This window comes from Protopterus annectens, chromosome 2.part0 (assembly GCF_019279795.1).
Source record: "Protopterus annectens isolate FY-2018-M chromosome 2.part0, PAN1.0, whole genome shotgun sequence".
Classification (NCBI taxonomy): Eukaryota; Metazoa; Chordata; order Ceratodontiformes; family Protopteridae; genus Protopterus; species Protopterus annectens.
Window position 1 is genome coordinate 1,223,482,375 of NC_056728.1, and position 72,089 is coordinate 1,223,554,463.

The following is a 72,089-nucleotide window of genomic DNA, read 5'->3' on the forward strand; positions in this document are numbered from 1 at the left end:
GTAACAGGGTTTGTTGCAACATATGTCCTATGAGGGATATGAAGCCAGTAACTGTCACGGCTTTCACCATCTACAGACTGCAATTCTCACACTACCTTCTGCAGTCCACAGATAGATGCTCCATGGGTAACACACAAAACCAAAGGCACAACACACTGCCCTGTCTGCAGATGACCCTGCAGATGGGGATTCCTCATAAACATGGAACTGACATGGCAGGTACTGAGACATGTAGGACAGTCATATCCACACACACTGTTAAACCAACAGTACTTCAAATGCAGTATAGCAGCACTTACAGTCTGTAGTCAGATCAGACACATCCCCCTCCTGTGTGTTGCCCTGTTTCCATGGTGTATGTTGTTAGAGGTAAATCCCCAATCCATCTGAGATGCTGTTTGCCAAACAACAGATCTAGTTCCTGCTCACAGTGAATGAAAAGGGCCAACACCAACATGATGTTCCTAGATATTGGAGTGTGTTTCCATGCAATTGGATATGTGAATGTTACCACAGCTGTTCCACATGCAATCAGCTAGGCAAGGGCTGCAATTTGTGCAGAGGCCATCAACTGATCATGAGCATCACTTAAAATACACATGCTGTTGCCAAGCAAAGCAGGTGTAGGTCTCCACATCCACCAGAGAGGGAGTGGGAGAGGCAGACAGAGGCAAAGACAAGTCAGGGAGGGGTGGGAGAATAAAAACTAAGCATGTTTGTGTTACACACCAACCAGCACAGGGTATCAAACCCCTGATGACTATGTAGTGCTAACACAGTTCTATGCAGTTATTGGATGTGCCACATGGTTTACCTGTTGTGGAGCCCTCAAAACATATGTGTGATGGTGACTGACATCTGCAACAGGGATACGGTAGCTATACGGTAGGTGACTTACACGTGCCTGTCTGCATGAACAGGTGCCAGCATCAACACAGCCCACACTCTCACAGGGATGCACACAAACTGACACACTTGGCAGGACCAGGATTACAACTCATTAGTAGTGGGATTGCCACAATACATCACTGTACAGGTATCACATGAACCACACGGGTCATACATGGGTTGTATGGGCAAAGGGTATGGGGAGGTGTCTGACATCAGCATGCTTCAGTATGCCCATGGGGGTTGTAGGGAGTGTGGATGTGAACATATGTACCATACAACACACACAAACACACAGGGTGCCAGTACTGACATGCATGGGTGCATGTCTGCATGGGTGTGTGGTGGTCGACTGTGTCAGACAACTGTACAAGGCTAGGCAATGGGTATACCTTGGCATCAGGTCACATGACAATAGTCTGCATTGTGGCTCAGGGCTGTAGTGTCTTCATTTGCCCACACAGGTGGGTATTGTATTCCCATCCAGTCACCTGGGTGACTATTGTGTGTGGCCAATGCTGTGCATCACTTGCCAAGTATGTGTTCCTTAGTCCATGACATGGATGTCTGGGATGTGCACACCTCCCACATGCATGTACAGTGACATGTGTAACTGTACCTGCGTGTCTGGCCCATGTTGTGAACACAGATTATCATCAGATATGCCAGACTTGCCCACCTGTGGTGGGAACTGGTAATGGACAGTAGGTTTACCCTGCACCTACACTGATAGCATGCTAATGGCATTCCCTGGTGTCAGTGGCATCGGTCAATACAGGGCATGTTATGTCCTTTGTGGGTCACATGTGATGGCACCACAGGTGTTGCAGGTGTTCATTGGGGAACATGGGGAAGGTGCACTGTCTGCATGTACATGCATATTGGACAGATGGACAGGGTGCCATGCCCTCTGTAGCCCACAGCTATTACCCCATAGTTACTATTAGTGGCCAGTATGCAGTGTACTACCCACATATTGGCTGTTGCCTAGGCATGTGTGTGTATGAGACATGGGTTGAGAGTGTGCTCTGTGTAATATTGCGGTTGCTAATTGTGATTACCTGGCCTTGATGTCACATGTATGGCTATGGCTTTGCACCCCAGCCTCTCAGCTATTTCACATCTGTTATCCCTGTATGGTGGACACTGTGATATATAGTAGAGCCACCATATAAGAAATGTGCAAGACCCACTCCAGATTGCCCACAGGTGTCACATACTCAGGACCACATCCACACAGGATACGAGTTACAAACACACACACACCTGTCATGTCTAGGAGTAGAACCCCTACCTAACTAGTTTATTAAACTACAGCACTACACAGTTATAGTACATGCCAAGGAGATTACTGGAGTACTCCTTCCCCAAAGGTATATATCACATTGCATGACATCAGCAGGATTGCCAAAGTAGGCCATTTAAATTGTAGTGAGTGTGACTAGCCTAAAATACATTGCTCCCTACATAGACAGTGACACACACAAAAAAACATCCACAACCGACATGTGTGGGTATAGAACCCCTAACAGAGGTCGATATCACACTCCAGCATGGAGCTGTTATAGGATGCACCATGAAGATTACTATCGAGCTTCTTCCCAAAAGGTATATTTCACAATGAATGACATCAGCAGGATTGCCAAAGTAGGCCATTTGAAATGTACTGTGTGTGACTAGCTTGCATTGCTCCCTACACAGACAGTGACACACACACAAAACATCCACAACCAACATGGGTGGGTATAGAACCCCTAACAGAGGTCTACATCACACTACAGCATGGAGCTGTGATAGGACACACCACGGGGATTACTGGAGAACTCCTTCCCCAAAGGTGCATTTCAAAATGAGGGACATCAGCAGGATTGCCAAAGTAGATCATTTGAAATGTACTGAATGTAAATAGCCTATAATGCATTGCTCCATACACAGACATTGAAACACACACAAAGCATCCAGAAATGCCATGGGTGGGGATGGAACCCTTCCACAGTTCTAAATCACACTACAGCAGTATGCAGTTATGGCACATGCTATGGAGATTACTAGGCTACAACCTTCCCAGAGGTGTATTTCTAGGTTGGTGACATCAGCAGCCTTGCCAAAGTTGAGTATATGAATTGTAAGGAGTGTAAGTACCCTGAAAAGCATTGCGCTCTACACAGAGAGGCTCAGACAGACAGACAGACACACACACACACACACACACACACACACACACACACACACACACACACACACACACACACACACACACACACACACACACACACCCACACACACACACACACACACTTGCCATGTCTGGGATTAGAACACTTCCCTAACTACTTTATCACACTACAGCAGTACACAGTTACAGGACACGCTACGGAGATCACTGGGCTGCAACCTTCCCAGAGGTGTATTTCTGGGTGGGTGACATCAGCAGCCTTGCCAAAGTAGAGTATATGAATTGTAAGGAGTGTGACTACCCTAAAAAGCATTGCTGTCTACACAGACAGGGTCAGATAGACACACACACTTGCCATGTCTGGGATTAGAACACTTACCTACCTACAGTATCACACTAACCAGTACACAGCTACAAGACACACTACAGAGATTACTGGGTTACAACTTTCCCCAGAGGTATATTTCCAGGTGGGTGACATCAGCAGCCTTTCCAAAGTTAAGTATATGAATTGTAAAGAGTGTGAGTACCCTAAAAAACATTGATCTTTACACAGTCAGAGACAGACAGATGCACACACAAACACACACAGATGCCAAGTCTGGGGTTAGAACTCCTACCTAAGTAGTTCATCACACTACAGCAGTACACAGTTATGGGATGCACCACGGAGATTACTGGGGTAGAACTTTCCCAAAGGTGTATTTCACATTGAATGACCTCAGCAGGCTTGTCATGGGGAGGGCAGTGCGTGGGCCATAACCCATTCATCTAGGGGTTGACACGCCACATGCGGGCACACACTGGCTCATATTACACAGGCACGTGTATACAGCTGCTCGATGACTACTTCCTTGTACAGTCATGTTGCACAGTTGACACATGCACCACATAGTCTGTAATGCTGACAGATACTGGTGGCTAGTATCTGCAGTGAGTGACATCTGCACCTCATGTGTTTGGGGCCCTTTGGCTGTGTGCTGGGTGGGACATGCCTGGATGGCTCCTTGTCACAGTCACCTTCTTCCACACATCTATGTACACCTACCTTCAACTTATTATAGTGTGTTGTCCTTAGATATATGTCTGTATTCCTGTCCACTGTGTGTGCAAGGCATGAGTGGTGTATATTGACAAGTCCCTGCACTAACAACTGCAACTGCCAGATATGTCTGGTCCACTGGTGTTTGCAGACATGGCCTTCATGTGTTCAAGAGTGTGAGCATGTCCAGTATGACCTTTCAGTATGTTGTTGACTGACATTGCCTTCATTTCTTTGCCTTCATTTCTCTGTGTGTGTGTGAGCATGCTCAGTATGACCATCTGTATTGAATGTGTGGATCGTGTCCAGGTAGTTTGTGCTGCAGTGTTGACCTTTGTGTTGTACACCTACAGGTAGCATGCTGTCTCTGCAGGGTATCTATTGATCATTTGGCTTTGACTGTTACTACATTTCTGCATAGCGGAGGGGCACACCTGACTATTTCTACATTTCTACACCGGAGTGGGGGGGTGCACCTGACTGTTATTACATTACTATGTAGGATGGGGGGGGTGACACCTGTCTATTTCTACATTTCTGCATAGGGTTGCGGGCACACCTGACTGTTATTACATTACTATGTAGGATGTGGGGGGCACACGTGACACTTGTACACATTTGCTATGACTGTACTGGTATGTCAGGTACTCCATTTCATTCTTTATTGCTAACTATCATGCAGACTAGAGGCATACCAGTGTACTACAGAATGTGGTTTTGGTTGCCCTACATATTATTTTCTGACTTCCTACTCTTCAGAACTAACATCCCAATGCCTGCCCTGTTGTGGTCTGTCTGTGTAGGCCTGGGGGGATGTTAACCATATCCATCATTCAGGGGCCATGGCACAAGTTTTATTTGGGTTTGTCTACACCTGTCCTGCTGGCTGACACTGTTGTTGGGTATGTGAACCATCCGGACTGGCATGTGTGGGTCATATGGACACACATATCACTCAGCACATTTCCTGCAGTGTGTTTTGTCACCCTGTGTAGTACTGGCTACTGTGGTGACTCCAGTATGTGTTACAGATGTCGTGGTGCCACTATGGGTGTCTACTGTCTGCTGCCATAACATTCAGCCACCCAATTCCCTCGCATGCTCACATCCATACCATAGCTACAGGTAATGACACATTCTACTCCATTTGGCAATTGGTAGGTTGATTGACTTACCTTGAGGGTGTGCCAGACTTGCGGATGGTGCTGGAGGGCTGCCTATGTCGGATGCACATAGTACACTCCCTATACATGGTTGAGCACAGGTAAGTGTCATGTTTGGCATCCCTTTTACTGTATGTGAGTCAGAGAGAGGTGTCATTCCCTGGGTCCCTACTGTGTCAGTGCATGTGCTATGCATTGCCTCTTTGCCAAGGTCAGGGCATAGTGGGCAAGCCTCCTTCTGCCTACTGAGACAGGCTCAGGTTGTTCCTCCTCTGGGTCACTCTGTGCCTGTGCAGGCCTTGGCATTGGTGGGGGGCTATGTGGCCCTGCCCCATGCCGTTCCTGCTACAGCTGTTTCCACAGGATCATATTGTGTAGCATAGCACATACCATAACAATTTGGGTGCATGTAGCTGGTGAATACTGTAAGGCTCCGCTGGATGTGTCCAGACACTGGAACTGTGACCCGAGCATCCCAAACACACACTCTATTATATGTCTGGCCTGTGCATGTGCCTCATTATGGCATTGTTGTTCAGGTATGTGTGCATTTCTGATTTGTGTCGTCAGCCACAGCTCCAGTGTGTACCCAGCATCACCCACTAGGTGACCATAGGGGATGTCCCCATTGGCAAATCTCTGATACAGCTGCATCAGATGCCATATGTGGCAATCATCATAGCTTCCAGAGCAGCCAGCACACACGTTCATTATAATGCCCTGGGCCTCACATATGACCTGGCAGTTGATGGAGGGGATGCCCCTGTGGTTGATGTAGGCCCTACCCTGATCACCGGGTGATGCTTTGATGTGTATGTGCGTGCAGTCTATAGCACCTACTACCCCAGGGTATTTTGCTATTTGGTGGAAGAGACGCATATTGCTGGCCAACACCTCACAGGTGTTGAGGAAATATACGTGCTCACTGGCATGTGCTGATATGGCATCCAGGAACTGGTGGAATACTCTGGATGCTGATGCCTGTGAGATCCCCATGATATCCCCAATTGTGCTTTGGGATGTACCTGTAGCTAGTATACCAAGGCCTACACATACCTTGGTATCCACTGGGATGGGTTCCCCTCAGTCAGTTTGGTGTGTCAGGTGTGGCCGGCACAGTTCAACAATTTGCTGTAGGAGGTCTGTGTCCACCCTATATCATGCCACAATCTCCAGCTTTTGTAGTCCCTGGTAGGTTACTCTGGGTATGTGCACTCTTCTCCGTCTCCTCACTGTGGGTTGTGTGTCAGCATTCACATCCTCATCACCCTCAGCCTCTTGCACATGTTGTTCTATGTTGTCTGCTGCAGCCCTTCTCATTTTGTAGGTTTGTTTGTTAAATTTTCCCTGCTTGTATACACCGGTGGTGTAGAGTGTGGGAAAAACTAGAGGGGAAGTTGTTTGCTTAGTTTATAGTAGTGTTCTGGGCTGGGCTAGTCTGCTGCCTGTGTAATTGGCTGATTCTGATACATTTCACCTGCCAGCTAAGCTAGTTCTCCTTGATTACCTTCCTACTGCTGTTTTCCCTTCCCATTGCCTCCCTGTTTAAGCCTGTGTGTGCGCTGCACAAACAGAGTGCTCAAACATGCACGCTGCTGCTATTTTGCTTGTTTAACTTCTTTTTTCTTCCTGTAAAACCCTGTAGGCTTTGTAAACAGTCCTAGGCAGGTTTAGACACACCTCAGCAAACCTGAGCCACAGGGCTCCAATCCACTTACAGTATGCCTGACACCCTCCCCCCCCCGTGATATCACCTACCTCCTAGGTTTCCACCAAGCTATTCCTACTCTTACACTGTTGGGACATGACTCACATGCTGGGGATAACTGGGATTCACTATCCTTCCCTTATTTGCATAGGATTGCCTGCTAATGCATAGTTACATGTCTCACACTGAGTATCCCCCCTAGGCAACCACTACTCACTGGCCAGGTTGTCTTCTGCCTGCCATTGACTTGCATGGCAAAATACTAATTTTTGTTAGAATGCTTATTTTAGGTTTATTTTACCCCCCCCAATTCAGTTTGTGCGCCGCTGCCCTACCCTTAAACAGCCGAGATCAGCTTAAAAAAAAAGTTTTTTTTTTTTTGTTTTGCAATGCCATTGGCATGCTTACTACTTGAATATGCAGCCTTTATTCGGAGCTGTTATAGCTCCAGTTTGGATTTTGCAGAAATATATTCGGTTACTAACCGAGTACATTTCTGCAGATAGCACCAGTCTTGCATGGACTGTTGCAAGCTTCCTGGATGGCAACATCACCTCATTTCCATGGATTTCACCTGCAAATGGGGTGATTTGCATACCAGGGCTTAGTCCATGCAAGATTAGTGCAGGAGCGCTCGTGAATTCCCCTGCAGGCTGTTCCTGGATCGCATGGCAGACCTATTGCCTGCTTGAGCTCCTGAACCAATCTTGCACTCCATGAAAGCTTTTGAGAATCCAGGGGCATGTCATTTCATCACCACAAATATACAGCAAAAGAAATGTCAACCTGTAATTCATACTTTAAATGGGATATTGAATCATACATAGTGCATCTTAGTGATGTTATATAGCTTAATTTGTGCAATTGCATGTCTGTCTGCATAAGCAGGCATTTACAGCATGCTGGTGGCTTGCAGTGGGGCATAAGAATGCCTTACATCGCTGATGTTGTTCTGTGGACTATATAGATTTATAGACATTAATAATCTAACATAAAGATTCATAGACATGGATACTCTATCTTGTTTAGCATATATAAAATGCAAACCAGTACTTATCTGTGATGTTTATGGCTAAGCCACTTTGTTAGTAGCCAAAACCTAGCAAAAAATCAGTAGCTGTGGTATTTGAGGAGTCAGAAACCCTATTTGGCTGTAGAGAAACAGCAGTTCTACAGTAAGGAGAAGTAAATTGTTTTCTACAGTATTGCAATAAGATGTATTTTACCACTGGCATATATATACAAGTGTGCCTGGAAATAGCCTATGGTAACACTACTGTGACATGCTTGCCTGTAGCCTACAATTGCAGTTATAGAGTGTGTGGCTTATATACCTGTAGATATAATCTGTGTCCATGGGATGTCAGCCCACAATAACAGGATTGGTCCCCTCCAGTCTGGCTTATGATATATGTCACCAGTGCCATATACATGTAGTCATTTGATTTGGCATAGGCACTACTGTGCCAGTGGTAGCAATACTGATATGTACTAAGCTGACCTGCAGGTATAGTTTCTGTAGCATATGTACATACCGATATGTAGATGGATATGTAGCATATGCACATACCCATCCAGATGTCTGTTTGTGGCACAGCAGCTCACAACACCTGGACTGCCTATCTCTAATTCTTAAGTCTGCCCTATAGATTGTGGTGTGGGTGAGTGTCATGGGGACATCTGCTGTGGACAGCCATACACAAACAACCCCTGTCAGGCATAGCTCAGCTCTCCTTCTGGATGGCAAAAGTTAGAGAACTTCAAACATGCTAAAAACAATGTCCTGCTAAAGGCACTCAAGACTCATGAGTGGAGCCTGTTGAGAAGGGGATGTGACAACCTGTATGGGACTGTGCATGGGATGCAGCAGCCCTTGATATCAGTGCCATGGATGTCAAAAATCATGGAGCAGAGCATATTAACAATCACACAGAGCATGCAGCACAGCATTATTTAGTTCTGTAGCTGGATGTGGGGCACCTTGCACTTCAAGCTTACAAATGAGAAGACACTCTGGCATTCCTGCACAGAGATCATAACAGCACTGGAATCATAGCAGGAGGGATGGACACATGTTCTGGGAATACTTAGACTACACATATCTTACTATGAAGCCAGCCAGATTAGTAAACATAACACATTTGCTAGACATCAACTCAGCATAGTCTGACTCTAGAGAGCACACAATGATCACTGTGTACATATCCCATAGGTGTATTGGTTGTTCAGACTCAGGGAAATACCAGCACATGTATGTGTAGGCCTTTTACTTGCATGTAGCCACCTGCCATTTGCATGCATCACTATGAATTATGTTGTAGTGACAGCCGCCATCACTACTGTTCCTTCAAAAACTATTACTGGAATATTGACTGAAATTCTTTGCTTTATCCATCAACCCAGTCAATAGTTTTGTAACATCTACTACTCATTTGGAATTTCAGCATCACCAAGATCAAAACTCAGCAGAGTAAGTCAGATATTTGTTATAAATGGTCAGGAGCTCACTGGAAAAGAGGGAGGCAAAGTAACATGCAATAAAGTATTATACAAATACACCTTTGCAATCACTAACAAATCTCTCTTGCTACACTAGTTAATATGAAAAGTATCACCAAACCACATTTTCTCCCACTACCACATGCTCATTTCATGATATTCAGAAGACACATCAGATTTCTTACCTCTTCTAAGACTTACAACATGAATTTCAGAAGATGGGCATGCAGTTACAGTTTTAAAATTTACTTATTATAAAATTATTGAGTCACATTGTGGGCATGATTAAACCTCCAAATATGAATAAAGTACGTTTTTTGACACACAGCTATGTGCATCCAACAACCACCTCTGTTTTTTACATCTGTCAGTGTAGCCATTAATACACTGATTGCTTCCAAAATAACTTAAGAAGACATAGTAACTGCTAGAAATGTAAAATGCCCAAAATGGCCACCACGGTTATAGTGAACTGCAAGCACTGGTGCAATTATTCTGAATATCAGTCTACAGCTATGTTATAGAACCCTAGAAAATTTACAGACTTTTAATACTTTTTTTCTAATTTGGAACACTTTCCCATCTCATCCAACACCAATCATTAATGCCATCACAGCTTTCGAATACCACTTCCACTTATTCCTATCCTTTAAAAAAAAGTTTACACCAAGCCACCCATGTTAAACAATTGATATATACAACTCATTTATAAGAAATCATGTAGAAAGTGTGTCAATCATAATACAGCACCCAAAAGACAAACCCCAGGATTTACTAATCTTCCATGCAGGACTAGCTTAGCCCTGTGCAGAAGCAACCATTTAGGGGCAGGATGGCAGCACGCCATGCATGTTAATGAAGACATACTGCCTGAGCTCCTAATCTTACATGAAGTGTGTAAGAGTGCAGGGGGCATGTCTGAGAGCAGAGCTGTCAAAATATACATGCCCACACAAAGAAGAAGATCAGAAAGGCCAAAGGAATGAGCGAGACCGCTCAGAGGTGTCCGCGTGTCCCCAGCAACATCCCCCACATGTACAACAGCAATAGCAAATACAAATCAAATAAACAAACATTTTCTTTTATGAATCTGATTAAAGCTAACCGTAGGTGCGCAGGTTTGCCCATCGCTTAGCTAAGGTTAATACAGCTTAAATGGCTGAAGAGGATAACAAGGAAGATATATGCAAATGAAGCAGTATAACAACAGTGTAGTGGGAAGAGCATGCGCCTTACGAACAGGCATTCGTGGTTTGAGTCCCACTGCAATACATTCCATTTTCCATGGAAAATCACGTTATGACCAATATTTTAGTTGCTTAACCTACTAAAGAACATATATTTGTGAACTGGAGTACTGCATTAAATGCAGATGTGAGGTGTCGGTATCATAATGCTGCAAAGTCAACAGATAAGCACATGTGCCCCATACAGTATATGTACACAGGAATCATGGATACAAATGGAAGGTAAAATGTGTATTGAAATAAAACTCTATACAGCTTCCAAATCCCCCACCTTCCCAAGAAGCATTAGATATTACTGTCTAAATCAGAGAAATTGTAAGCAGGAGTAAGCACTAGTAAGCAAGTGTAAGCACCAATAAGCAGTAGTAAGCATATTTAAGCACTAATAAGTGAATTTAAGCCCGTCTGCATGGGGTAAGCAATGCGCACACAGGTTAAGCAATATTGAAGTTAACTCTCTGTAAGCATATTTAACCGGAGGTTAGCATTGCTTACCCTCGCGCAAACCCACGCAAACCCACTTACAACTGCTCAAAAGTGCCTTAATCACTCTGTATCCAATGGCCCTTGTTCTGCCCAGCAACAAGCTAAACAGCCTTACAGATCTTGAACCCAGGACCCTATACACTATAGTCACAGTACTTAACCATCACAGTACTTAACCACCAAACCATCACAGCAGTATAAAAGAATGAGGTATCAGCAAACAAGTCCTCACTATAGTAAATCAAACTGAACCTGTGAAAGGAATCAGTATACAGTCATATGTTCTATAACCCACTACATAACATAAATATGTGAACTGGAGAACAGCAGTAAGCCCAGATGTGAGGTGCAATGGTAATAGAGTGTCAAAAACCCCAATAAAACACAAGGACCGCATACAGTGTACGTACACATGAATCATGGATACCTGGCATATATATAAGATGTAATGAATAATACATCAATGCCAAGAAGAAAATAAAATGCAAAGTCTAATGTAAGCAATACTAAGCATTGCACAGGCCAGTTTAGGAGGTATAAGCAATGTGTAGGCCAGCTAATCAATGTACCCAGTGGTATACCCCTTTAAACAATGCCAACCTTAGGTAAGCAGGTTTGCTCATAGCCTAGTCTTTTCAAAACTGGCCAGTCATGGGAAAGTGTGGGAAATTGGCCCTAGTTAAACCCAACAGGCAGGAATACATCTCATAACTGGTTGTAGCTTCCCCTTGCAGGCACAGTGGCAGAAAGGGGAAAAGGTGTGTGCTTCTGGGCACAGCGCTGGTGCATCCAGGAGTCCAGAGTTATGGCAGGACTCCTTGTCAAAGACCATGAGCAGAGACTGCTGCAGGGCCAGTAGCAGGGTTCCCAATATTGTGGAAGCCTGGGACTGTCTTGCCCGTGACCTCACCAGTGCCAGTGGCATACCCCGAACTGGTGAGCAGGTCAGGCAGCACTATGCCGACCTGAAGCTGCGTAAGGGGGACCTCTTGGAGCAGTGGCTCCAATATGCTAGAATGGCAGGGGCTGTCCCAGCTGTGTGTAAGTATCACTCCACTATTTGTGTAATAATTGCCAGTTCATGTATATCATGGATAGGTATGGCTAAATATTCCTCTTATGTCCTCCACAGCTGCAAATGAGCAGGCCGCAAACCAGGAGGCCAATGCGCTCTAGTGAGCTAAACCTCGCCACAACAATAAATAGAACATGCTGGAGGGATAAATTCCTGTCACAGGGACTCCCCATGCTTTGGAACAAAATTCCAAATTACATCAGGCAGAGCCCCTAGCTAACACTCTTCAAGAGAAACCATGACAAGTGGATGGGTAACAGAAAATATACCCCTGGGATCACTTCATTGGCTCTGCTTGACAGAGGATCAGTTAATTAATCAATGGGGTGGTGAAAGCCGACACACTCTGGCTAGGCTTATATCATTGGGGCGGCGAAAGCTGATACACTCTGGCTAGATAGCCTAGTAGTTACCTATGAACCTATGAACCTAATGGAAGTCGCCTGGAGAGGTTGCAACATGAGGCAGCTCAATAATACTCTTGCATGTATTGTCATAGGTTCATAGGTTGGTACTAGGCTATCAGCCCTAGGGCCTATACAAGCCTAGCCATAACAATTCCCTGGATATTTCTTCTCACACTATTTACTTCCCTGGACCCCTGTCTAGCAGGGTGACTGACGTGATCCCTGGGGTGAATTTCCTTTCTCCCATCCAGTCATCAAGGTTCCTTTTGAAGAGGGCCAAAGAGGTGCTCTGCTTGACATGTATGGGCAGTCTATTCCAGAGTCTGGGGAGTCTCTGGGTCAGGAACCTATCCCTCCAGCATGTTTTGTTTATTGTGATGACAAGGTTTAGATTCCTGGAGTGTGTGGCTCTGAGGGATTGGGATTTCTTTAAGTGTAGCATGTCCAACAGCTCTGGGTTTGACATGGCCTTGTATGTTAAGCAGAGATCACCTAGGAGTAGACGATATGCAACAGAGTGTAGCTGGAGTTTTTTAAGGTAGTCAGCATAGGGCATCTGCTTTAGGCCTGTGCTTCTTTTAGTGAGGTATTTCTGTGGCCTTTCCAGTTGTTGCAGATGTCTTGAGAGGTACATACCAAATGGGGCATTGTATTCTATAATGGGTATAATGAGGGATGAATGCAGTGGGACAATGACCTCCTTTTTTCTGGATGAAAAGCCCTTAGTGATGAGATGTGCCACATAGAAGGATTTCCTGACTGTTGTGGCGATGTGGTTATTGAAGGTGAGACCACTGTCCACCTGTGTCCCTAAGTATTTTATCACACTTTCGGTGTTTAGTGTACTGCCACCTATGTGGTAAATCACGGGTACATGTTTTTTCCCAAAGGGGATAACTAGACATTTCTTGGCATTGAGCTTGTGCCCATGGCTCTGGCACCAAGCATCTGTTTCTGTAATGCCCTTTTGTAGAGTATCGACATAATTTGGGGATTCAATAATGGCTCCCAGTTTGCAGTCATCTGCTAACTTTGTTAGCCAGAGTCTCTTAGTGTTGGTTTGCACTTCAGAGAAGTAGATGCCAAACAAGAGAAGTCCCAGGACTGAACCTTGAGGTACTCCACTTGTCACTTGTCTGGAGGTGGATTTGGAGTCAGCTACTATTACAGTGTGAGTTCTGTCAGTAAGCCAGTTGGCAACCCATCGAGTGGCATAGGGATTAATGCCCAGCTTACTAAGTTTATCTATGATACCAGAGTGGAGGATGGTGTCAAAGGCCTTGGTGAGGTCCAGATAGGCTGTGTGCACTGCCTTACCCTCCTCCACGGCTCTGTAGACTGATTCGAAGAAATCAATCAGGTTCAGGAGACAAGATTGGCCCTTCATGAACCCAAACTGGGTGGGGTCCAGTGTTTTAAGGTTGCCAATGTCTTTGTTTATAAGTCCCATAATAATACGTTCCATGGCCTTGCAGATCAGGCTCGTCAGACTGATGGGGTGGTAGTTCTCAGGATCCAAGGAGTAGGATAACTGTAGCTGTGCGCCACTCAGTGGGCATGAAGCCTGAGGTGAGGGTATGATTAAACATGACACTTAGGTGAGGTGCCTGTTCATTTTGTAGTTCATGTAGTTCACAGCCTGGGATGTCATCTAGTCTCATGGATGCTGTATTCTTAGCTTTGGAGAGTGTGTTTTTTACCTGTGTGGCCGTTATTTCTGGAATTTGGCAATCTTACGGTATTGAGATGGGCCATTTAGGGGGTGAGATGGGGGTGAAGTTGGCACTGAATCAATCTGACAGGATATTGGCAATATCCTTGGGATCAGTATATTTAGTGCCATTCTGTTGTAGCTCAGAGCAGACCTGAGCATTGTCATTTAGATTCTTGACATAGTTATAGAATGCCTTGTGGTTTTCTTTGGAATTTTTGGCAATTTTATTTTCGCAACCAGCTTTGGAGGATTTTAGAAGGGATCTTAGCTGCTTACTGAGGCTGGTAAGGAAGTTTTTTGCATCCTGAGATTTTCCTCTTTTCTGCAACAGTTTCTTCCTTTTGTTGTAAAGTGTGTTTATGGCAGGGACCACCAGATTGGCTTCCTTTTTTTGGAGGAGAGCATCTTGGTTCTATTTGGGATGGCACGATTCATGCATGAATGGATGTGCTCGTACAGTGCCTTAGTGTAGGACTCAGCAGTCGAACTTTCAGTTCCCGTCTGCATGGGTGTCATGAAGTTTGTAACTTCTGACTTGAGTAGCATGAAGTTGGCTTTGGACAAGTTCTTTATGGAGGTTTCCTTACTGGGGGGTGGCAGTGGGATGTGGATGTTAAGGATGATTAGCTTATGGTCTGACCTGACCAATGAGGGGGTGACCATAGGTGTGGAGCATCAATTTCCCATGTTGGTAATGACCAGGTCTATGATATTGGAGCCCCTGGTAGGACTATGGATTTGTTGATCCAGGGCATTGGAATTTATAAATTCCAAGAACCGTTGGGCAAAGGTGTTGGTACACAAATAGTTTTCCAAGTTAATGGCAGAGTAGTTGAATTCACCCAGTATTAAGGTGTTTGGTTGTATATTAATATTTTCCAGTATGTTTAGAAAGGTGTAGTGAGAATCTTGGGGCATGGTGGAGGATATGTAGCAAGCTACAATTTGGATTGCAGTCTTACCTAGTGTTAGTTGCACCTGGAGAATTTCAGATGCATTGTGTTGGGCAACTAACCTGGTGGTGTGAATATCCTTGGTGAATATGGACACTCCTCCACCTTTAGTGTTTCGATCCTGGTTTGGTGGCTGAAAAGTGTGATAAGAGTTGTAGCCTGGTATTGCAGGGGTGCTCTCTGGAGCCTTGAACCAGGTCTCAGTTACTGCACAGATATCAATGTTCTCCATTTTTAGGAGTGTCTCGAGAGAGTGCATTTTGAGGTTTAGACTTCTAGCATTGAATAGCATTACCTTCAGATTTTGCATGCTTGTACCTGTTACGGTGGTGGTTTTGTCCTTTGAACTTTGCCTAAAAAAGGCATTATAGGGGTGGCAAGAGCCTTTGCCAGTAACCTGAATCCCAAGGGCGACAGGTGCAGACCATCTCTGGCAAAGCTTCATGGTCTGTCGATCATGTCGTCCCAGGCAGACAGATACTGGATTCCCTTTGAATGACACCAGAAGCTTAGCCAATTGTTGAAGTCAGTCATGTTGTCCTTATATTGTGGTACCATTCTGGGCAAAGGCAGGATGCTACTCAGGGCTAGGGTCATACCTGCTAGGGCCACATGATCCAAGAGGTCTTCCATGTCTCTTTTCATGTAGTCCAGGGAGGTACATCTTAAGTCATTCACTCTAACATGGACAATGACAGAGTCATATTCATACTTGTTGTGGAGTGACTTGAGTGCATGAGTTATGTGGCAGATCCTGGCACCCGACTGGCAGCTCACTGTAATTTTCTCCTTGTTCAGCCTGGTGAGTGGGACATCAGTGTGTTTGACTATAGAGTCACCTATGACTAAAGTGTTAGGTATGTTGTCTTGCCTTAGGGGCTGTTGCTAGGTGGCACACTGGTGTTGTGAGCTATGTGACACTTTGGTTGTAATTGGTGTTTGTTTGCATTTCAGCTTCGGAGGTCCTTGTTGCTTGGGCAGGTTACAGTTAAGGGCCTCCACATATGTGGATTTAGTGTTGCTATGTGAGTGTTGGTGGTGTGAGTCTAGAAGGGCTATGTGCTGTTTGAACTGCAGTGTGGGTGTTAACCTTCTCCTCTTGACTGTCTAGCACAATCTTGGGTGGAGAGAGCTTTGCTTCCATTTTGGCTATGTAAGTGCATCTCTCACAGATTGTAGTGTTGGGTGGTAGGAGGAGAGGGATGTCTGTGTACATGAGGCAATTGCTGCTTTGCCTCATTATGCCCAGATTCACCAGGGGACAGGAAAAATCAACGGAAGCTGACCCTTGGACATGCCTGGTTTGGTGCTTTTTTGAAAAGTACGGGAGCTGTTTTCCCTTACCTTAGCAAGGTACTTTGCAATTATAGGCTGTTTAGTGCCTATGATTAATTTCTTCTTATTAATAAGGAGAGTTAAGTGCTTGTATCAGTTTAAGGCTTCCTAGTGCTTTCCAGCAGGTATTGGAGCAAGTGCTAGTCACAGGGATACTTAAAGGTAAGATGAAAAAAATGGTTTATCCTAAACACTGCAGTGTGCACTAGAGAATTTAGATGTGAAAGTAGGTAACTTAAGTTTTACCTGTCTAAAAAGTTAAGTTTTAGTGGAGAGTCACTATTTTTAAAACAGCAAGATAGATTGAAAGGGGGTGATTACTTTTGTATTCCTTTACTATGGAATACAGTAGAATGGCCAATAAATTTAAATAGTTGAAAGGGAGTGATTTCACAAAATGATAATTTTGTGCTTACTCACACAAGCCAGTGAAAGCAGAGAGGAAATGAGATATATGGTCAAATTAACATAAGAGGGAGGCAACTATAAAGACAGTGGTATTTAAGAACACGACAGTGACAGGGTGGGGAAACATTTCTGCCTGACTCACAAGAGACAGAGCTGTGGGGTCTTTTGAAGTTTTAATATGCAGTTAAAAGCAGAACACAAACAAAACACAAGGTAAAGAAAACAAATCACATCACTCAAAATATAAAAAGGAAATAAAGTAATACAAAATACAACAAATAAAAAACAAACCAACCTTTCCCTCACAGCAAAGTGTAGCAGAGTCTGGGCGAGCCTTTCCAATAAAGCTCTGAAATGTTTTATTTTACCCCTTAAATAGAAGGTTTAGTTCCTAGCTCCACCCCTCAGTTCACAAATGATTTACCTTAAGTGACCTCTTCTGTCTTATGTATGATTGCTTAATTGATCACTTCTAATTTCTGCCCGACTCACAAGAGACAGAGCTATGGGTTCTTTTGAAGTTTTAATATGCAGTTAAAAGCAGAACACAAGCAAAACACAAGGTAAAGAAAACAAATCACAGCACGCAAAATATAAAAAAGACAATAAACTAATACAAAATAGGAAAGAAATCTAAAAGTATTAGTAAATTAATTGCCTGTATAAAACCTGTATTGTTTAAGACAAGTACTGCATACACCAGAGAATATGGCAGGAAGACTCTCATATAGTTTGTATGTAAATAAAAGTGTAATAGCCTGACAATAAAGGTCTAACTGCTGGACTGCATCTGTATACTCTGGTATCATATGGTAATGTAGATTTGCAATCACATAATAGTACTGTTATTAAGCACTGTTAGCCACACTGTGCACCATAAATAGAATGTGTAGGAATGCCTGTATATGACTGGTGTAATCCCCAGTGGCCATTTAGTATAACTGAGAGACGCATAGACAGAAAACAGTGGAAAAGCAGACAACAAAATCAGAATAGCACATGTAACTGAGACATGAACTGTTGTATTTTTAGCACACACAGCCATGGTTTGAATCCTGGCAGTGGTAGTAGTCTGCATACAGAATCATACCCCGCAACTGTACAGATATAACAGTACCAAGAATACTACTCACAGCTAAAGGTGCTTTCACCAAACAGGAAGAAAATTAGTTGTAAAAAATGTGAAAGCATCCACCACGAATCCGTCAGCAAAACACAAAATGCAGCTAGTCCCAAATAAAATCCATTGACAAAAAACAAAACCTTTTATTCAGTAACCAGAAATGTTCTTCAGATATCAATTAAAATATCCAGTGCTTAAATAGTGCTTTTTGGCGGGCTCATTAAATATACAAATTCCTATTAATCTATTAATTAGTTGTCATAGAAACAAAAAGCAAATTTAAAACAGTGAAAAATGTATACTTCACCTAAAACTATGCATTTAAGTTATGCACATAACAATTTAATCATAGTTCATATAATCGATCATCTCAAACAGCAAAACTCAGAACCATCCTAGAACCTCTAGTTTTATTTTTATTTTTATTTTTAAAACAGTGTTATGGAAACCTTCGCTCTCATCAAGCGTAACAGCCCAAGGCAAAACTGAGTAGAGGACTCACTATCCTTTAACATGGATTTAGCATTGATAAACATAAAAAGCTAAATATCCATGACTAGAGATACTCACAGACACACCAATGCTGTACCTTACTAGTGTCATTAAAACATTCCCGATCCATAACCTTGGGTAGTTGTATAAAATATATATCCAAAGCCCTCGTAGCTATATAAGGGAGTCCGCGTGCTTTAAAGGTCTAAAGATAGCTTGAAAACAAAGCTTCTTCTGGGTCCTATTGCCTAAAACATAACAATGCAGATAATGAACTATGAATTTGAATTTCCTGTCAATATAGCATAAAGCTTAATCGTTTCAATACAAAACATTAATACACGTAAAAAACATCACTAAATATTTGCCATCAATAAATATTAAAAACCTTAGCATAAGTAGCATCGCTCATAAAAAATATACACGTAGATTTGGTCACTCAGTATGTTTGTATGAGCGAATGTCACATTATGTGTATATATATGTATACATTTTCTATACTTATCCTATATATTGTTTATATTTTTTATGAGCGATGCTACTTATGCTAAGGTTTTTAATATTTATTGATGGCAAATATTTAGTGATGTTTTTTACGTGTATTAATGTTTTGTATTGAAACGATTAAGCTTTAAGCTTTATGCTATATTGACAGGAAATTCAAATTCATAGTTCATTATCTGCATAGCTAGTTATGTTTTAGGCAATAGAGAAGAAGCTTTGTTTTCAAGCTATCTTTAGAGGTACAGCATTGGCGCAGTGTGAGTATCTCTAGTCATGGATATTTAGCGTTTTATGTTTATCAATGCTAAACTGTTAAAGGATAGTGAGTCCTCTACTCAGTTTTGCCTTGCTAGACATAGTAACGGGCTGTTACTTTGATGAGAGCTTAAGGTAACACTGTTTTAAAATAAAATAAAAATAAAACTAGAGGTTCTAGGATGGTTCTGAGTTTTTGCCGCGCTTTGTTTGAGATGATCGATTATATGAACTATGATTAAATTGTTATGTGCATAACTTTTAGGTGAAGTACATTTTCACTGTTTTAAATTTGCTTTTGTTTCTATGACAACTAATTAATAGATTAATAGGAATTTTGTATATTTAATGAGCCCGCCAAAAAGCAATTAGCCTGGATGGATTATTTTTTTTTGATAATTTGTTGTTTTTTTAAACGATTGTCAATGCTATTTGGGCTATCGGTCAGTACTTTTGTGTTTTATTGACGATTCGTTGTGTTAGCGACATTTTACAACTACTTTTCCTGTTTGATGAAGCACCTTTTAGCTGTGAGTAGTTCGCTGTTATATTTATCCTGCTCTTTGTATACTACTCGCCCACGATGGATAATCAACATGTTGGGAATGCTTCCACTCAGGGTGGAGGCGCGTCTCGTCTATGGACAGGTCTGTTTGTACAAGATCTTAACCCTTTATTGTCACTGGATTTGAATGAGGCATCAACCCTAAGAAGTGTTACTGATACTGGTGAAAATTTACAAGAATTTCATGACCAACTGAAAATGCTAGAGAATAATCTCTACCAATTACAAAGATACTTGTGGCAAAGACTACACCTAGAAGCGTGCCTGCACTATAAGGTAGTCCCCAGAGGCATGCGGGTATTCTGCATGCCTACGTATGGGGACTCCCATCCGTCTCTGTTAAAACAATGGCAGGACCTGAACATTAATCTAGGGTTTGACTATGTGAGACTTTTATTGTCCTATTTTTCACCATTGGAAACTGAACTTCGGAACAAAACAGATATTCTTTATCAGTACATCCTTGATAATTTTACTTCTGATTATTGTAATGAGAAATTATTTACAGTTTTAACACATGTTAAAACTTTTGGTGAAAGGTTGAGCAAGACCAAGCAACATAAATTAAAGAGAGACCATACTGACTTTCAAAATGGTCAAGTGTTTGTGTGGCCTAGACACCAGGGTGAACAAGCCAATGTCATTCGTAATACAACTGATAATGCACATGGTAATGTTGCCTTAGAGCTTGTCAATGAGTTAATACTACCATCTTTAGGTGTCCATCCTACGGTGCAGACAGTGTCTGTTTCCAACAGTGTTCGGGACTTGGACCCCATTGAGATCCAGAGCATTGATACACCTCCACCAAATCAGGAAGCCCTGCAAAGTCATCACCATACAGGGGCTATATCCAAAATTACGAATGTGAAAGATAAACAGAATCCCCCTTTTTTACCCTATCAACGGAAGTTTACCCCACAAGGAAGGGGGCGGTCCAGCAGCAGGGGAGCAAGAAAGCGCAAATACTCTGTCGAACGGAACATGCCCAACAGAAGGACAAGGTATTGACTTTGGTGTTTAATTTTTCTAATGTTGCTATTGATCCAGCTGTATTCAGTCTTCTCAACAGAGGCCTTTCTTTCGTCCCTGCTACCAGAGCATCTTTAGAAGACACACTTTTGGACTTAAGACTTTTTTGTAGACGTGTTTGTCTTAAGCTCTTATTTGCCAACAATGACTGTAATACTAATTCAACTGAACCATTTAATGTGTTTAAGAAAAAAAGTACTTTCTCACCCCCTTTACAACCAATGGTACAATGTTTTTTGGATTTGTGTGAAAATGATCTTTATGTATTGTTTTCCTCGAAACACAGCAGGAAAGGGAGGTTTTATAATCTCAATAAAGAAGAAAATTGTGCCTTAACTTGGCTTAAAGGTAATGATAAATTGGTTGTGAAACCTGCTGATAAAGGGGGGGGGGGGTAGTATTAATGGATTCTGAGGAATATAAGAGATGTATGTTTGAATTGTTATCTGATCATAGTACTTACACACGCATCTCTATACACCAGGTCTCTACCATTGTAAACACCGTTAAAGATAACATCTATGATCTACTGCTATGCAGGCAGATCAGTATAGAGATGTATGAGTATTTGTTGCAAACTGACCCGATTATTCCTATTCTTAAAGGCCTCCCGAAGGTTCATAAGGAGACATGGCCCATTCCCATGAGACCCATTGTAGCAGGAGGGAGTTGGGTCACGGCCCGTATATCCACCTTCCTAGAGTATTTACCAGTGGTAGATAATTGTAATAATATCCTTAGGGATATTACTTGAGACCCTGAAAAATGTACATTTGGAGAAACCTAGGGCATGTTATCTACTTGTAACTATGGATGTTGAGAAACTTTTTACTTCTATCCCCAATGATGTAGGCATTCAATACATCAGGGAACTATTGCATAATGAAACTCAATTCTCCAATGATAGAATCATTCTGGTTACACAACTGCTAGATATAGTTCTTAACAATAATATTTTCATGTTTGGAGATGGGTATTTCCTGCAGGCATGGGGGGTAGCAATGGGGACCCCCTGTGCCAATACATATGCCAACCTTGTAGTTTATTGGTGGGAGAAGCAGTTTCTGTTTGGTCACACATCCTTTAGTCAAGTTAAATACTATAAAAGATTTGTGGATGACATTCTCCTGATTTGGGAAGGGTCTAGTTCAGACTTTTCAACATTCTTAGAACATTTACATACTACCACTAATTTTCTAAAGTTTACAGTAGATAGTTCGCATTATCATGTAAACTTCCTAGATGTCACAATACGGTTGACCGATGAAGGATATATTACTACTACCCTGTTCAGAAAAGCTGCCTGGAGAAATGCACTGCTTGCTGCTGACAGCATGCATCCAGCATATACATTTCGTGGGATAGTAACCAGTCAGTTCATCAGGATATCAAGACTTTGTCAGAATATGAAAGATCTACAGGAGGAATCAATCATGTTAGAGTACTTATTTAAGGAAAGGGGTTATGATATGTTGATGGTCAGGGACACCAGAATAAATATTATTGGTGACATTGATATGGTCACTTCTGGTGAATCACATACGACGCATGGATCTAGAAACAGAATGCATGTGGGTTTGACTCCTTGTGATAGTACCTTACAATATGTTATTAAGTATACTAATGAAGTCGAAAGTATTAGAGGTATCATTAGAAAAAATTGGAATGTTCTCACTGTGAATAAGCAGATCAAGGATATAGTGGGTTTAACACCAAGGTTCTGCTATAAAAACAGTGATAACTTAAAGAAACAACTATGCAATGACCAACATATCACCAATGTAAGCAAACCCGCTGACTTGCTCCTGGGTGGTATAGTAACTAAAGGGACTTATCCATGTCTACATTGTCCGAGGTGTAATAGTCTAAGTAAAATGCAGGAATTTAAGCATCCACATATGGATATAATTTTTAAACCTAAATTCTATGCGGATTGCAATACTAGAAATGTTATCTATTTGGCTACCTGCCTTTTTTGTTCAGCTTTAAGGAGACATTTATGACCATCTCTATGAAATTAGAAGACAAGAGGAGACTAATGCCTTGGCTAGGCACACACAGGATCATCCCTCCCACTGCTTTGTTTTTAGGGTCCTACAGATTGTTAGATCCACTGCAAGGGGAGGTAGTATTGAAAATATGCTAGCAAAGGCCGAGTTACACTGGATACTTAAGCTAGCAGCACACCTTCCTCCGGGCCTGAATAGCTCCATATCTTTAAAACCTGTACTTCTAGAACGTAGGTAGTATTGAGTTAAGGAGCTTCAGGCCTTGTGCTTAATGGTGACCATTATTTGATCCCTTCATATATAGGGTTCTTCGATTATTCTATTATTTATGATGGTCTCAATCTCCATATGCTTGTCTGGCTTTGCCTACTCTTTAGCCATGGTTTGAGGGCACTTTTTACCCCTCAGATTTCATTTTGTTGAGGCTCATATACCATGTATCATGTACTAAACACTTACCTGTTTCTCAGTATGGATGTTATCCCCACTTTAGAAGTGTTATTTAGTATTTTTGTAGTATCATGTTTCAGTACCCTTATTTTCCATATATGGAAACCTCTTATATCTTGGTTTCCATATGTACATTATTTCTTTCTTTGTAATACAAGTTGTTTATAGTGCAGCATGAAGGCTTATGCTTTCATGCACACATCTTGATGTCCTATAGTAGGCACATTGCTCTGTGGCTGTACTTGTGTTGGTTTGTTATGTTCTTATCTACAAAACGTAGTTTTGGTCACTCAGTATGTTTGTATGAGCGAATGTACGTTACGTGTAGATATATGTATACATTTTCTATACTTATCCTATATATTGTTTATATTTTTTATGAGCGATGCTACTTATGCTAAGGTTTTTAATATTTATTGATGGCAAATATTTAGTGATGTTTTTTACGTGTATTAATGTTTTGTATTGAAACGATTAAGCTTTAAGCTTTATGCTATATTGACAGGAAATTCAAATTCATAGTTCATTATCTGCATAGCTAGTTATGTTTTAGGCAATAGGACCCAGAAGAAGCTTTGTTTTCAAGCTATCTTTTAGACCTTGCAAAAAGCCACTCCTCTCTCAACTCTAGCTAGGGCTTTTGGATATATATTTTTTATACAACGTAAAACCGGCCCGTAACATACCCAAGGTTATGGATCGGGGAATGTTTTAATGACACTAAAGTAAGGTACAGCATTGGCGTGTCTGTGAGTATCTCTAGTCATGGATATTTAGCGTTTTTTATGTTTATCAATGCTAAATCCATGTTAAAGGATAGTGAGTCCCTCTACTCAGTTTTGCCTTGCTAGACATAGTAACGGCTGTTACGCTTGATGAGAGCGAAGGTTTCCATAACACTGTTTTAAAAATAAAAATAAAAATAAAACTAGAGGTTCTAGGATGGTTCTGAGTTTTTTAAGTTACGTTTGCTGTTTGAGATGATCGATTATATGAACTATGATTAAATTGTTATGTGCATAACTTAAATGCATAGTTTTAGGTGAAGTATACATTTTTCACTGTTTTAAATTTGCTTTTTGTTTCTATGACAACTAATTAATAGATTAATAGGAATTTGTATATTTAATGAGCCCGCCAAAAAGCACTATTTAAGCACTGGATATTTTATTTTTTAATTGATATCTGAAGAAGCATAGCTTGGCTATGCGAAGCTTCTGGTTACTGAATAAAAGGTTTTGCTGTTTTTTAAACGATTGTCAATGGATTTTATTTGGGACTAGCTGCATTTTGTGTTTTGCTGACGGATTCGTGGTGGATGCTTTCACATTTTTTACAACTGTACAGATATGTCCAGAATGTCCAGTAAAGTTGCCCATATCTGTTGCCTGTTAACCTGTCCCCCTGGGAAATCAGTGGGATGATCCCAGATGTATAGGCAGCAAACAGGAAATACAACTGTGATTGACACACATCTATGAGAACAAAGCTAGCACACTAGCAACTCCCCAAAACCTTATGAGAGTAAGAAGCCACATATGTCCCATTTACACCCCCATGTTGTCAAGCTGTGGCCAGAGTGTGTACAGTAACAGAGTGAGATGTATGTGCATAATAGTAATGTGGAATCTTGTACTATGTGTGGCAACATTCAGGTAGTGATAACAAACATTTCTCCCACAGGCCTGTCAGATAACAACACTGTGCCCAGAAATACAAGAATTATGCCCTGTACTGGTACTGTTTACTTTGGTATTGTATGTCATTGTGACTGATGCAGTTGCTCTGAAAAATAAGGTATTACTCATCACTGTAACCCACTCTGTCCTACAAAATATAGGAAATCCTGTATAAGAGTGTTGTAATACAAGTTCAGAATGTAAAACTACAGGAGAATTATAAGATAGAAAGCAGACAGGAGCTATACAGCAATATCTGTATAGCACACACAACTCTGATGGACAGTGTTTAAGTTGTAGCAGACACAGCCATGGTTTGAATCCTGGGAGTGGAAGTAGGCTGCATACAGAATCATACCCCACAACTGTACAGATAAGACCAGAATGTCCAGTATATGGGCCCATATCTGCTGCCTGTCACCCTGTCACACTGGGAATTCTGTGGGATGATCCCAGATGTTTAGGCAGCAAACAGGGAATACCACTGATTGTCACACATCTATATGAATGAATCTGTCACTCTAGCAACTCCCAAAACTTTTATGAGAATAAGAAGCCATGTATGTCCCATTTACACCCCCATGTTGTCAAGCTGTGACCAAAGTGTGTACAGTAACAGAGCAAGATGTATGTGCATAATACTAATGTGTAATCTGGGACTTTGTGTGGCAACATTCAGGTAGTGCTAACAAACATTGCTCCCAAATGTACGTTGGATACGAACACTGTGCCGAGAAATGAAAAGCTTGATACCCTGTACTGGTACTGTTTACTCTGGTATTGTATGGAACTGAGTGTTGCAGTTGCTCTGAATAATAAGGTATCACTGATCACTGTCACCCACACTGTGTTACATAATATAACTGTGTAGGAAAGCCTGTACAAGAGAGTGATAAGTCATTAAAGTTTGAAGAGGGCAATAGTCTAGCTATGTCCCGGTTCACCTGCATGTGGTCAAGACATAGCCAGAGTCTGTGCAGAAAGAGATGGACAGCTATGTGCACAACATCAACCTGGAATCTGGGAGTATGTGTAGAAACAGTTAGTGTTAACAAACATATACCTCACAGGTATACCAGGTAAGACGTTTATACTGCAGGTAAAACCTGTTCATGTATAAAGATGACAACAGCCATATCACTGTCCAAAGTAAGGCATAGGGTAGGGTAGTAATATTTGTAAGATACAGATAACAGCACTGACTAGGAAAGTAATGTGGACTACAGGAATATACTAGCTGTTAATTGACATCTTTCTCTCCCCCCCACCATATCTCCAACAATAAACTACATACCTACCTCAACTGGTATGTAATGACTTCACTGTTCTGTTGGGACATATGTTCTATTGGTTGATAATTATTTAAATCTGTTTCCATGCATGTGCTATATTGAAATACTCTAACATTGGTGACATGGTGCCATCAATGTACCTGCATGCTGTCGTTATTACCGCTGTGGTCCCATATATGCATATGTTGCATTTACTATGCAACTGTTCCGTATCTGGTGTCTGGGTTAATGGGAATATCTGTGCATGCTGTTATACCTAACCCTGGAATGTGTTGACTATTACTAACCCACATATGTTGATACACCATAAACACCATAGCATGTATGGGAATTCAGGTCCCAGTGGACCCACCTGTCGCACCTCAGCTGGCCGTGGCACCAGGCACCAGCACGTCTGGTGCCCAACCTAGGATCTCCTCATCCATTGGTCCTACAACACCTTCGGGTGGAACAGCCTCAGGGGATGGAGCTCACCCCCCCTGGGAGTGGGCGCGGACAGGAACCTGTCACCTGTCGCCATGTCTGGATGGTGGTGCATAAGAGAGCTCCATCAGCAGTTTGGAGATCTTCTACGCCAGCTCGATGGCCGCATGTCATGACAAGAGGGTTGGCCTGTCTCTCTAACTCAGCCCCCAACACAGCCACCTTCGGGGCTGTGAAGGCACAGTGGTGAATGCCCATGGGTGGGGATCTCAGTCCCACTGTTTCCACTAGGGGGCTCATGGGCTTCCGATTTTCCAACACCCCTCCCCATCAAGGTGTTTACCCATGTGTCATATATTGCCCCTGTATGCATCTTGTTTGTCTTGTCTGTCAACATACTCAACCTACCTCCCCATACATACCTACTATCCATCCCCAACATCCCACTCTCAGCTGAAAAAAAAGGGCAATCTGTTCTGCCCCAATAAAATATCGCCACATACATAGCTGTCTATTTCACACATGTGCCCACTGGACACATGTAATCTGGTCTAATTGGCATCACAACATATTAATGTTGTCCTCACACCTCTCTCAGGGGTTTGAGTGTCCGAATCTACCTCCAAAGTCAGTGTATATGCACAGCTGTTGCTGTAGAAGAAATGGGCAGCTATGGACCTTCCCTACACCCTCCTGCACATCCCTAGCTGTTTACCCTACTGTCTTTCCCTCTTTGTCCCCCTTTTTCACCACTTTCCTATCAACACTTTTTTTCTTTTCTTTTAAAGAAATTAGCGTGGGGGTAAGCAGGAGTAAGCACTTTTAAGCAGCAGTAGGTGGGTTTAAGCTTGTTTGCACAGGTGTAAGCAATGCCTACACAGGTTAAGCAATTTAAAAGCTAACTGAGTATAAGAAACTGTAACCGGAAGTTATCAGTGCTTACCTCCATGCAAACCCACACAAACCTGCTTACAACTGCTTAAAAGTGCCTTAATCACTTTGTATCCAATGGCCCTTCTTCTGCCCAGCAACAAAATAACCAGCCTCTGCAAGGATCAAACCCAAGACCCCAAACCATAGCCAAAGTGATTTACCACTAAGCCATGTCAGATATAAATAACCCTAATGTTTTCACAAACATATCATCCAGCCAAGTCATTCAACAGTACAGGAAATTTATTTAAACATGTAGATGTATGTGTGCATGTACATATATTAATATCTAAATAGATATATACATATATATATATATATATATAGAAATACACACACATACATACATATGCATACGTCTACAGATATATATGTCTACATCTATATGTCTATATAATATATATATATATATATATATATATATATATATATATATATATATATATACATAAGCAGATATATATATATCTGTATAGGTATATACAGACATACATCTGTAGATAAAAATGGGAACATAACAAAAACATATATGTCCACATGCACCGTTAATGGGGTTGAGAGGCAACAAACAACATATGTCTTGTACGAATAGGTATCCCCCCCACAGCCAAACATATCTGCCCTGCAATACCCTACCAACTGTTGCAGATCCCATAACCAGGACCTGACAGGACATGGGCACAAGATATTAACAGTACTCCAGCCCACCTGTATGATGTCAGGCTGGTATCAGTAACATATCATGCAGTACAGTCTGGCTCCCATAGGGAATGTACAATGTGGAAGCAATCAACATCCCTAGGATACATATGCACAGACACATATATGTAGATATAGATATACACATATATATTTTATATATATATATATATATATATATATATATATATATATATATATATATATATATATATATATATATATATATTTAGAGAGAGAGATATGTAACTACACATACACAGAGATATGTATAGGAAGATACATATGTAGAAGGTGCACACAATATGGAACAGCCACTGTGCCTACAGTTACCACCTTACCAAGTGAACACTGTATGAGCCACGTATACAAACGACAATCATTGCCTGCAACATATACCCACAGAGAGGTCAAAGGATATAACAAAACACACAGGTTTGCATACATGGGAAAGCTTTATTTGTGTACTGTTACAGTTGTATATACCATGTCATATAGCTGTTTAGACAATGACATCCATATAAACAGAGTAATGCAACTGTGAAACAGTTATACTAATACAGAAGTCTGGAAAGGTTTACATATGTTGCTGTCCAGGCCGAGGCCTTCAAGTAGTACAATAGTAAATACAGACTGGGCCACAGGATACCAAACAATCAACAGTAAATAATGCAGATGTATAGTCCAGCAGCCTCTATCTACACTCTTTACACAATCCCTAGGGGATAAAGACCTCAGTTGACACAATGGGCTGTATCTGTTACATAACAAGGCATAACTGACACCATTACAATCACACTGACAAACAGAACAGTCTGTATGGCAGGAGGCAGTAGGCCTGCATTTACCCAAGGTGGATTGTATGGTAATGTACATCCAGATACCTTAAGGCAGCTTAAGCCTGATACCCCCACATGTTGTAACAGCCTAGGTTAGTTATGGTGCACCCCCCCAGACTCGATAATACAGGGCCATATACCACTGTTACATACACTGGCCTCTGGAGTGCATAAGAGCACACATGTATTGTGTAGGTGAAGCCCACACATATATGGCACCAACCCCACAGTATGTGTGGGGAACACAACAGCAGTAGACTAATGGCAGGAATGGCAGCATGACATACTCACAGCCCACTACAGAATTACCCCTGACAGTATGTAGGTGGAGGACAGAGGCTGGAACACTGGCCATATGTGTAAAACTGTTGTCATTCACTAAGCAAGTCGCTGGTGTTACAGGATAGTCTGCAACATACCCTTAGTCAGGAATATGAAGTTAGAAACAGAAATAGATGTAGCCATGTACTGATAGCACTCAACACACACACACTGCCAGCGATATATCTGATACAAGACCTGTGTGGTGGACAGACAAAACATTATAGGCGCACCTCTGGCCATCAAGAGGATAGTCCCACAGTTGAGAGCTATGCAGACAGACTGCATTCCACGTTAAACTAGTATGTACACACAAACCCTGTAAGACCAGTGCTATATGAATACAACAACACTACTCATACTCTGTCTGTAGTTCTGGAACCTCCTACAAATATGTAGCTGGCCTGAGTGTGCAGGCTCTTCTGTAAGAAGTATTGCTACCTTTTGCCTGTAACACTGATGTCCACTCAGAGGAAGGATGTCCATCATACAGCAAAGGCAAAGGGACCACACACACATGATGTAGGGATTTATAGTAGTTGGTTGCCATGACAGTGGTAACTGGAAGTACTAAACAGCATGCTGCATGCAGGTAGCAAGTGGAGGACACTGATTGGTGCAGAGGCCATCACCTGATCATGTGCATCACCTACAAATTCCATGCTGCAATCTTTGCAAAGCAGCTCAGAAAAAAGAAAAAAAAACACTCTAGAAGAGTCTGCAGTCCCAGAACAGGTATGTGAAGTATATATGTATGTAATTGACTGTAGTACTTGGTCCATAATAATGAGATAGATGATGTGGAATGCTTTATATGTGCCTTCAGGTGTTGTTGTTGTAATGATGTTCAGCTGAACAACTGCTAAGGACAATAGAGTCCATCCCTGTGGGTAGTGGGCCATACCCATCAACCATGCAGAGCAGCACTGACTGATGAGATGTAAGCCATCATAGTGTGTGTTGCGTAATGGGAAGTATGTATATTATGTGGCCAATAGCTGGTGGTGGAAGTAATGCCATTATGATGGACACATGGGATCCTCAGCCCACCCCTTGCAGTATACTCAGGTTAATCTCTATTGTAGCATGCAGGAATGCCATAGGTGTATAATATGGTTACCTGCAATCTGGCCCTACATATACCCCCCAATGTCAGGCTGTGTCCATATGTGGCACCTGTCTGTGTTGTAGCAAAGCAGAACAGTGCAGCTGTGAAGGAAGGTGTTGTGAGATTGTGGACCTGATGTTTGAATGCACCCGACATATAGGAATGCATATGTGTACATATGTACACATAGATAATATATATATATAAAAAAATATATATATATATATATATATATATATATATATATATATATCTACATGTATGTCCACAAATATACAAATATCCATGTGTAGACACAAACACACAAATATATATATATATATATATATATATATATATATATATATATATATATATAAGCACATATACACATATATATATATATCACATATTTCAGCACATACATAGATATAGACCTATATGCACATGTCTACATATATACAAACACACACATACGTCCCCTATATTACTACCACAGTGCTGCATGCTATGTGTGAGCAAACAGCACACATAGCAATACACACAGATATCTACAGCTGTCAGTGTGTGCAACATGGATGGGTATGTCACATGTGAACCCCTTGTTGGGACCACATTGCCCTTGTCTGTGAATTATGGAATAGGAATATGGAGAAGTATGGCAGGTATAGTTGTGGAGGTGGTCAGGGTTGGTAAGTATAGAGGACAGCCTACAGGGGGGGTATGAGAAACATGTGGTGGGTAAGTACCCTGGATGGTGTGTGTGGTCTGTGATGTGGATGCCCCATGGGCCCCAATATGGGCAGAATGGGAACAAGTCTCACACCCACTACTACTCACAACAGCAGTCCATGTCCTGAAGGTGCCTGGCCTGAAGGCTGAGCAGGAGGAGCATGTTGGCCCTGTGAATGTGTACTGGGTGCCTCAAAGTGATGTAGCACATCCCACATGTGTTGTGGAGGCCGTTCCGGAACAGACCCTGGACCTGACTGCAGGGGACAGGAACATGTCTGTGTGTGCCCCCAGGGGGGACAACATCCCCTGGGTTGGTTCCACCTGATGCATTGCTGGACCAGTACATGAGGAGGCCCTAGGGTGGGACACACATGTGATGTGACCGGATAACATGGGCAGATGATATTGGAGATGTGGTTCTGCTGGCCAATAGTACATATACATGCTACTGTGTCACTGTTATAGAACGTATGTTGGTAATAATAGTCTGTACAATTCCAGAACATGTCCAACAGTATGCATAGATAACCGCAGTAACACAGTATGTCAGATGTGCAGCACACACATAGCAGGCATACCACAGGCATATATGGAACCACTGTGGCCCTGACAATGGCATGCAGGTGAATAGTCTGTAACAGGCCAGCAATGATAGTGTCCACACTGGTAACATGGCTACAAACACATTGCACAAAGCGTGGTACAGTACAATATTTGCCCCACTGGCAGATATGCTCTAGCCATACCTATTGAGATGTGTGTATGGTTTGTTGTCGCTGATATGGTGGGGGGGGGTGACAGTGATGTGTATTAAGAACTGTGATAACCTTGCTGCATGACCTGCTCACACCTGTGTCCATCTTTGTCTTTCAGGCACGATGTCTCACGCAAGGCTGTCAGCCTACTCAGCAGTGGAAAATGCCATCCTGCTGGATGGACTAATTCATCACTGTGCAACCTTGTTTGGCCAGGCTGCCCATGATCAGCAGGAGTGGACCGCCCTGTGGAACGACCTAGTCCACAAGGTCAATGATGTTGGACTGCACGACCACAGTTAGGAGCAGGTCCAGCATCATTGTTCTGACCTGCTTCGCAATGCCTGTTGGCATGTAGCTGCAGTCCGGGGAATCACCTTGCCACGGGGGGGGCATGCCATCCATCCCCCTTGACACGTGTGGAGGAGCTCCTGGCCAGCCTCGTGGCACCTGCCCATCCAGTCACACACCAACCACCAGACACCTTTGTGGAGGTGGGTGCCACCCACACACTGGCCAAGGAGCATGCAAGTAAGGCCACAGGGCACATCCATAGACCACTGTTGAGTATACATCTGCATCGGTACAGGTAGATCATGCATATCTGACATGTCACAGATATATTTTGTTGCTGCATAGCAGTGATAAACAAATGTCCATATGTGGTAGTATTGTGGAAATGTACTGTTGATGTATTGTAATACTGCACCCACCCTGTAGCATTGCCACAGTTGTGGCCACTGACTTTGCATCTCTCACCCTCTTATGTAGGTCCCTCCAGGATATCACCAAGGCAGCAGCATGTAGCTGGTGAGTATGATTCATGTAGATGCTTGCCAATACACCAGGCATGTAATGGCTATGGTATATGCCATGCACACATCTAACACACCTACCCCGAATGCATGCTGTACATGTGCACGTATTGTTGCTGTAAAATGCATGGCTTCACAGGGGTGACCATGATGGGGTATTGGAAGGGTATGTCAGACACCTGCACGATAACTACATCCTGTCATTGTGGAATGTGTCCACAGGGAGTAACATAATAGGGGGAGACATGGCCTACAGTAGGGATATGTTTGGAACAACACCCATATACAGTTCAACACCGGTGTATATACCTGTAGGACAATGGCAACTGCTGCAGAGATACACTATGGTATAAGGCATTACAGTGGTCCACATTATCAGCTGGGACTAGGCTGTAACATGTAGTGTTCAGTGTATGGGATACTGCAAAGTGACACACATGTAGAAGGCTTACTTGTCATGCATTTGCAAAAAGGCAGAAGGAGGGGAGGGGTGTCAGCATGATACACCAGTGCACTGCAGCAGGGATCCTAAGGATGCTATGAATGGCTGTATCTGCACATAGTCAGGTTCAGGACCTGTGGCAGCCATAACCCTACCCCCTCAGCAATAGTGACGGCAGTGTGTGAACACCAAGGGATGTGCACATGAGCAGAACTTATACTGACTGAACATATACTGGCAAATGCAGATGGCCCACGCTGGTATATGCCTGCCAGGAGTAGTCACTGCTGTAGTACACACAACAAGAGGTGCGATAAACCATCATGATAAGGGTGTGCACACATATGCCCACACGGGTGTATCTGTCGCAGTCAGCATCCACACACCTAACATATTCCGTAGACACTGCATGTGAAAGCACAGGAATATGTCACATATTGGGCTCATGTACTGCTAAGATATGTGATGATGTGGTCCCATGGCAGATCAAGGATGGGTGCGTCATATTAATAAGGTTGTGTACACCCCCTATAACCATGGTATGCTCTGACGGTTGTCAGTGTAACAGTATTGGATTGGTCATACATGGTCCGCTGATGTTGAGAGCTGTGCATCAGACATCAGTCATTCACAAATGACATCTGTCCACGTATCATACCAGGTATGTAGTGCTGGAAAACATAGGGTCTATGAGCATTAAAGCTGACATAACCGACACAGCAGTACACATTCAGCAGTGGACTGTACACCTGTGAGGTGTGGTGCACATTGCATGGCAGGGTGCAGAACAGGTGCACAGTAATACCATGTTCATGGGTGCAGTGATATCCAGGGGAAGGGGCTTCACCTAGTGACACAGCACATGCATCACACACATGTATACTGTTGATACCATGGATTGACTATAGCTGCACTGCATGCTATTGGGTGCCATAGGTTATGCATGTTGACAGAGGGGTAATAGGAGAGCTGTGTGTATTATCATTGTGCAACCTCACCTGTATGTGTGTGTGCATCCTGGTGGGTAGTTAGTCTGTAAGGTCACTCTGGTGAAGTGGAGGGAGGTTGATGCATGTAGGATGCTTGTGTGCATGTGTGTGTGTTTGTGTGGCTAACCATGTATGCACATGTGTGATTGTGAGGTGTTCATACAGCAGTACCTCCCTCTGGGATCATGTAGTACATGTACATGGACTGTCACATTACACATCAGGAATACTTGTCATGTGTGTAATCACAGGACAGCTGATATTATAATATGGTCTGTAGCATGGAACAGGCATTGAGAGGGAAGGTAGACACCAGGTACACCTTTAATATTGCATGCAACAAAGAGGTCACCTACAACCCACATATGCAGCACTGCAGATGCATTGGGTAAGTACTAGTCAACACCAGGGAGTGTATCCAAATATTACAGTTGTCACATGATAGGCTGAACGAGCAGCATATCTGGCATGTACTGAGCATTACATAGACATGGCACACCAATGCGTGATATTATGGATAGATCATAGTAGCCCACACATATAGGGGCCATGCTCATGATGTCTGGACAAACACAGGGTAAATACCAAATGACAGCAGTGAGGCCATCTAAAACCACTACACACAGGTCAGTAAGGTAATGTAGGAACAGGTATTGTGTTGTGACCGCTTGTGTATGCATTTAGAGGACTGATATGTTTATTTAATTATTTATTTGTTTATTTATTTATTGACATTTGTTAACTGGGTTTGTCCAACTGGGCTTGTGACCCATTTTCAGTGGAGACCTGAGGAGAAAAGCTCCAGTAATACATTTTAAAACAAGTACAATTTTAAACAATATTGATATAATAGCAGTTATAGCAAAACAATTCACATATGTTGGGATACATGCATAAAGCTAAAGTTGCAATAAAAGTTGCATTATGAAGAAGCTAAGTAACAATTTTACATTAATATAGTTCAATAGGTCAACAATTAACATTTTTTGTTTATATAAAATTGTGCAAATGCATAGTAGACACATGGGAGAGAGAGGTGTAATGAGGTACTAAGTATGGTCCTTTTGAAGGTACATAAAGGGAAGGAAGACTAGGTAGGGTCATGGCAAGGGCAGGTTCTGGAATTGAGAAAATAAGCTTTCAGTTCATTTTTAAAGTGTGAGGTGTGGGACATTGAACGTAAGTCAAGGGGAAGTTTGTTCCAAGCATGGGCAAGGGAGTGTTTGTAGAGTAGTTTGCCTACTGACCTTTTTGGGTGGTAGATATCAAGTAATTGTTGGTTAGAAGTACGGAGGGTCCGGGATGGGATGTAGATGGAAACTAAGGAAGATAGAGATGGACAAAAGGAGGGTTTATAAAGAATAGAGTGTAGCATATGAAATTGATAAGATAGCAGACACTGGGGAAGTTCAAGCCATTGAAGAGAGTTTAAAGAAATGCAGTGGTGTGAGTTGTATGGGGAGTTAGTAATGAATCTGGCTATTTTATGGTAAGTCTCTTGCAGTTTGTTTAGAGTTGAGACCGGGAAACTGGCAAGAACTGGGGCGGCGTATAAGAGGGAGGGGAGGAGGAGTGCCTGGCCCAGCATAAGTCTAGATTCAGGGGTTAGGAATTTTTTGTTCCGATATAGCAGACCTAGTTTCTGGTTTGTTTTTTTTATACATTGGAGTATGTGTAGGTTGAACTTGAGTTCATCATCGATAATGACCCCTAGGAGTTTTGTGTGGGTGTCAGGTTGGATATTTGTATTGTTAGAAGACGTAATAAAAAAGGAGGTTTTGTGATGAAAGAGAATGGGAAGGAAAAGTAGGAGTTTGGTCTTTTGGGATTTAGGATCAATAGGTTGTGAGAGAGCCATTGTTCAGTGGATAGTAGGGCCTGTTGGGTCAGGAGTGTAGTTCAGGAATATTATTTGAGATGGATATAAGTGTGGAGTCATCGGCATACTGAATAAGGGAGGATTCTTTGCATGAGGTGTAAAGATCATTGGTGAAGATGTTAAACAAAAGGGGTCCCAAGATGGAGCCTTGGGAACACCAGTGGAGATGGGAAGGAAAGGTGAGGAGGATGAGAGCCATTTGACAGATTGTTCCCTGCCAGATAGGTAACTATTAAACCAGGCAAGTGCGGAGGGGGATAGGTGGAGATTTGCAAGTTTGGATAGTAGTAGAGGATGAGAGACAGTATCAAAGGCTTTGGAGAGATCTAGGAAGAGACAGGAAATGAGTTTATTGTTGTCTAGGGCCTCTGCAATGATATGAGTGAAGGAGAGGAGGGCAGTGGTAGTGCTGTGGTGAGGACGATGGGTAGGAGTAAGTAAGTGGTGTGTGATGAGGTGATTGAGAAGATGTGAGTGAATACATTTTTCTAATATCTTGGAGAGGGGTACAGAATGGCAATGGGTCAGTAGTTTGAGGGGTCAGTGGAGTTTCCACCTTTATGAAGAGGGATAGTGAAGAAAGATTTCCAAAGGGTGGGGACAGTTGATTCCAGAATAGATCGATTAATTAGTATAGATACAGGATAGGCAATTGAGTCAGCAGCAAGTTTGAGGAATGTAGGAGATAGATTGTCAGTGAAAGGAGAGCAAGGTTTTAGCTTGAGTAGTAGAGATTTGATGTAAGTAATGGGAACTGGCTCAAAAGAAATCAAATTTGTGTTAGTGGGACTTGGAGAGGTGGGTGTCAAAGTAGAGTTTGGCTTAGATGTTACCAGATTTTGGATGGAAGATATAAAGTATTTATTCAGGAGGGTAGCTGTTTCCTGATAAGAAGAGTTAGGGTATGGGGAGGGATTAGATGGCTTTCCAGGATAGATGATATTGTTGAGAGTTGACCAAAATTTTTGAGAATTGGATTTGTTGTTAAGCTGAGCAGAGCTATAGTATAACTTTTTGTCATTAGTTGTGTGTTTTCTTTTGCAAGGTTCCTCAGTTGCCTGTATTTTTGAAGAAAATGTGGTTGTTTAGTTAGTCCAGGTTTTCCAAGCATGATCTCTTTGTTACATAAGGGACCTAGTCTCTTTGGAGAGCCAGAGAGCATGGTTTGATTTTACTCTGATCTTCCTAGCGGGAGCTAAGGAGTTTAGAGTATTCATGAGGATGTTATTGAAAGTGCTTACAGCATTGTTTAGGGGGAGGTGTTTTAGAATGGACCAATCTATGTTGCGGAGAATGGAGTTAAATTGGGATGAATTGAAAGTCAATAGTTTTCGACAGTCTTTGATAAGGTGGGGTTTAGGAATATGGGAGTAGTGTCTTAAGATGGTGGTAGGGAGATGATTACTGAGGGAGTCCGGTAAGGTGGTGGGATTGTGGTATTGGTGGGGGGAATTGGTAAGGATCCAGTCTATGATGGAGTTGGAAGAGGAATTTTTATGGAAGCGAGTGGGAGATGTTATAAGTTGGTGGAAGCCGTGTAGGTGGATACTGAGTTGGGGGGAGTCAGTTGTGAGTTTGGACCAATCAATGTTGACATCACCAAGGATAAGTGTCTCATATGGTATGTTGTGGGAGAACCAGGATAGGATGTTTTCAAGAATGGTCAGATTGTTACCAGGAGGAAGGTAGATAGAGGCAATTGCAAGTTTTTTTGTGGGGATTCAGATGGCAGTTAAGGATGATGATTTCAACTGGGAGGAAGTCAGGAATTGGGGAAGGGTATGGTGAGAGGTTAAGAATGTTTGAGTAGAGGATGGCCATGCCACCACATTTTTTTACAGGTCTATCAGATCAGAAGATATTATAACCTGGTGGGAGTATTTCACTATTTGTGATGTGTGGTTTGAGCCAGGATTCAGATAGGGAGAGGATGTGAGGGGTATTGAGAGCTATCCATGAGTGCACCTCATTGACTTTATTTGCTAGACTCTGAATATTCAATGAGTAAATAGTTAAGTATTTGGATGGAGATGATTGTTGTGACTGAGGTTGGTGACTGTTAAAGGAGTAAGATGGGGGCAGTGTAGAAGTAGTTTTGGGGAGAGAAGAGGGGCCAGGGTTGGGATGGATATCTCCAGAACAAAGTAGGTTTTTAGTGAGGAGAGTGTGTAGTAGATGGTAGATGTAGTTTGTATAGTTTTGACTTAGCTTTGTGGGAAGGTTTAAAAACCTGTATTATGGATAGTTTATATAGACTTGAGATAGAGGTAGTAAAGAGATTAGGGGAGATAGTAAAAGATGAGGTAGTTGGATATATGTTGTATGAGTGAGAAGTTGGTGAACATAGGAGTGGGTCAGAGAAATTGGAGTGGTAAGAGGTGGAGATAGAGAGAATAAGGAGTAGTGTAGAATATATTAGAAAATAATATGTTGGAATAAAATATGATCAGAAGAGTAGGTAGAAAGACAGTGGTATAGATGAAGTGGTGTTGACAAGATTAACAGAATAGTAAGGTGGTTGTGGCAATAGGCAGGAAGTGGAATTGTAGTGGCCAGTGGGACAGGAAGGGGAGAGATAGTTTGGTATAAAGGTAATTGCAATGGGGGTGTGTGGGAATGAGGGTAGGGTAGGGGAGCGAACGGAGTGGGGCTAGCACCCTGGTCAAGATGAAGTCATAGAAACAATCAGAAAATATAGTAAAAAACTAGCTTGAGAGACAAGGATATAACATTTCTAAAGGTGTAATCACCAGAAATAAAATAAAAAGAAATAAAATATGAGCAGAAGTAAGCTTACAAAAGGACACTGGCCTCAAGCTACACAAGTAGATTTACTTGAAGGAAACCCAGTGCTGTATTGTTAAAATAAGCTACAATAGAGATGGGGCTTTGCAGGGGGAGAGAGAGGTATTACTAACAGCTAAAAGCTGGGCAAAACATAAACAAAAAAATAATATGTAAGAGTCTGAAGACAGTAAAATAGGGCAGGTGCACTAGGAAAGGCAGTTATGAGTGAGGCTAGAAACGAATTCAGGGAAGGGTAAAGTGCAGAACAGGAGAATATACACAGAAACAGTATGAGGACAGTTAATGAGTGAGATAGTTAATGTTAATGAGTGGTATCAATATGTGTATGTTAACAAGTGTGATGCAGGATGGGGTACCACATGGACATACACGTGGGACTGTCTGTAAAGCCATGGACATGTAGGTATTACAGAGGTGTGTGTGTGTACAGGTTTTAAAGTGCGTTTATTGTTTTCCTCCACAGGTGACGAGGTGGGTCAGGGTCCTTCCTGCATGCAATCTGATGTTGGTGTCCATACAGACATCGAAGATGATGATAGTACTGTTGAGGCACAGGTGGGGTTGTCAGGGGCTGACACTGCACCTTCATTTGACATCCCCCTTTTAGCCACCCCAACCCCGCACACAGTTTCAGTGGCTATACATTCCCCATCACAAGTGGCCATAGCGGAGGGACAGCTGGTGTTTAGTGGCAGTGCACAGGAAAGTGTGGTAACCATGCCTACTGTGTCTGGTTGCAGCAGGCATCGCTGGATGTCTGGCAGGGCACCACATAAGCAGATGTCCCAGGGTGCTCGTGGTCAGGCCGCTGGACCTCATGCACCTGGCAGAGGCGACATAGCTGGTACCAGCAGGTGCATGTTTCAGGCTGTCATGGTGGTGCAGGCACGTATGGAACATTACACCAGACAGGGCCTGAGGCTGCAGATGGCTGCTCTCACATATGTAAGCAACAACATCGGTGAACTGTCTGGTGTCATCCATGCTTCTACTGAGCTCATGGAGAGATGGCATGATGAGATGATGGCCCTCATCGGCCATGGTGTGTCCATGCTTGAATGTGTGGTGGGGGTGAAGCAATGGCCGCATGGATGTAGGCCGGCAACACCAACAGCTGGCAGTCAACTTGGACATGCTAGGACACCAAGGGGCTCCAGTAGTGGCAGTAGCAGCCACTGCAGTGCAGGGGGGTGCTGTCCACACCACACCACAGCAGGCCACATGCACGTAGTCCTGGACAGTCCCATGAGGGACCTGGTACCAGCGGACATTTGTCATCAGCAGGTGAGAGTAGCACATTGGGGCCTGTACCTGGATATGCCCATGGAGCCCCTGGCAGGCACAGTCCATGTGTTTGTGGTTGGAGGCAGTGAACTGCACACCCTGCCAGGTATTGTCTGCAGCTGTCCATAAACACCTGTGTAGGGCAGCCACATGGCAAAATTTTGTGCATGCATACCAACTCCTTCTGGGCATTTAACTTGACTTCTTAGTGTACCATTTATTACACTTTGTTGTATTCTATATATATATATATATATTTTGTCTCATATCAACATATTTATTCTTAAAAAACATTTTCCATCAAGATAAACCTAATAGTGGGTATCACCTTAGTTGCCTGTATTTTTCACGAAATGATTTACCAACTATTAGTTCAGGTTTCTTCTTGTAAGTTACATTTTGTTAATTACATCATTTCATCAGAGCATTAACAATGGGCAGGCAAAAGGGAAATTTGAGTATCAGAAGCCTTCCCAAATAATGCCATTATTGTCTGTAATTTTATATAATTTTATATTTTTTATGGGCTTCCACAAAGCAATACGAAGTGTCGCTTATGCTTTAGTGACATTTTATACCTAACAGTGACTTACTCTGTGAGTGCTTGTGCTTTAAATTGTGCTTCCTATTTGCTTTTAATTAGAATGTTTTTTAATTGATTAATTGGTTGGTATTACGTCAGAAAGTTTTTATATTCAATTGCAGTTGCATATTATGTGTGAATTTCTTCTGAAGAAGTCGGAGCAAGTGCTCTGACGAAAAGTGTATGTTAAAGAGCGCACTTAAGGGATTATTAAACTACTACTTGTTGTCGATTGAGTAGCTTGGTGTACTTCGTATCCATTTTCGTGTCCTATAATGCATATATGGCAGGTAGTGTAGCCATCCAGCAATCATGCATCATAGCTGTTAGTAAATTTGGTTGATTGCTGTCTCTATAATGTTATCCATTTGTGTTGTAGGTGTACATGTGTCAGCACAAGGATGCCCTGTGCATATGATGATACCTGTGCCACATCCCTGTCATCCATACCATCAATGCAGTGACAGGCTAATATGAAACTGATGCACACACTGATTGTACTACAGTGTACCACAGTACTGCAGTGTCACATGTTGTAAAGAGTGAAGTGTAATGCATATATGTCATGTAGTGCAGCCATCCAGCAATGATGCATTATAGCTATTAGTAACACTGGTTGATTACGGTTCCTATAGTGTTATCCATTTGTGTTGTAGGTGTACATGTGTCAGCACAAGGATGGTCTGCAGTCATATTCCACAACAGGATATGGCACTGTGGTGATACCATGGCTGTGACATATCTGGGGTACAGTTGAACACATGTCACAGGTTACTAAAATGGGTATTGCCTGTGCCACATGGACAGGTGATCTGCTGAGGCGTGTATACCCTGCAACATGATGTAGACCCATCCACATACATCCACACTGTTACTTGGCAACACTGGGACTAGACCCCTACCTAGCTATGTAGTGATACTGAAGTGTGTGGCTTACATTGCACACACCACAGAGCATTTAGGGTGAGGTGGGTCCCAGGTTAAATGTTACATGCAAAACATCCAGTATGCTAATGGGTGATGTAATGGGTGTATATGGACAATACGTAGTGTGACATACCTTCATATACACATTAACAGAAACATAACAGGCAGACACACATCCAAGATACCAGGGCCTATCACTGCTAACTTGACCATGTGTCCAATGTGTTACAGGTAGGCTGCACACAGCACATGCATAGCTGGCCTGGATTGTGGTATCAGTTACCTGTATGGTTGATGGTGACAGTGGTAACCATAATGTGGAACATGGGACATATACCAGGTATACCTTGGTGTAATGACAGTGTACACAGCACCCACATCCCCCAGTGGATATTGTACACCCTGAAACCCATGATGACACTCTGCCATACCCACCATCATACATTGGCCGAGACTGCAAAACAACCCATAGTATACCCCAACAGTGCTACTACAGGGATAGCCATCTAATACACATGCCACACGCGTAGTAGGGGGTTGCATTGTCATGCCTCACTTACGGGCAGCAACAACACTTTCTGTACTACTGTGTGGCAGTGGTTATTGTAATAGGAGTATGTGAACTCAGAATGTTGTACCCTACATATATACGGACATGCACAACTACACACACTTGTCAGAACACAATGGGTATCCCATGCCTATCAACCCATTTGTACAACACTGTTGTGCTGGTACTGCAAGGCTTGTGCAGCTGGTATGGGGAGGAGATTAACAAGGTATATGTAATGTCCCATATAGCAGCAGCCACAACTGACTATGGCAATGGGTGTTGCATTGGTTGTGAAGGCCCTCATGGAATTCCCAAGTATAGGTGTGCTAACACACAAACACTGCTATACTCACTCATGCACATGTACACGTGTCAGTACAGGGGTGCATTGCTGCAGGTGGTCATATCTAGCAGATAGGTTCAGTGCTAACTTAACCCCCCTCTCACCCCCTGAAGAGATCATCTCTATACCGGAAGAATGCAAAGTTCCTGTAATCATGGCTGCACAGGTAAAAAACACACTCTCCAAAGCCAAGAACACAGCATCCATGGGACCAGACAACACCTCAGGCTGTGTTCTACATGAACTACAGAACAAACTGGCACTCCAACTAAGTACCATGTTCAATCATAGCCTCACCTCAGGCTTTGTGCCTGCTGAATGGCGCACAGCAATGGTTATCCCACTCGACCGGGGGGAGCCACCATGGACCCCGAGAACTACCGCCCCATTAGCCTGACGAGCCTGGTCTGCAAGGCCATGGAACGTATCATCATGGAACTTATAAACAAAGACATTGGTAATCTTCAAACTCTGGATCCCACCCAGTTTGTGTTTGTAAAAGGCAGATCATGTCTCCTAAACCTGATAGACTTCTTTGAAGCAGTCACCAAAACCGTAGACAAGGGTAAGGTGGTTCACACAGCCTATCTAGATCTTGCCAAGGCTTTAGACACCATCCCCCACTATGGAATTATAGATAAACTCACCAAACTAGGTATAAATCCCTATGTCACAAGATGGGTTACCAACTGACTCACTGACAGAACCCACACTATGAAAGTAGCAGACTCCAAATCCGACTTCACACCAGTGACAAGTGGAGTACCACAGGGTTCAGTCCTGGGTCCTCTCCTGTTTGGTATCTACTTCTCTGAAGTACAGGCTAACACAGAAGGTCTTTGGCTAATGAAGTTCGCAGATGACTGCAAACTAGGAGCCATAATCAAAACTCCTAATGATGTGGAAATCCTACAAAAGGGCCTCACTGAGACAGATGCCTGGTGTCAAAGCCATGGCCTCAAGCTCAATGCCAAAAAGTGCATTGTCATCCCCTTTGTTAAAAACTCTGTACCCATGAACTACAACATAGGTGGTAGTATACTTAACACCAAAAGTGTGATAAGAGGCCTTGGGACACAGGTGGACAGTAGTCTCTCCTTTGATAATCACATCACCACAGTAGTCAGAAAATCCTTCTACATGGCACACCTCATCACAAAAGGTTTCTCATCCAGAAAAAAAGAGGTCATTGTTCCCCTCTACTCATCACTCATTAGACCCATTATAGAGTACAACGCCCCTTTTGGTATGTACCTCACAAGACATCTACAACAACTGGAAAGGCAGCAGAAATACCTCACAAAGAGGATTACCGGCCTCAAACAGATGCCCTCATGAACCATCTCAAAATACTCCAGCTTTACTCCATCGCATATCGCCTACTCAGAGGTGATCTCTGCCTAACATACAAAGCTATGTCAAACCCAGAGCTGTTGGACATGCTCAACTTAAAGAAATCCCAATCCCTCCGAGCTACACACTGTAGGGACCTAAACCTTGTCACCACAATAAACAGAACATGCCAGAGGGATAGATTCCTGTCCCAGAGACTTCCCATACTCTGGAATAAATTACCTATCTATATCAAACAAAGCTCCTCATTAGCCCTCTTCAAGAAAAATCTTGATGATTGGATGGGAAATAGGAAATTCACCCCGAGGATCACCTCTGTGGCTCTGCTCAACAGTGGCACAGGAAAATAATTTTTTTGGGTGGCAAAAGCCAGGGTACCATTTTGGCTGGGCTTGTATAGGCCCCAGGGCCAATAACCTAGTACCTACATATGAACATATGAACCTATGTACCTAGCTATTGTCCAAGGAGAGATGGCTGGTGTAGGGGTTGTGTGTACAGTGGTATCCTGCCACCTGCCAGGTGGCAGCAGGCAATCTATTGACAGACACTACTGTGGTGACCCTCAGGGTGAGAATGACATGTATCAGCCAATCCTCCACGTGCCTCCTGCACATGACCACTGAGGTGATCAAGTTGACATGTATGCAACATGCATTGCAACACATGGTTAGTGTCTGTGATGGAGACCTGTACCCAAGCATATTCTGTTGACTGTGGTAGTGTAGTGGAGGTACCCATGGCATGTGGTGCGTACAGGGTGACATCTCCTATATGTGCCAGTTCTTACACAGCTGGGCAGTCATGTCAGTGTCAATCAAGCTTAGGTTGCCTGTACTTATCCCAGCTGGGTACCTGCCATCTGCACATCTGTACTGGGACTGACAGTCATCAGCTTGGCAAGTAGCTATGCAGTAGGATGAGTGTGTTGACAGATGGACATTTGACAACAATATGTATGCCATAATTACATGTCAGAAGCCCTCACTAACATGTGCTGTACAGACGGTAGTCTACAGTTACATTCCACATATCGGATCATTACACAGTAAGGGGTATATACTGTGACACAGCTCACACACCATGGATACAACAGGGAGGCCTCAGTGTCCAGCTCTGCCTGCAGGTGTGCCTGTTGTCAGTACTACATTTAGCACTCTGCTCTTGTGTGGGTAAGCACTGTCAACAGTAGTACTGCCATGATACACTACATGCCAGTGTGACAGCACATACCCTGGGCTATTATCCCTGTATGTGACACATTCACATGGATAACAGTGCTGTACAGGCCTCATATATGTCTGTGTCCCACACATGACGCTCACATCCCTTGCTACTGTAATGACAGCACTTAGGTGCGAGTATTGTACATGGCATTACATATACTTATTACAGATGTCATTACCCTGCTATGTTATCAGATTGGGTGGTGTGACCTGGTAACCAGGGCTAAGCCATGCTTAGCAGGTATCGACATTGTTGCAATATAACAGCTAAGCTGCTTTGTGTGCTGGTAAGCGAAGCCTACACTGTGTAAGCGCCCGTGCATTTACCCGTAGCTTAGTACCGCTTAGCTTTGTGCAAACCCTCTTACTTAAAGCTGCTCAAAACTGCCTTAACCACTCTACATCTGACAGTCCTTGTTCTGCCCTGCAACAAAATGAACAGCCCTTGCAGTCTTGAACCCAGTACCCTGTACACTACAGTCACAACACTTAACCACTACTCCATGACCACTATTAAGGCAGCTGTTGTTTTACCAATATAGCTGTCAGTACACATACTGAGTAGTATTATACAATTGCCTTTACTTCCAAAATTTAGTCTTTGTTATTCATATGACTGTTGCACCACATATGCTGTTTTATCATAATGTAAACATAGCAGATGCATATGGTGAGATACATCTGGGAGGGTATACACAACCGTGAGGTTTACACACGACAGGAATATGGTTATATACATTTAATAGGTCGATATATGCCTACATGTGCATACACATGTATACTCATACAAATGTCTGTATACACATCTGTATAGTGCAACATATATATGGCCATGTGTACATCTCTTCGTATGTACATATATATATATATATATATATATATATATATATATATATATATATATATATACATACATACATACATATATGTATATATAGATATATGTATATATAGCTATATATGTATGCACATCCTATATGTACAGATATGCTTAGTTATGTTGGTATATATGTGGATATCTATAACTATATGTGCGTACATATCTATTCTGATATACCTACTACTGTCAATATATATGTAGATATCCATACATATATATGCATATGTATCTCTATCTGTATATGTGTAGACATATATTGCTCTGTATATGTATATATCTGAGTGTTTATATATGTGTGTGTGTGTGTATATATATATATATATATATATATATATATATATATATATCCATCTGTGTATGTCGATATGTATATGTGTATATATATATCTATATAGATATATGAATAATTTTATATGCATATATGTTCACCATATGTCCTGAACATGGAGTGGAGCCCCTACCTCAGCCCCAATAGTCCCAACTTCTTAGTGCAAGAGGATGTCAGGCATGTATTGCAGGTGTATTTGTAGACTATTGCTACTGTAATAGGGATTGTCTTCACAGACATGGTGTGTGTGTGGGAGGTCACATCTGCTTTTAACATATGCGCCATTGGCTACTGACAGACATCCTAAGGACATCATAGTACAGTACCACTGCAACAGTAATGCTCCTGTGGACTACTGCAGAGATATAGCCAGTATATATGGACAATCTGACACACACTAGACAGTCCAGAGTTATACACAGAAGCCCTTAGTGCAAGACATGTGGACCAAGTCTGACAATGTGGGTGTTAACAGCCATGTAGATGGGTATATCATGTAACTACTGGTATAAATTTGCCCCCATATGTTATGCATTCACACACCCCTGTCTGTCCTGACACATAATAACTGCTGGTACAGAGGTGCCATGGCTACATACTACCCACTAGTAAGTGACATACATGTGTACAGCATCCCACTGCTTTGTCTGATATACATGACTATTATGGTGGCCCGGCAGCAGTACATCTGGCAAGTATCTGGACATGACTTCTCACTGGGTAAGTACACTAAGCTGCTAGGCATGTAACAAAGCACTGTGCAGGCTACAGGCAGACTGGCTCAACACTGGCCTACATTTCCTATGGGGGAATACACATTTACCTGCCTATATAGAAGGCTCTACAGGCATGTCACAGCAAAGAGTAACAGACAGCTGTGTGAAAGTGCATAACCACAACCAATGTAAACACAGTCACAGCCACATATGGTAAGCTAGCGTAATATTACAGTATATGGACTATCTGTTCAACACCATCCTGATATGTGCCACTCACACACTAACCCTACATATACTGGGCCGCTACACAGTGTGGTCCGATACCTGGTTGTAGTATGGGACATGCATGTGTTTGGCCCTACAAATATGTAAGCCGATAGGGTAATATACAGTGGAGCAGCATGTAACATCAGAAAGAACAGGACCAAGAACAATGACATCTACCATAGTCTGTACACAGGCCAAGGTACATATTCACAATACACACATTGTTGACAATCACCATAAGTACACAGACCTCAGTACTGTACACACAACCACAGGCTGTCCAGCTTATGTCATCAAATATAACCCCTACTATACATAACAGGTGTAGCAGTCTGATATCTCACTGGCTTGTTATCAGATATGATGTCAATAAATAAGGTGTACAGCACATATGCACCTCTTACTGCATGACATATGTACACAGGTTGACAGAGTTGTGGCTGGAGGCACAAACACAGGGCCAGTATTGACATGATGCTATGATAACCTCATACATTTACTGTTGTAGCAGGGTTTGTTGCAACATATGTCCTATGAGGAATATGAAGTCAGTAACTCTCACGGCTGTCACCATCTACGGACTGCAATCTTCACACTACCTTCTGCAGTTTACAGATAGGCGCTCTGTGGGTAACACAAGAAATGAAAGGCACCACACATTGCCCAGTTTGCAGATGACCCTATAAATGGGTGTTCCCTCATTAACATAGCACTGCATGGCAGGTATGTAAACATGTAGGACAGCCATATCCACACACACTATGTTAAACCAACATTACTCCAAATGCAGTATAGCAGCACTTACAGTCTGTAGTCAGGTCAGGTACATCCCCCTCCTGTGTGTTGGCCTGTCTCCACAGTGTATGTTGTTAGAGGTAAATCCCCAATCCATCTGAGATGCGGTTTGCCAAACAATATATTGAGTTCCTGCTCATAGTGAATGAAAGGTCTGACAGCAATATGATGTTTCTAGATATTGGTGTGTGTTTCCATGTAATTGGCTATGGGAATGTTACCACAGCTGTTCCACATGCAATCAGCTAGAGAAGGGCAACAATTCATGCAGAGACCATCAGCTGATTCTGAGCATCACTTAAAATACACATGCTGCTGCCTAAGCAAAGGAGGTGTAAGTCTCCACCAGAGAGGAAGTAAGAGAGGAAAACAGAGGCACAGAATAGCCAGGGAGGGGTAGCAGAGTAAAATTTGCACATGTTTGTGTCACACACCTACCAGTACAGGGTATCAAACCCCTGATGACTATGCAGTGCTATCACATGTCCATGCAGTTATTGAATGCGCCACATAGGTTACATGTTGGGGAGTCCTCAGAACATTTATGTGATGGTGAGTGACATCTGCAACAGGGATATGGTAGCTATGTGCAAGGTGTAGTACCCGTGCCTGCCAGTGTGAACAGTTTTCAGCATCAACACAGCCACACTCTCACAGGGATGCACACACATTGCCACACTTGGCAGAGCCAGAAATACAACTCATTACTAGTGGGATTGCCACAGCACAGTACTGTGCAGGTATCACATGCACCACAGGGGTCATACGAAGGTTATATGTGCAAAGTGTATGTGGAGGTGTCTGATATCAGACAGCATGCTTCAGTATGCCAATAGGGGTTGTAGTGAGTGTGAATGTGGTCATACGCATCATACACCACCCACACACACATGAGTGCCAGTACTACATGCATATGTGCACTGCTTCACGGGTGTCTTGTGGCTGATGGTGCCAGATGGCTATACAAGGCTAGGTGATGGGTATACCTTGGCATCAGTCCACATGACAATGGTCTGTAATGTGGTTCAGGGCTGCATTGTCTGGAGTTGCCCACACAGGTGGGTATTGTATTCACCATTCAGTCACCTGAGTGACTATTTCGTGTGGCCAACGCTGTGCATTGCTTGCCATGTATGTGTTCCTTAGTCCATGATATGGACAGTGTCTATGATGTGCACACTTCCCACATGCATGTACAGTGACATGTGGAATTGTACCTGGGGTGTCTGGCCTATGTTGTGTACACAGATTATCATCGGATATGCCAGTCCTGGCCTCATGTGGTGGGAACTGTTCATGGACAGCGGGTTGGCCCTGCACCTACACTGATATCATAATACTGATATTTCCTGATGTCAGTGGCATCTGTCCCTACAGGGCTTGTGTTTCAGGCATGTTATGTTCTTTGTGGGTCACATTTGATGGCACCACAGGTGTTGCAGGTCTCCAGTGGGGAACATGGGGGAGGTGCTCTATCAGCATATACATGCCTATTGGACTGATGGACAGGGTGTCATGCCCTCTGTAGCCCACTGCAATCACATCATGGTTACTATCAGGGGGCAATATGCAGGGTACTACCAACATAGCAGCTGTTGCATAGGCAAGTGTGTGTGTATGAGACATGGGTTGAGAGTGTACCCTGGGTAATACAAGGCTTGCTAATTTTGTTCAGCTAGCATTGATGTCACATTTAGGGGTATGGATTTGCACCCCAGCCTCTTGGCTATTTCACATCAGATATCCTTGTATGGTGGACATTGTGATATATATTTGGCCTACCATATAAGAAGTTTGCAAAACCTGCTCCACATAGAGTCCAGTTGTTACACACTCACAGCCACACAGGATATGAATGACACACATAGACACACACACACACACACACACACACACACACACACACACACACACACACACACACACACACACACACACACACACACACACACACACACACACACACACACACACACCTGTCATGTCTAGGATTAGAACTCCTACCTAACTAGTACATTACACTATAACACTATGCCATTATAGGGTGCACCACTGAGATTATCAGGGCTCTTCTTCCCAAAAGGTGTATTTCACAGTGAATGACATCAGCAGGATTGCCAAAGTAGGGCATTTGAATTGTAGTGAGTGTGGCTAGCCTAAAATGCATTGCTCCCTACACAAACATAGTAACACACACAAAACATCCACCAGTGTCATGTGTGGGGATAGAACCCCTACCAGAGTTCTATATCACACTACAGCATGATGCTGTTATAGGACACACCATGGAGATTACTGGATTTCTTTTTCCCCAAAGGTGTATTTCACATTGAATGACATCAGCAGGATTGCTAAAGTAGGGCATTTGAATTGTAGTGAGTGTGACTAGCCTAAAATGCATTGCTCCCTACACAAACATAGTAACACACACAAAACATCCACCAGTTCCATGTGTTGGAATAGAACCCCTACCAAAGTTTTTATCACACTACAGAATAATGTTGTTATAGGACACACCACTGAGATTACAGGAGTTTTTTTTTCCCCAAAGGTGTATTTCACAGAGAATGACATCAGCAGGATTGCCAAAGTAGGGCATTTGAATTGTAGTGAGTGTGACTAGCCTAAAATGCATTGCTCCCTACACAAACATAGTAACACACACAAAACATTCACCAGTGCCATGTATGGGGATAGAACCCCTACCAGAGTTCTATATCACACTACAGCATGATGCTGTTATAGGACGCACAACAGAGATTACTGGAGTTTGCCTTCCCCAAAGGAGTATTTCACAGTGAATGACCGCAGGATTGCCAAAGTAGTGCATTTTAATTGTAGTGAGTGTGACTAGCCTAAAATGCATTGCTCTATCTACACACACACACACACACACACACACACACACACACACACACACACACACACACACACACACACACTTGCCAGGTCATGAATTAGAACTCCGACCTAACTATTCTGTCACACTACAGCAGTATGCAGCTATAGGACGTTTTATGGAGATTACATGGCTGCAACTTTCCCAGAGGTGTATTTCTAGGTGAATGACATCAGCAACCTTGCCAAAGTAGAGCATTTGGATTGTAGGAAGTGTGACTGCCCTAAAAACATTGTTCTCTACACAGACAGACAGACACACACACACACTTGCCAAGTCTGGGATTAGAACTCCTGCCCACCTAGTTTATCACACTACAGCATCATGCAGTTATAGGATGTGCTATGGAGATTACTGGGCTACAACATTCCCAGAGGTGTATTTCTAGGTGGATGACATCAGCAGCCTTGCCAAAGTAGTACATTTGAATTGTAGGGAGTGTGACTACCCTAAAAAGCATTGCTCTCTACACAGACAGACACACACACGCTTGCCAAGTCTGGGATTAGAACTCCTACCTAACTAGTGTATCGCACTACAGCAGTATGCAGTTATAGGACGTGCTATGGAGATTACTGGGCTGCTACCTTCTCAGCGGTATATTTCTAGGTGGATGACATCAGCAGCCTTACCAAAGTAGAGCATTTGAGTTGTAGGGAGTGTGACTACCCTAAAAAGCATTGCCCTATACACAGACACAAACACACAGTTGCCATGTCTGGGATCAGTACTCCTATCCAACTACTTTAGCACACTACAGCAGTACACAGTTATGGGACACGCCACAGAGATTACTGGTCTACAACTCTCCCAAAGGTGTATTTCACAGTAGATGACCTCAGCAGGCTTGTCATAGTAGGACTATGGGGAGGGCAGTTTGTGTGCATGGGCCTAACCCTTTCATCTAGAGGTTGACACACCATATGCAGGCACACATAGGGTCATATTCCACAGGTACGTGTATACAGCTGATAGATGACTACTTCCTTGTACAGTCATGTTGCACAGCTAGGATGTGCACCACATAGTCTGTATTGTTGACAGATACCAGTGGCTAGTATCTACAGTGAGTGACATCTGAACCTCATGTGGTTGTGGCCCTTTGGCTGTGTGCTGGGTGGGACAGGCCTGGATGGCTCCTTGTCACAGTCACCCTCTTCCACACATCTATGTAAGTCTACCTTCGGCTTATTATAGTGTGGTGTCCTTAGATATATGTCTGTATTCCTGTCCACTGTGTGTGCAAAGAATGTGTGCTGCATACTGAGGAGTGTCTGCGTTAAGATCTGCAACTGCCAGATATGTCTGGTCCACTGGTGTTTGCAGACATGGCCTTCATGTGTTTACGTGTTTGAGCATGCCCAGTATGACCTTTCAGTATGTTGTTGACTGATATTGCCTTCATTTCTCTAAGTGTGTGAGTATGCCCAGTATGCCCGTCTGCATTGAATGCGTGGATCAAGTCCAGGTAGTCTGTACTGCAGTGCTGACCTATGTGTTGTACACCTACAGGTAGCATACTGTTTCTGCAGGGTATCCGTCAATCATTTGGCATTGACTGTTACTACATTCTACATTGGATGGGGGGGCACACCTGACTATTTCTACATTTCTACACAGGATTGGGGGAGCACACCTGACTGTTACTACATTTCTTCATAGGACAGGGGGCACACCTGACTATTTCTACATTGCTACAGTGGATTTGGGGGGCACACTTGACTGTTACTACATTTCTACATAGGAAGGGGGGCACACCTGACTATTTCTACATTTCTCCACAGGATTGGGGGGCACACCTGACTGTTACTACTAGGCATGCCTCCTTCTGTCTACTGGAGCAGGCTCAAGCTGTTCCTCTAAGTCACTCTGTGCCTGTGCAGGCCTTGGCAATGGGGGTACTGTGTGGCCCTGCCCCATGCCTTTCATGCTGCAGCTATTTCCGCAGGATCATATTGTGTAGCATGGCACATATGAGGACATTTTGGGTACATGTAGCTGGTGAGTACTGCAAGTCTCTACTGGATGTGTCCAGGCACTGGAACCATGACTTGAGCATCCCAAACACATGTCTACTATAATTCTGATCTGTGCATGTGCCTCATTATGGAGTTCTTGTTCGGGTGTGTGTGCATTACTAATGGGTGTCATCAGCCATGGCTCCAGTGCATATCCAGCATCCCCCACTAGGTGACCATGAGGGATGTCTCCATTGGCAAATCTCTGGTACAGCAGCATCGGATGCCAGATGTGGGAATCATGATAGCTTCCAGGGCAGCCAGCACACACATTCATTATTATGCCCTGGGCATTGCACATGACCTGGCAGCTGATGGAGGGGAAGCCCTTGCGGTTGATGTAGACCCTACCCTGCTCACTGGGTGGTGCTTTGATGTGTATGGGCGTACAGTCTATAGTACCCAGTACCTCAGGGTATTCTGCTGTTTGGTGGAACAGTTGCATATTGCTGGCCAATGCCTCACAGGTGTTGGAGAAATATACATGCTCACTGACATGTGCTGACATGGCATCCAGCAACTGGTGGAGTACCCAGGATGCTGATGCCTGTGAGATCCCCATCATATCCCCAGTTGGCCTTTGGAAGATACCTGTAGCTAGTATTCTTAGGCCTCCACTTTAATGGGTTCCCCTCTGTAGTTCTGTGTCTTAGGCATGGCAGGCACAGCTCAGCAATTTGTTGTATGAGGTCCAAGTCCACCCTATAGCGCTCCACTATCTCCAACTCATGTAGTCCCTGGTAGGTTACCCTGGGTCTGTACACTCTTCTCCGTCTTCTTACTGTGGGTTGGTCAACAGCATTCACATCCTCTCCACCCTCAGCCTCTTCCACAAGTTGTTGTATGATAGTTATTGCAACCCCTATCATTTTGCTGTTGTGAGTGTTAAAAGTTCCCCGCTTGTATATACCGGTGTTGCAGAGTGTGGGAAAAAACAGAGGGGAAGGTGTTTGCATAGTTTATAGTAGTGTTCTGGTCTGGGCTGGTCTGCTGCCGGTGTAATTGGCTGATTCTGATAAATTTCACCTGCTAGCTATGCTAGTTCTCTTTGGTTACCCTCCTACTGCTGTTTTCTTTTCCCATTGCTATCCTGTTTAAGCCCGGGGGTATGCTGTGCAAACAGAGTGCTCAAATGTGTACAGTGCTGCTATTTCCTGGTTTAACCTTTAAAACCCAGTGTATGGCATGCACACCTGCTTAGGCAATGTAAAGAGTGCTAGGCAGATTCAGACACACCCCCTAGCTTAGCTGTGCTAAGCTAGGAGCATACTCGGGGCCACAGGGTTCCAATCCACTTACAGTATTCCTGACACCCCCCCATGATGTCAGCTAACTCATAAGCTTGCACCAAGCTATTCCTACTCTTACACTGTTGGGACCTGACTAGCATGCTGGAGAAAACTGGGATTCACTATCATTCCCCTCATTTGCATAGGATTCCATGCTAATGCATAGTTACATGTCTCACACTGAGCCTCCCCCTCTTAGCAACCACTACTCACTGGCTATGTTGTCTTCTGCCTGCCATTGCCTTGCATGGCAGAATAGTAATTTTAGTTAGAATGCTTAATATAGGTTTATTTTGTTATTTTCCCCCTGATCTCGTTTGCGCGCCACTGCCCTACACTTAAACAGCCAAGATAGGCTAAAAAAACATAGAAGTTGATTTTTTTTTTGGCTGTTTGCAATGGCAATGGCTTTATACTTGGCCATTCACATGCTTCCTAACTGATATGCATCAGTGCCTTTATTTGGAGCTGTCACAGCTCCGTTTTGGATTTTGTTACTAACCGAGTACATTTCTGCAGATTGCACTAGTCCTGCATGACTGGTTGCAAGCTTCCTGGATCACAAATTCACCTCATTTGCATGGGTTTCTCCTGAAATTAGGGTGATTTGCATACAGGGGCTTAGTTCGTGCAGGATTAGGGCAGGAGGGCTCATGCATGCCCCTGCAGGCTTTTCCTGGATCGCATGGCAGACATATTGCCTGATAGAGCTCCTGCACTGATCTTGCATGCCATGCAAGGCATAGAGAATCTGGGGGAATGTTATACAAACAGCACATAGAACACCTTTAGGAAAAGATGTGGCTATTGTTTGTAAGGATCATTCAACCCCTATACAACAGGATGATGCCCCTGACAACTTTGTAATGCTGGATACAAGTATTCAGCAATTTGAAGATTTAGAGCATACAGAAGGAAATAAAACAAATAATGAAGAAAAAGAAACTGATAAATGTCTGTAAATCAGTGAGAATGCATACTAAAAAGGATACTGCTTTGTTATATAACACAAAAAATTACAGGGAATTATAACATTTTTATATCAAAAACACTTCAGTCTACAGAAAAAGGCATAATTTTTCCAAAACAGAAGGTAAAAAAGACAAGCAAGGGGCAGGTGAAAAGGAAGAAATCAAAATTGAATGTGGAAGGATTGAAGAATATTACTGTAAGAAAAAAGAGGAGAAATACAGATATTGACAACATGGCTCAAATTGTGGATGCACAAAACCAACTGGATAAGAATTGTATACTTGTAAATGTAATAAGCAATGAAAACAGTGGGATTAATAAGACTAGTAGTGATAAGAATCTTTCCTTTGTAACAATTGATAAAGCAGATATTATTTATTATTTATTTATTTACATTTGTTAACCGGTTAGTGTCCGACTGGATCAGAAACCCGTTTTCAGCAGAGACCTGGGGAGAAAAGCTCCAGAAGAGTACAAAAATTAATTAAAGAACAAAAATAAAAAATAGGTAGTTAATGTGTACATTATCCGGAATAGCAAATATGCAAGCAATGCAAGAAATGAGCAGGAAAAAGGAAAATCTGAAGCACTAGAAGAGAAATAAAATAGAATGAAGAAAACTAGCCAGGAGGAATACAGGGGCAAAATTTTAATATTAGAACTAGAAGTTGAAGATTCTTTAGATCTGGTCAGAAAAGATACTCTTGTAATTGGAGATTCAATTATTAGAGGAACTGATACTTACATTTGCAGAGAAGAAAATGAACATTGAATAGGGTTATGCTTGCCAGGAGCAAAAATAGAGGTTGTGAGGCAGGCCTTAGAATGCCTTAATATAAGGAAGTATGGATCTGTTTTTATTCATGTCAGTACAAATGATCTCATACACAAGGACTCTTTGAGTGTTAGTAGGAAATTTACAGCCGTTTCAGATAGCATAGCTTGTACAGGTGATAGGAGGTATTTTTTCACAAATCACGTATAGAAAGGAGAGTCATGTCAGTGTGAATGAAAACATTTTTTGAGTAATTACCTACATGAAAAAAATGTCCCGTTTTAAAAAACAGAAATATGTAGAGCATCTGAGCCTAACTTTGGGCACACGTGTTCAGGCAGGTTGGTGTGCAGTTGTCAAGATCAGAGAAGAGAATTTCTGCAGCAGGTATTTTGCAATATTAGAAAAACAAAAGGCAGGATTTTTACGAGGTCGAAAATTTTATAGTTCATACATAGCAACATTTGATGCATCTTTGATGGTTGCTAATGCTAGGACCATTAATAATAAAGTTTGTATTACTGGAAAATTTGCTAGGTTCCCACAGGATTGATGTTGTTATTGTTTCTGAAACATGGTTAAAGAGAACAATGACTGGAAATCAGTTCTGTTAGGGTCAGGGCCGGAACCACCATTAAGGCGAATTAGACATTTGCTTAGGGCACAGATCATGAGGGGGGTACAGCCGGGTGGCTCGTAATACCTCTCTAATGTAGTTAAATGTCGTGAGTATTCGTGGAACTCAGAGCATGCATGCTCAAGTTCCGCTTTAATAAAAAAACAAAAAAAAAAAAACACACCTATTTTTCTTGTTATTGCCAGACTGCTTTAAAAACAGTCTGGATTAACTAGAGACTGCAGGGATCTGAGTCCAACTGGACTGTTTAGTCAGTAGCCATGTACGTGACATGGCTGCTGATTAGACCTATTGCTCTCAAGCTCTCCTCCCGCTCTTTGCATTGGGTAAAGCAACGAGCTAGAGTGAGAGATCAGCAGTGGTGTCTTCTTGCAAGGCATGAATTTTATTACTGCTAATTGAAAACTAATTCACAGTGACAGCAGATAGCATCTTTTGAGGTAAGTGTGAAAAAAAAATAATGGGGTCTTCTGACTGTTTTTTTTTTTCAGCAGGGCCAACCAGATATACATATTGCATTTTCTTCCTGGCAGGGCCAACCAGATACTACATATTGCATTTTTTTCCTGGCAGGGTCAACCAGATATTTTCGGTAATTTTTTTTTTCCTGTCAGGGTCGACCAGGTAATTTATGTATTTAATTATTTATTATTTTTGGCAGGATTGAACAGATGCTGTTTAAAATGAAAAGGTGACTGGTTATATATTTGTTCTTTGTTTCTAACATCCTGGGTCTGGAGTTTGGCAGGGTCAACAGGATCATAGTAGAAGACGAACTCTTTAGTGGGCTGGGTGTTTTGGGGGCAGTTTGTGATTTTCTAACACTCCTAGCATGGTTAACCAGATACTAGTAGTATGTAAGGTTAGGAAGTGTGTGTGATTTGGGGGCTGTTTATGACTTTCATTTTTTTAATAAACTACCCCTGCGGGGTTGACCAGATACTAGGGATGCAATGTGTTTTGGGGACTGTTGATTTTTTTTTTTTTTGTAATACACTGGCATGGTCAACCAGATACTAATGGTCTGTGTGTTTTGAGGGCTGTTGATGACATTGTTTTACTATTATTGTTATTATTATTAATACTATTATTATTATATTTTTTTTATTTAATATTCTGACAGTAGTCAAAGAGATACTAGGTCTACAGTGTGTTCTAGGGAGCTGTTTAAGAATGACATATTTTTCTAACCTAAAATTGTTTTGTAGGGGTAGTCAAGATAAATAGGACTGTTTGCCAATGTGTTGTTGTTGGAACAAACTGCATGCTTGCATGAGTACAGTGTATATTGGTGAACTGAACTAAGATCACGCATAAGTTCTGGGCTATGTGATATGAAAGAAATACAGTAATGTAACCGTGGCCGTTTATTTTCATTATTTTAAACATTGTAGGTTCAAAGCATATTCTCTGGGTTGGCAGTTGGAATGGGGGCAATGCCTATGTGCAAATAGAATGACTGCAGTTCTGCCTTACTTTGCAAGAGTAATGTGCATTTTGTGAAGTAAGAAATTTTACGTAGCCATTTCTTGGACTTAACCATTAAACCATTAAGTGAAACAAAATGAGAGAGTCAGATTGACACTTTGAAACCACTAAGGTATCATCTTGGTAATAAATATATGATACATTAATGCAAATCTTTGATGACCCAAGACTAAAGGGTTCACCAGCTGTAAATAATTCCCACATCAAAGCAAAGGCCCTTGCTGATGCAATTTTCAAGTTTCAGTTCATGGTATCTCTTGTTGCATGGTATAACATTCTTTGTGAAGTAAATTCTACTAATACAGCATTGCAAAGGAAGGAAGCTGATTTAAATTCAGCAACAATACAACTTCAAATAACCAAGAAGTATCTTTTAATTTGCAGAAGTGATAAGGGTTTCAAACAGGTTTGGGTTGATGCTGCTGAAATTGCCAAGGAACTAGAAACACAACTGAACTTTGATTTTAAGAACAAGTTAGAAGAGGAGACAAAAACAGCAGTTTGAATATGAAGCTCAAGACGAGACACCGCAAGATCATAAGCACACATTTAAAGTAGGCTTTTACTATTCTGTCTTAGACATGTCTATCCAATCTATTGAAGAGAGGTTCCAACAATTAGAACAGCATGATATTCCATTTGGCTTCCTGTGTAATATATACAATATCAACAAAAAGGCACCTGCAGATATACTGACTGTAAAAATTTCAAAAAGGCTTTGATGCATAATTCTAACAAAGATATTGATGCTACAGATCTCTGCTGTGAACTTCAAGCAGTAGCTCAAAGACTTCCAAAGTCTGTGCCACCACAAGTACTTCTCTTTATAGTACAACAAAAATTGGTCGACTGTGTACCTAATGTTTTCATTGCCCTAAGAGTACTGCTAACACTTCCAGTTTAAGTGGCAAGTGGGGAATGTAGTTTCTCAAAGTTGAAACTTTTCAAAACTTACTTGTGCTCATACATGACCCTGCTTTCACACAGGAGATGAAGGATTTAGTGAGAAATTTTGTGAAGCAGAAGGCAAGAAAAATTAAATTTTGATGATGTAATCTATATGTAATTTTTGTGCGATAAATATGGCAATAAATATGTCAATTAAATCAGTGTTTCTTTTTTCTATAATTTCAATTAAAAAAGTAATTTATTTGTAAAACAAGGGGTGCACTAACACGTTTTGCCTAGGACACAAAACAATCTAGCACCGGTACTGGTCAGGGTATACATGTTTTTGCTGTAACAGACATTCTAACAAAAAATCAGGTGGAGGTGTTATGATAGGGATTAAAGATACTTATGAGATATTTGATTATTACATGTACAATGATAACACCAATACTATCGACTGTGTAACTGTGACAATAAAGACAACCCTGGAACATATAACAGTTGCTGGAATGTATAGACTAACAAAGTCAAGTGCTGATGAACCTAGAGGAATCCATGCATTTTTAGCATGAAACATAAGAGGGAATATAATAGTGGCTGAAGACAGAAACAGACTGGAATAATATCGATTCAACAATATTATTAAAAAAAATATTCACAATGTATGTTTAGGAACAACAATTGCTTCAAACTATGAATAAAAAATAGCGGGGAACATAACAAACTAGACATTGTTTATGTCCAAAAGAAATTGCTGTTACTTCATGATAGATTTTATTTCCATTTATGTGCAGTGATCATGGGGTTATAAAGCTTAATTTGTTGCTTCATAGTTCTGCCAAACTGAAATCTAAACCACTGCACAGAGGATTAATAAGAGATTATATGGAAACAAAACAGTCACTATGTAAACCTAACTGTAGTGACATATTCAGTGGAAAAACTGCAGTAGGAGTGTGGAAAGTTTTGAAAGAGAAATTGTTTGAATGCAAAAAAATAAAAAAAATGTATAACATCAGGGTCTAGGTACACAATGTCAGGAGGATATATTTCAATAAGAAAGAGATACTTGATTAATGTGAGAGTCAAAATATATAAGAAATGGAAAAGAAGCCAAACTACAACTTTATAAACTGAAATAAACAAAGTGGACAAACAAATTAAACATAGTGTGAGGCAAGACCAAGAAAAATTTGAAGAAAATTTATATAAAGATATTGAGCATAAATATATCGAGCATAATAGGAAACCATTTAATAGCTACATAAGAAATTGAAGTAGTAAAGACATACACATTGATCATCTCTGTGTAGATTGTAAAATTTATTCTCAGACACAAAAGATTATAGATATATTCACAAAATGTTCTTGAAAAAGATCTATGGAAATTGGATCCAAACAAAGCACAAGAAGGAGACAGAATTAGTAATAATGACCTGAGAACAGCTCAGCAAGAAGTTTCAGTACCATTATATCTATTATTTACTAAATATGGAGAGATTCCTCAAGATTGGAGATGGGTACTTATTAAAGCTGCCTTTAAAGGAAACGGAAGTAAGACAAACCAAGAGTCATACAGACCCTTAAGGCTACTTTCATTTTGGAAAAATAAAGTAGAAGGTAATATTGGATAAGTTATTGTCAGAATTGCAAAGGTTGGGACTTGAAACCATGTATCAGCATGCACATGTTGAAAATAGATCTATTCCCACCTGTAACATGAGGTTCTATAATAATATAATAACAGCTATAAATGAAAAATTGTGCTGTGATGTAATTTATATAGATTTAACTTCAGCATTTGACAGGATCATGCACAAAACATTGATCAATAAATCTGAGCAACTAGGTATGGATGTACTCTTGGTAAGATGGAGAACTGCATTACTTACAAATAGGACATAGCAAGTATCATACATCAATTGGACAGGTAAAATTCTTGGTTACAGTCAGGGTGTCCCGGGGGGGGGGGGGGCTGTCGTATGCCCTTACTTGTTTAGATTGTATATTTTAATCTGTATTTTTCATCTGAGGTGTTCTATAGTCTGTTTGCAGATGACTTGAAATTGGGTAAACTAATTATATGTGTAACAGATAGAGCATGTCTGCAAAAGAACTTGACTAAATTGTCCATTTGGACACAGGAGAATAATATGCTGAATATACATCAACACTAAGCATATATGATTTGGCAGACAAAAACTGAAATGAGAACATTTAATAAGCACACTGTGATTGAAACTGTAGATTCATTTAAGAACCTGGGTATTTGGTAGATCCAGCTCTGAGGTTTTTCTAATCATAGCAACAAATTGGTGAATGATATTTATGAACTATAGGTTGCATACAAAGATTTATAAAGTCTAAGAATGAAGTCATTGTTTGTTAGTTACATTAGACCCAATCTTGAGTATGTAATAATGATACGGAAACCTTATAAGTGAAGAAGCATGAGTAAACTGAAAAGAATACAGCAGAAATATACCAAAGGCATCCATGGATGTGAAACAATTAAGTTATTATGAAAGACTAAACTATCTGAACTTGTATAGTGTCTCATTTAGATATTTAAGAGGAATCCTTATTCTGGTATATTGGGCATTTAGAGCCAGCTACCTCTGGGAATTTGTAAGGTTATCGAAAAGTAGTGGAGAATTATCAGACAATCTATATAGAAGCTTCTATGAGAATGAGAAGTGTACTAACTGGTTCACTAATAGAGCAGCTGATGCATGGAATAGGCTATTAAATTACATTAAAGCAAGCACTAGTTAAAATATTTTTTTAAGAACAGCCTGGACACTTATTAGGGGAACAACTGTTTTTTGGTAAATTAGCAGGCTAGAAGGGCATTAATTCCTATGCTTGAAATATTTGTATGCATGTATAATATATATTCACATTCATGTGTTGAGTCCACTATATTCTAAAATGGGGAACTTTAAATATCTGATTACAATACTTTGGAAATATACAAGATTTATTTTGTAACAGTCTTTTCCACAAAATAAAACTACTACTATAAATTCAATGCTTGAATTAAAGAGTTTATTTTATTTATTTATTTATTTATTTTATTTTACATTTGTGTCCATTTTCAGCAGAGGCACTATCAGACTAATACAAAAGATGGCATGAGCCTAATAAAACTTTAAGGTAAATTAATAAATTGATTGCATGACATCTCTTTTTTTTCCAGTTATAAGTAATGTAATATTTCATCCATCCATATTCATTCATTCATTCATTCATTCATTCATTCTTTCTCTTTTAACATGATTCTTTCAATTCAAGGAACTGGAGCCCATCTTGGCAATTAGTATGCATAAGGAGGAAATTCTAATGTCTAATTGGTCACCCAGTGGAGGAAGTATAGACAGACACATAGACATACACGGATCTATATTAGAAGAGTGAAGTGACTTAAGAGTGAACCAACTCTGAGATTGCACCACAGTGGAGAAAACAGCAAAGCCCTGAGAATGGCCCAACAATTTTTTTCCCTGGGAAAAAAATTGCTGTTCTGTAACTTCCCTCTTTTTCAGACTTTGGGCTTTATGTGTCGACAAAAGAGCATTCACTCTTAAGTCGCTTCACTCTTCTAATATAGACCCGAAATACACACATGCACATGCACTCATGACATTCTCACTAATAGACAGTTTGAAGTCCACCAGTGGCAAGAAGCCAGAGTTCTTGGCAAAATCCCATGTGCATACAGGAAGTTCATGCAGACTCTACATATTGTATTTGGATATATTGTAGATTTCATGTGATAGAAAACATTTGTTGGAATGTGTAAGAAGAAAGAAATCCACACTGAAAGTCTGATTTTTGCAAACAAATTCCATCTTATGTATAGCAATAATTTTCAAATCAGATTAAAAATCTATTTTTTATGCTTTTTAGTTTAGTTTTCATTACCATAATCCTTTGTTGTTTACTTTGCAAGTATACTTTGGGTTAAAGTTGCAACTTTAACTAGACTGGCAACTTTTTACATTTTTTTAATTGTATTTTTCTTCCCCAGCCCTTGCACTGATCATTAAGTCCCTCCGTATGTGGTGACTGTTCATTCTTCAATGGTGAGACATCTCTAGATCCACTGGGTTGAGAGCTATCTGGATGGCTGTCATACAGGTAGACATGCAGCTTGTTTGCACTGTCACTGACATCTACAAGTGCTTTTTTTCACTATAAATGGCTTAAACCCTCCCCTGGTTGTGAACAGAACAATATGAGTCACCACATGGATAAGCTATGTCTTTTTTGTCACCACATGTGTGCTCTTCCTCATGTGCTGATAAGGGCTATCATTACTTACTTGGATAGTCACACCCATATCCTGACATGTCTCCCTAGGATTGGCACACTCATCCTCTTTGCCTGTGCTTTCAAGTGCCTGAACTGCTAATCTGTTTCAGGTCACCTGTATCATAGTCAGGTCTTTATCTTGGCACAGGCACTGTCTACCTTATTTTACTTTCTATTGTAAAAACTAATAGAATTATTGCTGACTAAACGTTTTTGCAGTTATAGCACATGCCTGTTTTTAGGTCAGTGTATCTATGTTTTATCCACACATTTTAATATCTCATTTGTTATTCTATACTGTATGATATTAAGTGGAAAATCCATAACTTGGATCTCTAAATATAAGATCACTATAGCATTAGTCTTCTCTTTGATATATTTTTCATCTTGTAGTTTCATCACATTTGATATTAATATCACTTTTCTCGCATCACGTATTAAATTTTAAGGGAACATTGTGAGATAATTTGGTTGTTTACATGAACAGAACAGGATTCTTGTTTCAGCTTGTACAATCTGTGATGATCCATTTAGTAAGCTTAATTAGGCTATTGGCATTAATCACAATTTTGCATTCTTTTAAGTATGTATTAATTCTCTTTTGAACCTCTTTTGGGCATTAATAATATGGATTAGCCCTGGGATGAGTTTACAGTAAGGTCAATATTGTTGCAGTGGGTCTAATTTTAGTCTTTGATGAAATCAGCGTAACCTGATGCCACACAGTTTTATTTGTATCAGTATTTTTCTTCAACAGTTACATTTCTATTGTAAGTCTGTTAATGAAGTTTATTGAAGTTTTTCATTACCTGGACTATGTTAAAAGTTTCTTTATATGACCTTAATGGTATTCAAGCCTCTTATAACAGCATAAAAGAAACTTGTTTTTTCACTTAATTTTAATGCTTACATTGCTATTACAGCAAACACCAACCTCGCAAAAGCCAGCAAGATGGTATCACCATTTATTCAGAGGCAAAAAAGGACAAAACATGTCCAAATTCAAGAACTCATACTAGTTTGCCTTCATCAGTGAGTAAAAATCCTTCAAAAATGCATAGTCAACGTCAGTTTAAATCTTGGAATAAACCAATAACAGTACAAACATTTGCATAGAGCTCCCAAGTAAGATTTAAAGCAACATAACACTGTGCAGTAAGGAAAAATATATATATCCCCATACAATACAAGTATTAAAAACTGTAGTTCTGATAATGAACTAGAATATCATGAAACAGATAATTACATATTATTACCATATTTAAGTATAATATAATCTTGAATTGCAAAGGGAAAAATATATACATAAAAATAACATGTAAATATGACCAAATAATAAAATGGTTTATAAATGGTCATTGAGACCTGGAGGAAAAAGGGCTCCTAAGTGTGTAATCCAGTATCTTTCCTTATGGCTCAGGATACCTTGCCATCCTGTCTGGTTTTGTCTATTCCCTGTAATTTTATCTATAATTATAAACATAAACTGAGCACTGGGATGTTTAACTGTATGTAGGTATAGGGCATTAGATGCCTTGTGGTTCGATGTTCCCCAATTCTAATACGTAATGAACGTGAAGTCTTGCCAACATAGAATGATTTACATTGGCATGTAGCCAAATAAATGACCCAGCTGGTGGAACAAATGCCAAAAACCTTGATATCATACACTTTACTAGTATTGGAGCTCGTAAATTGTTTTAGCTGGTTAACATGAGCACAAGATACGCAATGTCCACACCTGAAAGTTCCCACCGAAAGAGTGGCTTTGTCAGAACTTAGAAACAATCATAATATAGCAATTGTTCAAGCTGACAAGGGGGGTGCAGTGGTGATCCTAAACATGGACTTTTATATAAATGAGGGTTTACGACAACTATCTGACAAACAATGCTATATGAAAATGGATATTGATCCAACTATGACATTTAAAAAAGAGATAGATGTTTTTTTACAATCTGCATTGGAGGAGGGTATACTCACTAACAAAACGGTTCAACATTTACAGGTAAAGGAACCGGCTAGACAAATTTTGTATCTAAAAATACACAAATCCCTGACACATCCACCAGGTAGGCCTATAGTTTCTGGTCATGGTTCTCTCACAGAACCCTGTCTGCTTTCTAACCCAATTCTTAAAACCACTATTGTCCTTGGTGAGAGCAAGAATTCAGGACACTAATTTTGCAAATTATTGAAGATTGCCAACTAGAACCCCATTGGATAATGTGCACTCTGGATGTTAAATCCTCTACACTAGTATTCCACATTGGGCTGGGCTTCAGGCTGTTGAATATTGGCTTGTTAAGTCAGAATTATATTCTCCGGGTTTCAACACTCTACTTATTTGTCTCACTGAACATGTTTTAAACAAAAATGTGTTCTATTTCCAGGGTGATTGCTATTGGTTTGCCCCCATTTATGCAGATCTTTCATGGCCTACCTTGAGGAATGCCTGATCTATAACCCTTTACACAATTTATATCTTGTGGAAATAGACATATGGAGAAGATATTTAGATGATTGTTGGATGGCAGATCGAATTATTTACAGGAATTTTGGAACATCTGAATAACAACATTTGGGGTATTGAATTCTCGATTACATTCCATAGAGATGTTATAACTTTTTTGGACGTTACAGTGTATCGTAATATTGATAACACACTTAATACAAAAATTTTTCGGAAATATCCCCAGTTTAATACCCTGTTACATGCACATAGCATGCATCCACGCCACACCATCCGGAATATCCCTAAATCTCAATATCTCAGAATTCGGAGAATTAATTCATGTTCACATGACTATTCTACAGCCAAAACTGATTTACTCACCAGATTTTTGGACCGGGGTTATAGCATTTCTGATATAGAATTAGCTAAGACGTATTCAGACAATCAAGATAGAAGGACATTGTTGGAATATAGGGACAAAAGTCAAAACATCAATAATTCTAAAGTGAGACTAATCACTACACTGGGCAAAAATCACCAGACTGTCAGGCAAGCCGTGAACCAAAATTGGAATATCTTATTAGCAAATGACTTTTTGAGGGGAATATTAGATAAGCAATGTTCATTTTCATTCAGACGTGGTAAAACATTAGGCACTCTATTTTCTCACTACAAACACATAGAAAGTGGGGCAGCCAAATATAAACAACTTACCATATTGGGGGATGAATTATTGGGAACTTTCAGGTGGACACATTTAAATTTGTGTGCCATGTTAACCAGCTAAAAAACAATGAGCTCCAATACTAGTAAAGTGTATGATATCAAGGTTTTTGGCAATTGTTCCACCAGCTGGGTCATTTATTTGGCTACATGCCAATGTAAATCATTCTATGTTGGCAAGACTTCACGTTCATTACGTATTAGAATTGGGGAACCACAAGGCATCTAATGCCCTATACCTACATACAGTTAAACATCCCAGTGCTCAGTTTATGTTTATAATTATAGATAAAATTACAGGGAATAGACAAAACCAGACAGGATGGCAAGGTATCCTGAGCCATAAGGAAAGATACTGGATTACACACTTAGGTTTTCCTCCAGGTCTTAATGACTGTTTATAAACCATTTTATTATTTGGTCATATTTACATGTTATTTTTATGTATATATTTTTCCCTTTGCAATTCAAGATTATATTATACTTAAATATGGTAATAATATGTAATTATCTGTTTCATGATATTCTAGTTCATTATCAGAACTACAGTTTTTAATACTTGTATTGTATGGGGATATATATATTTTTCCTTACTGCACAGTGTTATGTTGCTTTAAATCTTACTTGGGAGCCTCTGCAAAATGTTTGTACTGTTATTGGTTTATTCCAAGATTTAAACTGGCGATTGACTATGATTTTGAAGGATTTTTACTCACTGATGAAGGCTGGTGCCGAAACTAGTATGAGTTCTTGAATTTGGACATGTTTTGTCCTTTTTTTGCCTCTGAATAAATGGTGATACCATCTTGCTGGCTTTTGGTGTTTTTTACATTGCTATTACCACATGGCCTTTCCTGGCAGCAGTGTCATCTTATGATATGGGTTGGACTTTATGAGTAATGGTAATGCATTATTGCTTATTTATTTACTATTTTTATTTTATTTATTTATGCTTTGCTGATTGGGTTAGTCCCACTAGGCTAGTAGACTCTTTTCAGGGGAGAACTTAGGTGGAATTTATACTATTAGGGTAAATTCCTCTACCCTTTTCAATAGGTGCCATGGGATCTTTTACATCCAAGTGAGCTACCACCAACTCAAGCAGATGGGATGTTGGTTTAATGTGTTTTTTCTGGCCTGAAGAATTACACTAATCTCTTCAAGAAATGTCTGTATACTGCACTGCAATGTCAGCTACTGATGTGCCTAGTATGGGAATTGAACCCAAAGCCCTCTGCATCACAGGTGAGTGTGCTACTTTTTGGGCCACTGACATTGTATAACACTATCACCTTTGGTAAATTTCTATATAACAAATTAATGAACTAATCTACATGAGAATTCCTCAACAAGGTCTTTCTCGTATTTAGCCAAGTACGTAAATGCCCACAAGTGGTATATAAAGGTCAAGAAAAAAAATCAGACTCAGTAGCATCATGGTAAAGTTTACACCAAATTATTAAGGACTTACCCTACTCTTTTATGTTACATCCAATTAATTTGCTTGAAGAACCTGTTATTTTCTATTTTAAGTCCTCTACAGATTTTTGTTTAATTTTTTTATTATTATTATTAGATAACTAGAGTGAACTTTCTTTGTGTATCACATTGGGAAGGGGTATGTTGCAAGACAAAGACTTGTGTGATGTACAATGTATAATAATGTTCAACTGTAACAGAATATATCAAGCAATCACACATTACTGATCACAATTACTGTTCAAAAGAACAAGTTAAAAAGACTTCAATGGAAAACTGAGTTTTTAGAGGTGTGGGGTTAAAACAGAAGAACACTAGCAAAATATTCAAAGTATTTTGAGAAAACTGCTAGATATTAAGATAAATCTGAAAAGAAAGCACCGTAAATGTACCTAAAAAGTGACATTTTCATCAGTATGTTATGTGTTACCACTGCTTTTCATATGCCAATTTCAGTATTTAGAAAATTGCTTTCACAAACAAGACTGGTATATTTGAAGTATGTAGTAAGCCATCTGGTTTGCAGATTTTTGCATCCTTAATTTGTTTTTTTTTTGGTCTGAAGAATTACAATGATCTCTTCAAGAAATGCTGCAAGACTGCAAACATATGCTGATGTGCAAAACTCAGAAAGTACAGTATGGCATGCATGCAAAACTGCCGTAAATAATCTATCAAAGCAGATTTCAAACACCAAGGGCAGACATATGTTTAGTCATGTACAGAGTCATATAATATGAAAAAATGGTTAATACAACACTTTTGTTGTAAACTGAGAGCTGTAGTTCCTGTATTAAAAAGTACCGCATTTGAAATTTTAACAATTTTATTTAATCTAAACAGGAATGTCAAAAAGAATGCATACATTAAAAATAATCAAGAAAGATTGCTTATTGGACTGATGTGATAATCATTCTACAAACTTCACAAGATAGTATCAAGGTCCTTAGTCTGTAAACTCTTATTACGAAACAGTCAGTGGTTAGGATTTAGAGACATGGTATTTGCCTTATGCAGCACAACTATTTAGGTAGAAGAAGCTTTGTAGAAGATTTGAGGGAGTTTTCTGTGTGAGGCAGCTCCCAACTAAGAAGATATGACTTCACCATTGATTTAGTGTTGCCCCTATCCTGTGCATGGCTTCTGCACTTGTAATTAGCTCTGTTGAATGCATTATATGCCCATGAATACTGTTCCATGATTCTGAGACAAATATATTTAAACAGTATTCCAAAGAAACTTGCAGCTGGACATGGATAAGAATTAATATATGTACTGAAGAATATAGCATTGGAATTACTGAAAACAATTGTGAAATTAAGTGTATTCAAGTATAAATGACATCCATAGAAAGAAATTACAAGGGCAAATAACTGACTTTAGTGAAGACTTTCAGCTTTTCCAGTTAGGGGTCGCCACAGTGGAACTCTGGTCCGCTCATGATTGGCAGTGGATTTGTACGGTGCCGCGTTGCCAGCCCGATGCCCAACCTTCAAATAAGGCATACCCATTCACGCTCACACCTACCTGCATGTCTTTAATGTCACTCGACTGTGGGGAGGACATGCAGACTCCACACAGAAGGCGGTCCGGATAAGAATCAAAAGGGAGAACTTCTTGCTGTGAGGCGACAATGCTAACCGCTGCACCACAGTGGCCTAAATAACTGACTTTAGTAATTTCACATAATTTTCATGGCAACTGGTTTTACATTCAGTGGTGTGATTTTTAAGTATCTTTCCTTTCTGACTATGTTGAATTATGAGACATAGCCATTAAGACTACCTTAAAAGCTTTTTACAGTCTTCTTTCTGTATATGAATGGTGCTGTCTGTTGTGGAAGAAAATCTGTTATGCCCTGTTGATTTGGTAAAAATTAAATCACTTGCTGATATGTTATATCAGAATGAGAAATTCACAATGCAAACATAAATGGTTTGGCTTTCCTTCAGTTTTTGTTTCTCTTTTTCAATAGCTATCATTTAATGTTCACCATAAGAGTCACTGTTGCAGGAGAATCCTAGCACTAACTGAATGTATCTGGAGATTGGTGTGAGTTCCTTGAACTGACCCTTCCCATAGAGGTACACAGCTAAATGTTACATTCGGATCAGCAGAGGAAATTATGTCAGAAGAGAATGCCCCGGTGTCTCAAGCACTTCCCTTTTGGCATCCGAAGTGAATGTTTGGACCAATATGCTTCACCAATATATTGGATGTTTTCAGGGCATGATATTTGGAAGTGTAAAATAGCAAATATTCTTGTTTTTAGTATATTTAGAGAGGTGACAATATTATTGTATTAACATTTTGTAGTAGAGATGCACCATGAGAACATTTCCAGCAGGTACTCATATAAGAATGAGAATTGTCTTAAGCACTATAATTTATGGTGTTTTGTGTGTGTGTGTGTCAGAGAGAATCACAACATTTATACTTAAGAACATCTTGCTGCTTTTAATGACAAATGTTTGGAGAAAAGCTTTGGAAATCTGCAAGCTTTTTAGAGCATTAAAGTGACTGCATCTTGCTCTTGCAGTGCCTCCAGGCTTTTCTATTATCTGCCAATTGCACACTGGATGAAGTTGTACCTACTCAGGTTCAGTTTAGTTAAACTCCCCAGTCCCTGTTTTCCATAGCAAATTGCTATATGTGTGGTGGTAGTTATTTCTTTTTCCCATTGAGAAATTCCTACCTTTTCTTTGTTTTTATGACCATGATGTTGGTGTATAGAAGTTCTTGAGGTATAGAAATATTGGCCATTACATTTATATGTTTACATAAGTCCCAGAGCAGTTGTGCTTGACAGTTTGGTTCCTCACTGAGTTGTAACTTGAAGACTCACTGATGAAGTGCTCCTCCATTTACCTCTTCTTTTTCTGCTAATGAAAAGAAACAAATGATTGTCAAATACAGTGGCAGCTGGTGACTTTAATTGCATGGGAGGTTGCAGGGGGCCAACTGGAAGGGGGATGGACTAAATTATGGAATGTCAATGATTATTTCTTTGTGATCAAACAGTTGGAGTCAGTGACTTTCATCAACAGACTGCCTTCAGGCCCGCTCATTATAATCACTTTTTTGACTGTATTCGTCTCAGATGTTTGGATGTGATTAAGTCAAAACTATAAATAATAATTGTCAAAATAATATATTTCAGCTTGTTTTACTGAAACACACACTACCCCAATGAAACCAAACCATGGAATGCTTAAATGTGATCAAGTAACAGCAGGAGTCAGGCAGTTTCATCCTTGGACTACCTTTGTAATATTCAGTTACACTTACTTTATTATTTACACCTCAGATACCTGACTGCAATAAAATATATAAATACACTCACAAATGATGAATGCAGTAATGTATTTCAGCTCATTGCTGTCAGACACAAATAAAAGTTTGTGCATCCTCTTTGCAGGCACACAGACACACACACACACACACACACACACACACACACACACACACACACACACACACACACACACACATCAATAAAATACATATGAAAAATGCCCTATAGATTGGCTGTCTGGCAGTGGCACCTCAAGATATCATGAACTTGTAGAGTATTAATTAATTTTAAAAACATAATTCATAAAATTAATAGATTTTTCCAGTACTCAAAGTGTCTGAGGCTGCTCCACAAGTCATTGTTTATTCT